This window comes from Cuculus canorus, chromosome W (genome assembly GCF_017976375.1).
Source record: "Cuculus canorus isolate bCucCan1 chromosome W, bCucCan1.pri, whole genome shotgun sequence".
In the NCBI taxonomy this organism is placed as follows: Eukaryota; Metazoa; Chordata; class Aves; order Cuculiformes; family Cuculidae; genus Cuculus; species Cuculus canorus.
The window spans coordinates 7,242,590-7,314,678 of record NC_071440.1 but is presented as its reverse complement, the minus strand read 5'-3'; the positions used below and the strand labels follow the sequence as shown (position 1 = coordinate 7,314,678).

Below are 72,089 nucleotides of genomic sequence, written 5' to 3'. Positions count from 1 at the left end.
TTTTGGTAAGATCTGGGAAGAGAGGGGACTAATTAATTCGCAGGGGAAGGGACTGATACATAAAGAATTAATTCGGCAAGTGTTACAGGCCTTGAGGGGCCCAGAGAAAGTAGCTATAGTCCATGTACGGGGACACCAGACAGGGATTGGAAATTCAATACGGGGAAATAATCTGGCGGATCAGGAAGCAAAGCGGGCAGCCCTAATGAATCTAAATACATGGCCGAGGGTCGTTACACGGAGGGAAGACTGCTCCACCTGTGGAGCTGATTTAGAAAGCACACCGTGCTGGTTGTGTTGGAAAACCTTTGGAACAAACTCAATCAGATGTGCTTGTCATACTCCTCAAAAGAAACACTGTTGGTACCATGGCCCAATTAACCACTTACTCGCCTTCACTGTTCAAGAAAAAGAAAAATTAGACCAAATGGGGATAAGAGAAAAGGAGGAAGGCAAGTGGGTGTTACCCGATGGACGAGAGGTACTTCCAAAGGGAATGGCAATGAGAATTTTGCAGACAATACATGAAAAGACACACTGGGGTACGCAGGCTTTAGTTGATCAATTTGCTATTAAATACATGTGTATAGGGGTTTACAACCTTGCAAAACAGGTGACTCAACGGTGTCTAACATGCCAAAGAGTAAATAAACAACAACAAAGAGAGAGACCAATGGGTGGTAGGGAGCTGGCACAGAGACCCTTTTCACACATACAGGTAGATTTCACAGAATTACCTAGGGTAGGAAGATACAAATACTTATTAGTGCTGGTGGATCACTTGACCCATTACGTGGAGGCTTTTCCTACTGCCCGAGCCACTTTAAATACTGTGGTAAAGGTATTACTGGAACAAATTATACCCAGGTATGGGCTAATAGAACATCTAGATTCAGATAGGGGACCTCACTTCACTTCAAAAGTCGCGAAAGATGTTTTGACTGCCTTGGGGACTCAGTGGAAATATCACACCCCTTGGCATCCGCAGAGCTCGGGAAGAGTAGAAAGAATGAATGGTGAAATTAAGAAACAACTGACTAAACTAATGCTAGAAACCAAGATGTCATGGATTAAGTGCTTGCCTTTAGCTTTGTTAAACATTCGCACCCAACCCCGGACTGATGTGGGAATCTCCCCGTTTGAAATGCTTTTTAGGATGCCTTATGACATGGAAGCCCCTACGGACCATCCATGCTTAGAGGACTCCCAGATTAAGCATTACATAATACAAATAATGAACTGAAGGCAGGAACTAAGGGAAAAGGGGGTGTTGGCCCAGAGACCTCCCTTAGACATAACGATTCACAAAATTAAGCCAGGGGATAAGGTGCTTATTAAATCATGGAAAGAAAATTCTTTAACACCACGTTGGGAAGGCCCCTTTGTTGTCCTGCTTACCACAGGAACTGCAATACGGATGGCCGAGAAGGGATGGACGCACGCCAGTCGAGTTAAAGGCCCCCTCACCACAGATGACTGCTGGAAAGTGACCAGCCAGCCAGGAGATCTGAAGGTCACCATCAAACGAGATTCATGAACTTTGTGTCTATTACCCAAATCAAACATAAAGGGGAGCAGGGGAATATGCATATCCACTTGCAGATGATTATTTAGTAATTTGTAATAAGACGAATTGTAGATGTTATCCTTTTGTATGCTTTGTATGTTAAATCTGCCGAGAACGGTGGTGGGTCCACTGTCGAAGGAGGAGACCACCTGTTGGGGTCTGCCCAGAGTGCTACAAAACAGAAAGACAACTAACCAAGGTAGTCTTGAAACTAGGGTAATTGGAAAACAAGAGGATTCGTTTTGAATCCAAGGAGTGGTGGAATATCTTATCCAGGGGAGTCCCCTAAACAAACCCACTCCGTTTGTGGCCCAAATAGTAAAAGGGTGTTGTAAGGAGGAGATAAAAGGAGTCCGGTGCACCGCACCCCCGGTCAAAGATAAAAATCGGGAACAGTACAAGGCTAGGCGCGAGCAAGGGAGTGGACACCCAGAGGAGTACCGTTGCTGCCGAGAAGATGGTTTCCCTCGCAGCTCGAAGCACCCGAGTTGGCGAGATAGGCAGAGCGGGAAAGGAGAGGCCCCTCCCAGATGGGATAATACTGCAGTGCTCTAGCTACTACCGGCCGAGTACTAAGGTCCCCCGAAAGACCGAGTCCAACACCTCGGAAACACCGAATGGGCCACTCATAAAAAGGAGAAGAGCCAAAGATTGGGGTGTAAATGCAAAATATGGACTCCACCCTTTTCGGCAGATTACACCCATCATACTGTTGATCACGATGCCCCTGCAGATACAGGCCCAGAACACCCACCAACCATATAAGTGGACACTGAGTAGCATAGATGGGGGAATAATACAACAACATATCACTGCTGGAGCCCCCAGTTTTACCCCCACATTATGTCAATTAGCGCCTATAGCGCCGTGTTTAAATCAGAAGGGATACTACATGTGCCCTGCATCCAATCCGGGAAAAGGGTTTTGTAATTACCCAGGGGAATATTTCTGCGCTTACTGGGGCTGTGAAACAATAGCCTCGGATTGGGGAACCAAAGGGGGAATAGATTCGTATCTAACAACAGGTTGGGGCCCGCATCAGTGCACACCACCTACACGGGATTCTTCTGGAGGCATTCTGAATCAAGGGAACTGTCAGCATATTTTTTTAAATATTTCCAAACCTACAGATGAAGGATGGCTCGTAGGTAAGACCTGGGATGTAAGGTATTGGGAACCAAGGAAGGATCGAGGAAACTTGTTTACGATAAGGAAGGAACCTATACCCCATGACTCTGTACCCATAGGCCCAAACCCTGTGATAGTTCAGAGGGAACCAGGTGCATTTAGTAACAGGAGCAGCTTTGAGAATGAGATTCAGTCTATAATCAACCAGACTATTGCTCCACCAGCTGACAGCTCCCACCTTGGTACCCTTTGGAAGCTGGTAGAAGGAGTATATAAGGTTCTAAATGCCACTCAGCCATCACTAACAGAACACTGCTGGCTCTGTTTAGACATTAAACCACCATATTATGAAGCCATAGGGGTCTCTGAAAAACCTAGTCGAATAAATGGCAGCAATCCACCCCAATGTAACTGGAGAGATCCAAAAGGACAGGGAATCACACTCGCTGCGGTTACAGGAAAGGGACGCTGTATTGGAAGTGTTCCCTCCAACATGAAATCCTTGTGTGCAAACTTCACTAACGCTAAGAGAAAGAGTAAACCAGCTCAATGGCTGGTTCCTGCTAACAATACCAAATGGATTTGTTCGCAGGAAGGATTAACCCCCTGCATCTCCCTAGAAATCTTTAACGAGACATCAGACTATTGCATACAAGTCGCAATAATTCCAAAAATCATATACCACCCTGATGAATATATGTATAAGTCACAGACTAGTCCCGAGCATCATTTACAAAAATGAGAACCCTTTACTGCCCTGACGGTAGCGACCCTAATGATAATGGGAGGAGCAGGTGTTAGTACGGGAATAGCCTCTCTAGTTAAGCAAACCAAGGAGTTCAACTCCCTCAGAGTTGCCGTAGATGAAGATTTAGAACGAATAGAACAATCAATATCAGCATTAGAGAAATCAGTGAGGTCTCTATCAGAAGTGGTACTGCAAAATAGAAGGGGACTTGATTTGCTATTTTTACAGCAAGGGGGATTGTGTGCGGCTCTCCGAGAAGAATGTTGTGTCTATGCAGATCACACTGGAGTAGTGCGGGATACAATGACCAAACTGAGAGAGGGACTCGAAAAATGAAGGAAGGAGAGAGAGGCCCAACAAAATTGGTACGAAACATGGTTTAATAGCTCCCCATGGTTAACTACCCTACTCTCCACAATCGCGGGCCCCCTAATATTATTATTATTAGGATTAACATTTGGTCCGTGCATATTCAATAAGGTACTTGAGATAGTAAAGGGAAGGTTAGAAGCTGCACACTTAATGTTAATCAGGGCCAAGTACGAGACCCTCCCCGAAGACCCTGAAGTAGGAGAAACTTTAATACTGGCTCACCAAGAAGTAAAGCGATTTGATGAACAAAATGATGAAAAGAAAAAGGGGGGAATGTGAAAAATAACAGTAACACGTTTGTTCATCAAGAATGGAAACTTGAATGCAGGAGGAACTATGTAAAGGCTAAACCATAAAATATGAAGGTAGACAAATACTGTGAAATAATAAAATGATTATATGACATAAAGCTCTGCAGACTTAGCAGGAACTGACAACCACAAGGAAGAGGCCTATCACCCCACTTGCAAAATCAACACGGAAGCCTTTGCCTATCAGCACAACACGGAAGCCTTTGTCTATCAGCACAACACAGAAAGCCTTTGCCTATCAACACAACATGGAAGCCCTTGCCTATCAGCACAACACAGAAGTCTTTTCCTAAGAGATGCGTGCACGGAAGTTATCAAGAAAACCTTAAAAGGGGACTGCTGGAGAGGAAAAGGTGTGAGCCGTTGGTGGAGCGCAGACCCCCCGGCTGCACCCAGCGCTGTTTGCTTGCTATCGCTTGCTGTAATTAATAAAATTGTGAATTGATCCTCAAAGGCTGAATCAATTATTCGCCTCTAACATATAACAGTTCCTAAGGTGGTGACTATCATCTCTTGCAACTATTTGTCTCTTTTATACTTTCCTATCATTTTTCCTTTTTCTTCTTTTCTCCCTTTTCCTTCTTTGCAACACATGCAGCTGCAGTGGGTTATAGCAGGTGGTTTTGGTTTGATTTTGGGTTTGACTTCAGGAAACATTAGGGCTCACAGGGCTGTTTCGGGCTCAGTTAAGCAGATCGTTAGTGTTGCCAAGCACTGCCACTGATGGGCTGTTCTGGTCACTTGTGCGGCTGCAGCTTTTCCTGTCCGTGCTCTGTCTCATGTGGGTTGTTTGATTGTTTGAATCCAGTGTGATAGTTTGAATCTAGTGTTTTAAGGGCATGCATCTTATTTAGTAAAAGATATAGTGTACACCTCTACCTCTGAGTGATTCTGAATTACTCTGATGCCATGCCAGGAAATAGAACTCACTTTCTTTTAAAGTGGGCCGCGATAACACAATATGAGACAGAGGTTGTACTGGCCTTTCAAACTCCTTTGTCTCCACTCACAAGCTAATTCAGTTATCCCTAACTACATGTAATTCAAACTGTGTGATCTCACTATGTAATCAGTGTATTTGGTTTTACACTGTGCTATGTTTGAATGCAAAACTAATCCTGATTATTTATCTAGCTTGTGTCATATGTATTTTCATATCTAGTCTTGAGAAAAATCTGCCTAAGCCATAAATATATGAAGTTTATAAGTGTTAAAATATTTATAATCACCTTTGGTTTTAATATGCTGTTCATTTTTTTTTCAGATACAAGTATCGACTCATGAAGACGATGATTTCTTGCCACTCAGAGCAGAAATGCAAGTTTCCAGGGGCAGTCCTCGAAGCGGCTGCGGGAGATTTAAATGGTCTCCAGGGAGCGCTGTGACCTGGAGTGCTGTGAACAGGGGTGGGCTCGTTGGAGGGGCAGGCTCAAACAGTTTGCAAGATCAGTTTGCGAAGGCAGGGTGCGCAGGGAGAGCGCAGTTCCGGTGCTCAAGAGGTAAGCTTGGTCGATGAGAGAGAGCCCAACCATGGTGTCCACCCGGCAAGAGGCTGCATCCTCCGCACCTGCCAGAAGGGATGTGTCAGTCCAGACTGAGCTCCCAGGAAAGCACGCAGCCATCCAGGTCTCGGGCTGCACGGAGTGCCACCAGCTTGCACTGGAAACAGAGGGCGGCAAGGGCAATGGCTGCATAAGGTGTGAGCAGGTGGACTACCTCCTCAGCCTGGTGGCAGAGCTGAAAGAGGAAGTAGAGAGGCTGAGAAGCATCAGGGAGAGTGAACTAGAGATAGACTGGTGGGATTACACCCTGAGCTCCAGGGCACAAGAGAAGACTCAGACACAGGTAAGAGCCCAGGATCAAAGGGATCTGGTATCTTCCCCACATCAGGTTGTAGGCAAGGGCACAAAAGGAGGTAGTGAGTGGAAATGTGTCCACCGACAGGGCAGAAAACCAATTCCCTCCTTGCCCACACCACCTCAGGTGTCACTCCACAACAGATTTGAGGCTCTCAATGTGGAGGACGGATCAGAGGAAAACACGGAGGAAGATGCACCCACATCAGAGCAGGGGCAGAGACTGAAACGGCGTACACGCTGTATTGCCACAACTACCACAAGGACCAATAGGAGAGTCATAGTTGTAGGAGACTCTCTACTGAAGGAGACAGAGGGTCCGATATGTCGAGCAGATCTCACTCACAGGGAAGTCTGCTGCCTCCCAGGAGCATGGGTAAAAGATGTGGCCAGGAAACTTCCCAACCTGATGAGATCTACAGACTATTACCCATTACTGCTGCTCCATGGGGGAGGGGATGAAGCCACAGTATGAAGGCCAAAGGGTATTAAAAGAGATTTTAGGGCCTTGGGATGGCCAGTGAGGGAATCTGGGGCCCAGGCGATTTTTTTCTTCCCTCCTTCCAGTAACAGATGGTGACATAGCACAGCTCAGACGGGTCCATTCAATTAATACATGACTCCGTGGCTGTTGTCACTGCAACAACTTTGGGTTTTTCGACAATGGGATGGCCTACAAGGCACCAGGACTACAAGTATCAGATGGGAGCCACCTTTCTCAGAGCAGGAGGAGGGTCTTTGCCCAGGAGCATGCAGGGCTTGTAGATAGGGCTTTAAACTAGACGTGAAGGGGGAGGGGGATAACATCAGGCTAGCCTGTGACAAGCGGTGGGAGGACAGGTGTCAGGGGTGAGGTGTCAGGGTGGATACTTCTCTGAAACACCTTATAGGTGATAAAAGGTCCACTGAGAAGGTAATGCAACCAGCAGCCCAGCTGAAGTGCCTTTACACTAATGCAAGAAGCTTGGGTAACAAGGAGGAGGAGCTGGAAGCTACCATGCTACTAGAAAACTATGATCTGGTTGCCATCACAGAAACGTGTTGGGATGAAACCCATGACTGGAGTATGGCTATCGATGGCTACAGGCTGTTCAGAAGGGACAGACCGGGAAGGAGGGGTAGAGGCATTGCCCTCTCTCAGGAAAGGGAAAGAATGTGAAGAGCTGTCATTGAAGAGTAGCCACAAACAGGTTGAAAGCTTGTGGGTCAGAATTAAAGACAGAGGAACCAACGGGAACCTTGTGGTTGGTATATACTACAGGCCACCTGATCAAGGAGAGCCAACCGATGAAGTCTTCTTCCTCCAGCTACAGGAAGCTTCACGCTCACAAGCTCTCATCCTACTCGGGGACTTTAATCACCCCGACATATGCTGGAAAATTAGCACGGCAAGCTGTAGGCAATCCAGGAGACTCCTGGAGTGCATTGAAGATAATTTCTTCGTCCAGCTGATAGAGTCCCCCACCTGAGGGGATGCAATACTGGACCTGATGGTCACTAATACAAGGGAACTCATGAGTGACATTAGGATCAGAGGCAGCCTGGATGTGTGGACCTGGCCTGGCATGATTTGAATGGCTCAAAGCAGGTGTATGGACCCCAACCTCAGTGACAAGACCTGAAGTGGTGGAAAGCATGTCCGGACTTGTCTAAAGGAGGAGGGATGTGCCTGAGCCCGTTATCTGTCTCCCCTATCTGATCAGGTGAGGGGCAGGGACAGAGAGTTTAAAAAGCCCCACGAAGGCCTGAAACTCTCTCCCGCAACACTCTGCACAACTCTTTGTTTGTTTGTTTGTCTTTTCTCTCTCTGTCTGTTTTCTCTCTCTCTCTCTGCAACTTTCTCTGCAAATCTCTCTCTCTCTGTTTGTCCACTTGTCCCTCTCTGTTTGTCTCATCTCGTGTTTGTGTGCTGTGTGTGGATACCCACCATCTTCTGGGCCTGCTGGACTAAGAAGCACATGCTGCTACATGTGGAGCTCCTAAGGTGGTGACTCTCATCTCTTGCAACTATTTGTCTCTTGTAATTCTTTTATCCTTTCCTATCTTTTCTCCTTTTCTTCTTTTCCCCTTTTCTCTTTGCAACACATGCAGCTGCAGTTGACAGTAGCAGACGGTTTTGGTTTGATTTTGGGTTTGACTCCAGGAAGCATTAGGGCTCTCAGTGTTGTTTGGGGCTCAGTTAAGCAGGTTGTTACAGTGCTGTGAAGTGTTGCCACTGATGGGCTGTTTCGGTCACTTTTGGGGCTGCGACTTTTCCTGTCCATGTTCTGACCCATGAGGGTTGTTTGATCGTTTGAATCCAGTGTAAGCATTTGAATCCAGTGTTTTAAGGGCATGCATCAAATTTAGTAAAATATATAGTGTACACCTATACCTCTGAATGTTTTTTAATTACTCGGGCGCCGTGCTGGGAAAAAGAACTCACTTTCTTCTAAAGTGGGCTGCAACACAGGCGATGTGGAGTTGTCGCACTGGAGTTGTCGCACTTTTAAATTGGGCCATGACACTGGTCTGCAGTGATCATGCACTGGTGGAGTTCAAGGTCCAGAGGGATATGGGACAGTTGAGGAGTGTAGTAAGGACCATAATTTCAGGAAAGCAGATTTACAGCTCTTCAAGGAGTTACTTGGTAGGACCCCCTGGGACATGGTCCTCCAAGACAAGGGAGCAGAACAGAGCTGGCAAATATTTAAGGATGCTTTCCATAAAGTGCAAGAGCGCTCAGTCCTCAGATGTAGAAAATCAAACAGGAAAGGGAAGAGACCAACATGGCTGTGTCGAGACCTGCTGGTCAAACTCGAGCGCAAGAGGGAACTGCACAGGCATTGCAAGCAGGGACAGGGAACCTGGGAAGTGTATAGGGATGCTGCCCGGTTGTGTAGAGATGAGGTCAGGAAGGGCAAGGCGCAGCTGGAGCTGAACTTGGCAAGGGAAGTAAAGACTAACAAGAAGGGCTTCTACAGGTACGTCAATCAAAAGAGGAAGGTTAAAGAAAGTGTGCCCCAAATGATGAACAAAAAACAGTGACCTTGTATCAACAGACAAGGAGAAGGCTGAGGTACTCAACAATTTTTACCTCAGTCTTCGCTGATAACTGCTCTCCGAACCCCTCCTGTGTCATGGGACAGCAAGATGGTGACAGTAGAGGAGGATCAGGTTTGTGACCACCTGAGGAACCTGATCATTTATAAGTCTATGGGACCTGATGAGATGCATCCCAGAGTCCTGAGGGAACTGGCCGATGTGGTTGCCAAGCCCCTCTCCATGATATCTGAAAAGTCATGGCAATCAGGAGAAATCCCTGGTGACTGGAAGAAAGGTAACGTTGTGCCCATTTTTAAAAAGGGTAAAAAAGATGACCCTGAGAACTACCGACCTGTCAGCCTCACCTCTGTGTCTGGGAAGATCATGGAACAGATCCTCCTAGAAGTTATACTAAAGCACATGGAGGGCAGGGAGGTGATTAATGGCAGCCAGCATGGCTTCATCAGAGGCAAATCCTGTATGACCAACTTGATGGCTTTCTATAATGGGGTAACCACAGTAGTGGACATGGGTAAACTGACAGATGTGATCTATCTAGATTTCTGTAAAGCCTTTGCCATAGTCCCGCGCAACATCCTTCTCTCTAAATTGGAGAGATATGGATTCGATGGGTGGACCATTCGGTGGATAAGAAACTGGTTGGATGGTCATATTCAGAGAGTAGTGGTCAATGGCTCGAAGTCTCAATGGAGATCCATAACAAGTGGTGTCCCTCAGGAGTTCTGTTTAGTATCTTCATCAATGATATTGACAGCGAGACTGAGTGCACCCTCAGCAAGTTTGCAGATGACACCAAGCTGAGTGGTGTAGTTGCCACACTGAAAGGACAGGATGTCATCCAGAGGGACCTGGACAGGCTAGAGAAGTGGGCCTGTGAGAACCTCATGACGTTCAACAAGGCCAAGTGCAAGGGCTTACACCTGGGTCAGGGCAATCCCTGATTTCAGTACATGATGGAGGATGACGTGATTGAGAGCTGCCCAGCAGAAAAGGACTTGGGAGTGCTGGTTGATGAGAAGCTCGACATTAGCTGGCAACGTGTGCTTGTCGCCAGAAGGCAAACCGTATCCTGAGCTGCATCAAAAGAAGCGTGGCTAGCAGGTTGAGGGCATGTGATTCTGCCCCTCTACTCATCTCTTGTGAGACCCCACCTGTAGTACTGTGTCCAGTTCTGGAATCCCCAACATAAGAAGGATATAGAACTGTTGGAACGGGTCCAGAGGAGGGCTACAAAGATGATTGGAGGGCTGGAGCACCTCCCGTATGAGGACAGGCTGAGAGAGTTGGACTTGTTCAGCCTGGAGAAGAGAAGGCTCCGAGAAGATCTTATAGTGACCTTCCAGTACCTGAAGGGGGCCTACAAGAAAGCTAGAGAGGGACTATTCATAAAGGCTTGTGGTGATAGGACAAGGGGGAACGGATACAAACTGGAGAGGGGCAGATTTAGGCTTGATATAAGGAAGAATTTCTTCACCGTGAGAGTGGTGAGGCACTGGAACGGGTTACCCATGGAAGCTGTGGATGCCCCATCCCTGGAGGTGTTCAAGGCCTGGTTGGATGGGGTCTTGGACAGCCTGATCTAATGGGATCTAATAGGTTAACTTGAGTAGGTTATATGTAACTTTAGCTGGATATACTGTGAATGCTCTATGTAAGCAGCAAGGCAAAGCTGTGGACTTATTTTTTGTGCCCTTTGGGGTGCTGATGTCACAGCATCCAACGTGAGAAGTCAAGAAATTGGTATCTTCAAAACTCAGATTTTAAGAAAAATAATATCTTATAAAATATATTTGAATTAGAATGGATTTCACAATTACTGTTAAGATTTTTTTTTAATTTGATTTTTATGGTGTAGAATAATGATTAGTGAGACTTGATATAAATTCAGTTGATGTGATATCAGTTTGACTAGGTAAGTACATTCTTGAAGGAAATGTTTTGTCAGTTATTTGTTGTATCCTAATTTTCTATCAGAGGGTGAAAGTAAGTGGCAGCTTAAGGATATTTGAAAATTTACATTTTCTGTTGAATTTATGTCTTATAAAAATGAAGAAATGTTATATTGCTTTCCCATATCTAGAGCCAAAATTTCAGATTTCTTATGAAACATAGAATCATAGAATCATTAAGATTGGAAAAGACCTCTAGGATCAAGTCAAACCATCAGCCCAACACAACCATGACTACTGAACCATGTCCCGAAGCATCACATCTACATGGGTTTTTTTAACACCTCCAAGGATGGCGACTCCATCACTTCCCTGGGCAGCCTGCTCCAATGCTTCATCATTCTTTCAGGAAAAAAATTTTTCATAATATCCAGTCTAAACTTCCTCTGGTGCAGCTTGAGGCCATTTCCTCTCATCCTGTGACTTGTTACTTGGCAGAAGAGGCCAGCACCCACCTTGCTACAACCTCCTTTCAGGTAGTTGTAGAGAGCAATAAGGTCTCCCCTCAGCCTTCTCTAGGCTAAACAATCCCTGTTCCCTAAACCACTCATCTTAGGTCTTGTTCTTCAGTCCCTTTACGAACTTCATTGCCCTCCTCTGCACACGCTCCAGGACCTCAATGTCTTTCTTGCACTGAGGGGCCAAAAACTGAACACAGTTTTTGACAGGCGGCTTCACTAGTGTCAAGAACATGGGGACAATCACTTCCCTGGTCCTGCTGGCCACACCATTTATAATACAAGCCAGGATGCTGTTGGCCTTCTTGTCCACCTGGGCACACTGCTAGCTCATGGTCAGCCAGCTATCAACGAGCATACTCAGTTCCTTTTCTGCCGAGCAGCTTTCCAGATATTCATCCCCAAGCCTGTGGCACCGCACAGGGTTGTTGTGACTGAAGAGCAGGACCAGGCCCTTGGCCTTGTTGAATCTCATATAATTGGCCTTGGCCCATCCAGCCACTCTGTCCAGATTCCTCTGCAGAACCTTCCTACCCTCAAGCAGATCAACACTCCTGCTCAATTTGGTGTCATCTGCAAACTTACTGAGGGTGCATTCGATCCTCTCATCCAGATCATTGATAAAGATATTAAATAAGACTGGCCCCAACACTGAGCCCTGGAGAACACCGCTTGTCACTGCTGCCAACTGGATTTAACTCCATTCACCACAACTCTCTGGGTTTGGCCAGCCAGTTTCTTACCCAGCAAAGAGTACGCCTGTCTAAGCCTTGGGCTGTCAGCTTCTCTAGGAGAATGCTGCGGGAGACAGTATCAAAGGCTTTACTGAAGTCCAGGTAGATAACATCCACAGCCTTTCCCTCATCCACTAGGCAGGTCACCTTGTCATAGAAGGAATTCAGGTTGGTCAAGCAGCACCAGCCTTTCATGAACCTGTGCTTCTTGGGCCTGATCCCCTGGTTTTCCTTCACTTACCTGGTGAGCTCATTCAAGATGAATCACTCCATAATCTTCCCCAGTACTGAGGTCAGATTGATAGGCCTGTAATTCTCCAGATCCTTCTGGCTCTTCTAGTAAATGGGCATCACATTGGCAAGCCTCCAGTCCTCTGTGACCTCCCCTATTAACCAGGACTGCTGATAAATGATGGAGAGTCGCTTGGCAAGCTCCTACACCAGCTCCCTCAATAGTATTGAGTGGATAATGAGTAACAATGTAATGAGTAACATAAAGCTTGATTGACTGGTCAAAATGGAACCCAAATTTAGCAATGCTTATTGCTGAGGCACTAGAAGTTGAAATGAAACAGGCAGAATCAACAGTGAAATAATTTACAAGAGCAGGAAAGACTAAATGAATGCATTCTAGCAGTATAAAATTGGTCCTTACAAATATATGTGAGAGAGGCTAACAGTGCTTTCCCAACATGAAGGTCCATGGACCACACTGGACCATTGAGCAGCTATTGGCCTCACTCAGTGGCCACAGCACATCTATGGAGTCTTGGGACTCTTGATTTTCTTAATTGCACCACCAAAATTCACTATTTCCATGCTGGTTTCATTTGCTAATTAAAGAGTAAGTTGTGTAGTTTTCTCTTTGTATTGTCTAATTTAAACTAATGTGTCACTAGAGAGCATACATTTGTAGCTTGGGCATAGTTACTGGTGCATCAAACAGCCAAGTCTGCATCAGGCAGTCTGTATCTTGGGGCTGTATCTTTTCAAACTCCTTCAGTAAATCTACTCTAAACACCATTAGTTCTTTATTAGTTGTCTTTTATATTTGTGTGTCTCTAGATAAATTGCCTGTCTGCATTTTGCTCATTTTTTCCAGGGCTTTGCATCCACTACAGAGTGCATTGATTTTATTATTAAACTCCATCACTGCCAGAGAGAGTCGAGATTTAGAAATAGCGTGCATTTACTGCAGGTAAAAATAATCAATGAATGCCATTTAAGAACCACTTTTAATAAGATCAGAAATATAATCAGAGACTCAGGATTTCATTTTAAAACTAAACATAACAAGATTCTGATAAGTTACAGTTTAACCACAACACTGGGACCCAATTGTTGCAGCAACATGCTGCTAGTGAGCCAGTAGAATAAAAATCATGGCCAAAGCTGATTTGTATAGCCAGAAAGGGCTACTAGAAACAGACAACATTATCCCAAATATAAGAATGACAAAGGCAATTAGGGATCGCACAGGTGTCATCCACATCACACATGGCAATTTCAGATATACTTATGATATGTATTGATTAGACACTGTTTTACGAATAGCCATGTGCAGACATGTTAGAATGTTATCAGTGCTTATTAGGCTTTTTTTATAAGAGCTGGGATGAAGTGCCTGCTAACCTTTATGTAGCATACATGACCAGAATATTACAGTGAATGAAAGTCGATTCATTTGCAAAATGAAAAGAAACACACACGCACTTATTTATATCCTTCTATATATATCTGTCTATCTCTGTTCATTATGTTGAGACAACAGCATACTTTTTCCTGGTGGATATAGAATGCTTGCTGGTTTTGCTTCAGTACAGCTTTTCACTTGGCTTCAGCTTGCTGTTTCCTTCGTACTGAGTTCACAAAAGAAAACTCTTCAGTCATCTTACTGAACACAAAAATAGATGTAAGCTGAAGAACATCATAAGCAAGACCAACAAAAAGGGGCTTTCTTTCTTTCTTTCTTTCTGTTCTACAAAAATATTAAATGTGTTGTCTTTTTTTTCCTTAGTGTGAAAATTTTTCTGAGTATGTGTGTGTAAGTCTAGGCTTCTGGGTAGTACGGGTGTCACATAGGACACTCAATTAGGATTACGGGAAGCAGAAAAGGCCATTTAATACCTTTCTACAAATTCAGTAATATAGAATCAGTATATTTCCCCCCTCACACATTATCACTTCTTTGATAGTGACCACAGTTTGTACCTGTTTAGATTTGGTTTGATTTGACTTTAGTGTACTGGGAGGTCTGCTGTCCACAGATGGTAGGTAAAATATTAGTAAGAAAACAATCACACAAATAATTGTAAAATTTGGGTTTTTTTCTTTAAATATTTTTAAATATTCACAAAATTAAGAAATATCAAATTGCCTGTCCAAAGCACAGTGTTTGGAGCAGCATAATCTAGAGCATCTCTCACCATTTTTTTTTATAGAATATAAATGCTTTGTGATTTGAGACAACAGAAGTGAAAACCCAGAGCAGTGGATCCTGTGGCTTCTTTGATACCTTAGGATGAAGTCTCCTGGAATATTATGGTTTGAATGATTTTATATTAGTAGGTGGTTAAAGTAGGTAGCTAACTTCCTTTGGATCTAGCGTTAAAAGTATGGGCATTTATTAATATCTGAAACATAGAATAATACAGTCATAGAATGATTTGGGTTGGAAGTGACCGTAAAGGTCATCTAATCTGACCCCCCATGCAGTGAGCAAGGACATCTTCTGCTAGATAAGGTTGCTCAGAGCCCTGTCCAACCTAACCTTGAATGTTTCCGGGGGTGGGGTATCCAATACCTCTCTGAGAAACCTGTTTCAGTGTTTCGTCACCCTCATCTTATATGTAAGCCTATGGGACCTGATGAGATGCATCCCAGAGTCCCGAGGGAATTGGCTGATGTAGTTGCCAAGCTACTCTCCATCATATATGAAAAGTCATGGCAGTCAGGGGAAGTCCCCAGTGACTGGAAAAAGGGAAACATCAAACCCTAAAAAGGGTAGAAAGGAGGATCCTGGGAACTACCAGCCTGTCAGCCTCACTTCTGTGCCTGGGAAGATCATGGAACAGATCAATCACAGAATCATAGAATCATAGGATGGTTTGGGTTGGAAGGGACCTTAAAGATCATCCAGTTCCAACCCCCCTGCCATAAGCAGGGACACCTCCCACTAGAACAGGCTGCTCAAGGCCCCATCCAACCAGGCCTTCGACACTTCCAGGGAGGGGGCATCCACAACCTCCCTGAGCAACCTGTTCCAGTGCCTCACCACCCTCATCGTGAAGAATTTCTTCCTAATGTCTAGTCTAAAGCTTTCCCCCTCCAATTTAAACCCATTCTCCCTTTTCCTATGACTACCTGTGCTTGTAAAAGTCCCTCCCCAGCTTTGTTGTAGACTCCCTTCAGATATTGGAAGGTTACTATAAGGTCTCCCTGAAGCCTTCTCTGTTCCAGGCTGAACAACTATTGTTGATGAAGATATTAAACAGCACTGGTCCCAGTATGGACCCCTGAGGGACACCACTTGTCACGGATCTCCATCTGGACTTTGAGCCATTGACCACCACTCTCTGAATGTGACCGTTCAACCAATTCCTTATCCACTGAACAGTCCACACATCAAATCCATATCTCTCCAATTTAGAGAGAAGGATGCTCCTAGAAGTTATGCTAAAGTACACGGAGGACAGGGGGGTGATTAGAGACAGCCAACATGGCTTTACCAAAGGCAAGTTCTGCCTGACCAACCTAATGGCTTTCTGTGATGGGGTAACCACATCAGTGGACACAGGAAAAGCAATGAATGTCACCCATCTGCATTTCTGTAAAGCCTTTGTCACAGTGCCCCACTACATCCTTCTCTCTAAATTGGATAAATATGAATTTGATGTGTGGACTGTTCAGTGCATAAGGAATTGTTTGGATGGTCACATCCAGAGGGTAGTGGTCAACAGCTCAATGTCCAAATGGAGATCAGTGATGAGTGGTGTCTCTCGGAGGTCTGTACTGGGACCAGTGATGTTTAATATTTTCATCAATGGCATAGCGAGATGTATCAGATAATAATAAATAATGGTCCATTGTGGGACATGATATAGACAATATATATATATTGTTAAAGTATTGTACACTCGAATTTTATGTTAGATAAGTTTAGAGTAAAGAAGTGAATTAGCTTAAGCAATAACTCTTAGCCAGCTTGTGGTGAGAAGGTATGTGACTGTACTTAACTAAGCAGGTAACAGGATAAAAAAAGGAAGAGAAGCAGTTGGAACTGGCTGATGTTTATAAGACCTTGAAGCAGAGCCCAAGGAGCATGCATAGCCAGGAAAGGTGAAAAGTTATAAATAGTGTTGTAGTTTTTATGGAGATAGGGCATGGTGTCATAATCGCTATTAGCATGGGACAAACAGCAAGTTGGCACTCAGCTGCTCATGCGTTGGCCACACGAGGGGCAGGTGATGTTGCTAACCCTTTGCCAGTCCCCAAGAGGAAGATAAAAGGAGCTGGGCTGGGTGGGTAGGAGTTGAGAAGGGCTACGTGCACTCCCTTTAACAGGGGACATCCTGAAGGTACAGTACCTATCGACCCTGACCGTCTGAGAACCATGCTCCATTCTCCTTCTCCTGCTTGGTGGGGTGACACCATTCCATGGGTTGGTAAGCTGATAATTTTTTATGTAGCCAGATGTAATACGTTATTTGAACAATAAAATATATTTGATTTAACCTTGATTTAGTGGTCGTGTCATTGCACACTGGGATCTACAGATGAAACCAATACGCAAGATCAAGTGCACCCTCAGGAAGTTTGCAGATGACACCAAGATGAGTGGTGTAGTTGACATGCCAGAAGGACGGGATGTCATCCAGAGGGACTTGGACAAACTGGAGAAGTGGGCCTGTGTGGCCTGTGTGAACCTCATGAGGTTCAACAAGGCCAAGTGCAAGGTCGTACACCTGGGTCAAGACAATCCTCGATTTCAGTACAGGCTGGGGGATGACATGATTGAGAGCAGCCCTGCAGAAAAGGACTTGGGGGTGCTGATGGATGAGAAGCTCAGCATGAGCCAGCGACGTGTGTCTGCAGCCAAGAAGGCCAACCATATCCTCGACTGTATCAAAAGAAGCATGGCCAGCAGGTCGAAGGAGGTGGTTCTGTCACTCTACTCTCTTGTGAGACTTCACCTGGAGTACTGTGTCCAGTTCTGGAGTCCTCAGTATAGGAAAGACATGGACCTGTTGGAATGGGTCCAGAGGAGGGCCACAAAAATGATGTGAGGGCTAGAGTATCTCTCCTACGAGGACAGCAATTTCTACCCCTTCTCAAATACGTTATCCCAGTGCTGCTACCAGCACTGCCGATTGGATCAGCTTTGGCCAGTGGTGGGTCCATCTTGGAGCTGGCTAGAACTGGCTCTGTCCTACATGAGGGAAGCTTCTGGCATCTTCTCACAGAAGCCATCCCTGTAGTTCCTCCCCCTCAAAACCTTGCCATGCAAACCCAATACATGAGCAGATACTCTCTTCTTTTACATAACCTTACAGATACTACTCCCAGCTCAATAGCAACACAGACAGCATATTCACCAGAGTACGTTTTGATTTTTTCTTCAGAGAAAAATTGGTGTTTTGAAAGGTTACTGTGAAACACTGCATATGTTTCAATATGCAAAAGAGAAGCAAAGAGACAGCAACTGCCTGCTGTTTCTCCAAGCTGCTCACCGCATGGAATAGTGGTGAGCACTAAGATTTTACTCAGGGTGGCAATACATCCTAGGTACTTGGATAACTGGTGCTAGAGCCTGGTCTCCATTACCTGGGACCTAAAAGCTGCAGGAAAATATTGGAATAGGCCATGCTGCACAGGTTTCTGCTGGATACAGAATATCAGCAAACTGATGTTTGTTACTGCTCATTTTTAGTTCAGCTTGCTGCAGCCTAAAGCCACGGGCCAGAGGTAGCGCTCTAAGAAAACACCTGAGAAGTGACCTGGTGAACTGTCCAGGGATAAGAAAGTCTAAGGGCTTGGGATGACATGATAAAGAAGTTTGTCTACAACCCAGCCCCAGACAAAGAGACAGCTCCCATACAGAGATACCAATGAGTTTCAGATGACAGGTCAAGTGGTGAACTTCAGAGACTGAAGCCGCTTGCAGCTGCCTACTCTACTTAACTATTGAAGTTGCCATGGTGTTGAATGCTGAAAAAGTAATTAGCACTTTGTAGCACCTGCCCTTCAGACTGCCAGATTTTGGATGTCTGGATAGTCACTCGAGAGAAGCACTTCTGTGAATAAAAATCAGGTTCCCATAGAAAACTGCGTAAATATGGCCACATAAATGCACATGCAGGCTAGAATTAAGGATTTGTGCTTTTTGCATTATTCAAGAAACACTTTCCTTATCATCAGCCAAGAAAGAAAGGTTCAAAGCCTAGGTAAAGCTTGCTGAGATAACAAAGGGAAAAGAGAAGCAGTCCCCACAAAGTGATTGTCTTACTAAAGCTGCACTAAAACTGTCAGTACAATCAGGCATCTAGAGACACATCAGATATTAGTGTTTTATTACACAAGGTATTTATACAGAGATATACAGAGGTGTCTTTCTGTCAAAATGGCAGCCATATTTACCATCAACAGTCATCAGCCGCAAGATCACTTTCTGCCAAACTGAGGTAATGGTGGTGGTACTTTAATGTCTTGACCTCTTTCCAGTTTCTTCTCACAGTCAATTAGATAGTTGACCCCATCAATGACAATCTGGACTAGTTCTACCTACAACAACAAGAAGCAAAACAGTAATAATAAAAGATTTAGGTAACATTGTTAATAGAGGAAGGAAAAAAATTGGCTTGTATGGCAAAGACAGCAAGTAAAGCCAGACACAAGGATGGCCATAGAGGCCTTGGCACAGAGGTCACATATGCTGTGGCACAGGGAATATGAATCATGCACTGGTCCAGTGGAAGCCCATGGTAATTCCCTTCTCCCTACCCCTTCTGCTGTTCGTGCTGAGTTTGGCCTTCTGACAATAGAAATTTTCAAATAGGCCCCTAAAGGTATTTCCACCAAATTCTGCTCCTACACATATCCCTATGTAAACAAACAAGCAAACAGAAGTACTTAAATAAAATCTTTAGGCATGACTTTAGAGACTTCTTTCAAATGTTACCACTCTGAGGGTACGAGATCACCCCTGGACATTTGCTGAGAACTGCAGCCTGGTACAGCCATGGGTTCCCATCTGCTGTCTTCTCAGCATTCATATATTAGGACAAAGAAACTGAAAAGGCAGTGCCATGGATGTTGAGAGCCACCGGGCAGTTCTCTCTGAAGCAACAAATGCCAGTGTAAGTAAAGAGACTCTGTGTTGTGGGATTTTGCCAACAGCATCTTGTGAGGTTTGGATTAATTCCTTTATCCAAATGCCTTTGGGCTTAAAAGCTATTGAACATTGGTCTGACATTTGGTAAATAACTACAGAGACTATCTTTCTGCTGTAGAAAGGAGGGGAGTTGTATTTTCTTGATGGCTAGGAATGAGAGATATGAGCAGTACTGAAATGATTTGAAGAATCATGCAGAGCCCTGCCTTACTGTTTAGCATGCCTGAAGAATCTGTACATATGTGCTTACTTCTTGATGTTTTAGACTCTTGCTTTCTTATGTTCTGTGAAACACAACAGTTTTATCCAATATACAGTCAGTACTGTAGAAGAAAGAATGCATTGCATCCAAATGGACATCAGTGAATTCCAGAGGATAATCCATTCTTATGCATGTAAGATATAGATATAGAATATGTAAACATTTACTACAAAAAGACAAGGAAGTAAAAGACATAAGGATCAGTAATCTGTTCAGTTTATGGTTAAAAAACCAAAATAGTTCTGTTTAGAGGAGCCCTCAGAATGCTACATATACAAAAGAATTCAAGCAAAAGCAGGCCTTCCTTGTTCCTTTCTATCTCTAGGCTTAAATCAAAATTATAACAATAAGAAAAACGTCATCCTGACACTCTGGCAATTAATATTAGCTATCTGAAGATCATAGGAAAAAAAATTAACAAAGCTACCATCAGTCATGCATAAGTACAAATAAAGACTCTGACACTTCTTCAGCAGACAAAACTTCTCTTTTAGGGGTTTGAGAATTATAAATATTATCAGGCAGAACAAAAAACAAAGTGACTTTTTGAACTTTCTAAAGAACCTGACACTGCGACACATTCACCTGCACAGCCCTGCCTGTATCACATACCAGACTACATGGAATGTCTTTATATTCCTTTTCCAGTTTACTGCAGGCTTTGTCTGGACTCTACATATGCATCTGCCTAAACTACCTCAGTTTCTTACTCTTGTATCTTTTTTTGCCTTTCCTAAACTTTGTATCATCTATAATTTCTTTGTTTTCAGCATATGCACTCTTGATGTACACTGGCATGATCGGATTCAGACACAGAGCAGCATCAAAATTTGCAATTCTATATCACATAGAATAGTGACATCTTCGTAATCTTTTTCAAAATTACTTAGGAATACAAGATATCTTGTCCTCAGCATAATTCCTCCACAGGCAGTGACATGCTAGGACTCCAGACCCCATGGCATTGTTATCTTCACAGTAGCCAGCAAGATGTTACTGATTTTTCTTAATCTCCATGAATGGTTCATTAGCAGTCTTTAATGGCTGGTTTGTCAAAACTTAATGCAAAGAATAAATCCCACTGTGTCTTTATTGTGACAGTGATTTATTTTCAAGAGATTTGTTTTTAGTATAAAGCATTCAGTAGCTTAGCAGTTTATTTTACTGTCTTTTACAGACTAGCGAGCAAAAAAGGGAATCCAACTGGATGAATGTGAACCAGTTTTAATCTAGTCGCAGTCTAAGTGCATTAGCCCAGGGTTCTATTTGTGTTGTGAACTCCTGGCAAGAATCAGTCTGAACTCAGGTGCTGTGATGTAGTAATAGGACCAAAACTGCATACATACCTGAGCTGCTAAAGCCTCTCATCTCTATGCTGGTCTGTATAAATATACCTTGACAGTACACTCTATTTTGCCGTGAAGTTTTAACTTGCAGCAGTCTCCACAGTAATTAAAATTTTGCTGCTGTGCAGGCAGGCAGCCTTTCAAATCCTGACCCATACAAGCAGGTTGGCATCTGAGACCAAACCCTGTTTTGTGCTGTTAGTAGAGTCCAGTGGAGTAAGAGTCCTCAAGAGACATCTATCCCACTAGGGCCTGCCCAATTGACCATAATGGAGAGGTTAGAGTACTCAAATAGGAAGTGAAAGACATGTTTGACAGAAGATTTGAACCTATATTTCCTATCTACTAGAAAAGTACTCGAATCACTGGGCTTACAGGGTCTTGCAAGGTTAATTTTTACCATCTCAGTTGTTCCTGACGTGTCCAAGGATGAATACAGCCCTGACCTCAGTGAGGAAAGGGAAGCTGTATAACTCTGCTACAGGATTTAGTAAATGATTTGGAGTAACGATTTGGCTCAGGTGGAGCTAATGGAAGTGGGCTACAACTATTTCATACTGTTGGTTTTTCCCTGTTCACCTGTAGATTTGCTCTTTGGAGCTGTACTGCTGTATAAAATACTTAAATATTAAACTGAAAAGAGGTCTGGGACCAGTCTTACAGGAAAGCAACTTCGACAACTGTCACCCAACACTAAGGGGACACCATCAGACAATAGGGCCATTTCCACTCTCTTTCTGGCTCAGCGAATATGCATTCAAACTGAAATAGCTTCAAAAGAAGTATCTGAGACTAACCCATTTCATCTTAGCCTATAGTCCAACAGGGAGGGCTCAGATGTAACAAATCAAATCTCTGAAGGCAGAAGGCTGATTTAAACCCAGCTCTCTTGCATCCTGTGCTCAATGTGATGGTGGACATGGCAAGATGGCATCAAGTCATCCTCCTCCATTTTTTTGATGTGAAAGGATTGGGTCAAACTGTAGATGTGGTGGGTTGACCTTGGCTACCTACCAGGTGCCCACCAAGCTGCTCTATCACTCCCCCTCCTTAGCAGGACAAAGGGGAGGAAATTAGATGAAAAACTCGTACGTGGAGATAAAGGCAGTTTAATAAAGAAAAGCAAAGGCCACATGCAGAAGTAAAGGTAAAAAAAAGTTTTCTCTACTTCCCATCAGCAGGCAATGTCCAGTCACTTCCTGGGAAGCAGGTCCTCAGTATACGTAGCAATTACTTTGAAGACAAACGCCTTAATAGCAAATTCCCTCTGTCCTCCTCCGTTCTCTTAGCTTTTATTGCAGAGAATGATGTCATATGGTATGGAATATCCCTTTGGTCAATTTGAGTCAGCTATCATGGTTCTGTCCCCTCCTTACCTCTTGCCCACCCCGAGCCTATTGGCCTTTGGGGTGGGGAGGGTGGGGGTGTGTGTGCGGTGGAGAGACAGTTTTGATGCTGTGGGAGCACTGCTCAACAGTAGCCAAACCACTGGTGTGTTAGCTATTCTTAGATACCTAACTCATGTCCAGCAGTGCAGAGAGAACTTGAACACCTAGGTCATCACTGTGTACTCTAGCAGGCATTCAGGTATAACAGTTGATGCTGACAAACATTGTCCCAAGGGAATTCTGTTACTATAGCCATATGTTTCCAGTACCTGCACACCTTCAACAAAAAACCTCAGCACATGGTGTAAACAAGTCACATTTATGGAACTTGATCAGTTGGTTCTTTTTTCATTGTCATATTTGGCAAACACTGCATGCACAGTAGTAATTTTTCATCGTGTAAGCCTTTCCATTGGATGGAATTCGCCACGAGAAAAAACTGCTATAGCTCTAAAATGTGACTCTAAGATCGGAGTGAACCCAAATGGAGGGAAACTGACATATCTATCAGTGCAAATTTGAGTTTAAAAGCAAGGAAAAAAACCCAAACAGGTTACCTCTGATCGACCCATGCGGTCCAGGTTGGAGATATCATACACATCTGCTACAGCTGCTGTGTCCACTCCACCAGTGCCGCGCTTCTGCAACCTCAGGTTCTCCAGGATTTTTGAAAACCTAGGATCCTAACAAAAGAAATAGGTTTGTGCATATTGCCTTTTGCCTTGCTTATTGTTATTATCTTATCCTAAATCCAAAACACAGCTGCTAGGAAGAAAATTCATTCTATCCCAGCTGAAACCAGGACACCATGATTTAATAGCATCTCCAGAAAGACAAATAGAGTTTCTTCTGTCTTTGGATTATAGCCTGTCTTGGTGGCTGTCTGCTGAGTAAATTAATTTCCATAACAAATACAATAATTTACAGAATAAAAGTATTCTCAATTAGTCATGCGTTATGCCTAGGACCTAGTTGTTGCACAGCATCCAAATGCTGTAAGGTGTCATTTTTTATTTGTTCCTTTATAAATCAGATGAAGACCTGATTTATGTCACTAGCTTTTTAAACAACTTATGTACCTTGCTAAGCTTTGGCAGCCTAACATGGACTCCAGCACGTAAACCAGTTCCCAGGTTGGAAGGACAAGTCAGGACATATCCAAGATGTTCATTCCACATGAACTCCCAGCCTCGTTCTTTAATTAATCTTTCAACCTATGAAAACGAATAAAAAGAGAAAAGAAAAAGAGAGACCTGCATACAAATGTCTCATCTTCTGACACTTGTTTATAGCTGAAATTCTTTTCACCTTGTATCTATGTTGATGATGAACCTCTGTTCTGGTTTGAGCTAAAGCAGAACCAATTTTCTAACTTCTCAGCTAAGCCTTGCCTAAGTAACTTCATTTTCTGAAAGTTAACTGCATGTTTTTCAGACAGTGTCTATCTCTAGGAGTGATAACGCTTAATATTTATAGTTATCACCAAAGCAATGGGGCATTGGCATGCAGAAAGGTCATTGCTTATACTTATTCCTGTAGTAACCTATAGTAGTCAAAGGAGTGAAAAAGGATCACACCTGCAGGGAGGAGCGGACAAAACAGGTGACTCAAAAACTGACCAACAGAATATTCCATTCCATATATGTTATGCTCAGTATAAAACTGAGGGAACACGAAGGTCAGGTCCTCTTCTTCAATGGCTGGCATCTAGTAAGGACCTTGTCCATCCTTCTGCACCCTGATCCCAAATCTGTGCCTTCCTGAACCCAGTTCTTGACTCCAGCTCCCACCTGCCACTGAGTCCAGTCCAGGACCTGTCCCTGTGCCTGCTCTGCAGCATCAGTGGTATCATATAGTCATTGGCAGGGGGGGTCGATTTTGTATATTTTTATATATATTATTATATATATTATTATTTTTATTTTCCTTTTTATTATTATAGTTTCATTAAAGCTGTTTTAGTTTTAATTTCCAACCCACAAGTCCCTCTCCCCCATTTCCCTTTCCCCTTGCCCTGTGGTGATGGGGGACTGGGACACAACGACCGTGTTTAGCTGCCAACCAAGCCAGGAGGGGGGCTAAACCGTGACAACTTCACTATTCACTGATGGAAATGCATAAATATATAAATACATATAAATAAATAAAGCCCAAGTAGAGTCTGTTTTGGCTCTGGTGTGAACTTTTGTATTCATCAGGCACCAAGTTCCCCAGTGAATATTACAAGGGTTTCTTCATCATTTTCTCATTCCTGCTGACTTGAAGGCTCTTTGTGACTTTATCACATAGCCTTAGCCCGTGCAGCCATATGTTTACATAACAATTATGGCTTTTACCTAGAATATAAATGAGTTTCTAGCCTTGATGCTTTTAGAGCAAGGTGGCAAAGCACAAGCCCAAATAACTCAAACACTGTGGAGCAGACAAAAGGAGCCAAAGTCTAATTTTAAATAATTTTCAAGGTGATTCCATGATGATAGGTGAAGGACACTCAATTTTAAATGCTTAAATTTCACAGCCCGGTTTCCACTATAAAAAGACTACATAGCTTCTATATATTACTTTTCATTAGTAGTTTTAAAACTCAGTTACAAAGGAGACTGAAATCATTATCCTCAGAAATATCACAGAGGTGTATTGCCCTTTGAATAAGCCACTATTCTATCCATTCAGCTATACTTCCAAGACTTATTTCTGTGATCCCAATACAATTTCAGTTCAGTAAATTCACTATCTGAAGAGAATCAGATACATATGCCAGCTCAGATTCACAAGACCTCTGCACTACAGGCAAATAATTCTATTCTGCAGAAGGATACAAAATAATGGACTCTCCTGACATCATTTGTCCATTGTGTGAGGACATCAAAATTGTTGGTAAGAGATTAGACCTGATTTCTTGCCTCAGACACCTGCTATGGTCACAGTTCCCAAAGCTATTTGACCATTTCTCATTACAAGGTCCATAGGTCTGCTTCTGTTGAACAAGAACTAAGCACAGTAGCAGAGGCAAACCTGGAAACATTCACAGGCTATGTCACTTAAGCCATACTCCTGTACATTATTCAGTCTCATGGGTGTGCCTGAAAAGCATACCAGATCCCAGTGAACCACTCAGACGCCAAAGAAGCGCTTTGGTTTTTCCATGTTTCCAAACTCAATACATGCTCAAAATTTCTGATATGGGAATGCACAGTTATACGAGCTCTACAGCAGTTGGGGATTTCCTGAGACAAAGGAGTCTCTAGAAAAACAGAGAAGCTGGAGTGAAAGCTGTTTTGCCAGAGTGAGAGGAACAAAGCAAGTGGTCCAAGGAACAAAAGCAGTGTGATGGATATAAACATTGTTCCTCTACAGTGCAGATGCATTGAGCACGTTAAGGACCTCAATGGGGAGAAATAATTTTTTTATGCAGCCTGAGTCTTGGAGACAATATGAGCCCAGTTTTAACCTTACATAACTTAATCTCTGGGATATTATATATCGTGGTAATCTATTCAGGGGTGATGTGGACAAGCACAGCGGAGAACAGCATTCTGACACATCACCTATCCCACTCTGCCTTTCTTCGCTAGTATTGCTTCTGGGAATGCTTTTTCTCTGTTAAAGCAACTTTTTCTTTGCCAGAGCAGTACACAGGCCTGCATTGGGCCCAGAGACAACTTGCTGTCATACCTGGATTGTCTAGACGAAACTATTTTAACCCACACATCATTCTATGAGGGCTTTTTTTTCTTTATTAATAGCTAGACCAGAATAATATCCAGGAGCCCTGGCTATCAGTCCTTAGTATTCTAGTCACAAATCCCAGTATGTCCCCAAAGGTGGCAGTGAGCTCAGGAGTTCTATGTCCTGTGTACAACCTCAGCAACATCCAGTCCACTCCCATAATCAGGGGTGAAAACCAGTAAGGTAGTCTTCCAAAATGAAATGCTTTATTTATGAACTCCTACAGTCTGCATACATGAGGTGGCAAAGAAGAACCATTCCTCTAGCCAGCCAGTGCTGAAGATTCTAATATAAAAGCTAAAATGACATTTTATCTATTTTTCCCTACAACTCAGCTAACAATTTGTCTTTGTTTCCTTCTTTAACTGCCATTAATGTGAGTTTCTATTTAAATGATGTTGCTTTGTTTTTTTCACTTCTAGAGATGTCAGTTTGGTGTTAACCACACTAAGTAGTGCTGACAACAGCCCAACAATAAACAAACAGGCATAATAAATTAATTGAGTTACTACCTCTTTCAGACCTCGGCAAAATCTTTCAAACACCCGTTTCATGTTGCCACCCTTTTCCATGGAGATCACCCTGGTGTGGTCCTCTTCATTAATCCAGATAAGAAACGTCTTGTCATTGTTATGCCTGGTTGTGAGAAAAATGAGCAGCTTTAAAGCACAGGATAAGCCCTGAAAATAATCCTCAGTATAGTTTGTTTTATCACACTCTTTCAGGACTATAAAGAGGTTAAGCGCTGCAAAACAGCATTGCTCTGCACAGCTAAGGGCATGAGTTACGTTTACAACTTGATCCCCCATGCCAGTGGAATTATACAGGTTTCTTAGGTCGCAGTGAGAAGAGCGATTTTCTCTGATCACATCATGCTGCCCTGACGCTGAGCTATGAAGAACATATCATCAAACATGAACACAGTTAGGAGGTACAACTGCTAAGGGAACAGACAAAGGGAGAAGCCAAATTCTGCATCATCAGTCACTGGGGATGTTTTTTATTGTTCTTAGAAAATTGTGCAGGTAGAAAAAATACTGAGGGGGTCAGCCATATGACCTTACTTAATTGCATTGTCTCCTGAACTAAATCTCAGTGCCCTTCATATCACTTAGTAACACCAGATTGCCACATCAGTTAAAATATATGTCTGAGGAAAACAGCTACATATTGTTTCGAGACACTGCATTAAAGATGCTGTCTTGTCAATCAAGATAAAAATGCCTAAAGAGGAGTTATCTGCTCTTGCTTCAGACAGATCAGTTAGGGCTTGACCTGCTGAAAAGCAGCTCTGCGGAGAAGGACCTGGGAGTCCTGGTGGACAACAAGTTAACCATGAGCCAGCAATGTGCCCTCGTGGCCAAGAAGGCCAGTGGTATCCTGGGGTGCATTAAGAAGAATTTGGTCAACAGGTCGAGGGAGGTTATCCTGCCCTTCCACTCTGCTCTAGTGAGGCCCCATCTGGAGTACTGTGTCCAGTTCTGGGCTCTCCAGCTCAAGGAAGACAAGGAACTACTGGAGAGAGTCCAGCGGAGGGCCATGAAGATGATTAGGGGACTGGAGCATCTCTCTTATGAGGAAAAGCTGAGAGACCTGGGTCTGTTTAGCCTGGAGAAGAGAAGACTGAGAGGGGACCTTATTAATGCTTATAAATGTTTAAAGGGCGTGTGCCAAGAGGATGGGGCCAGACTCTTCTCAACAGTGCCCAGTGACAGGACAAGGGGCAACGGGCACAAACCAGAACACGGGAAGTTCCATCTGAACCTGAGGAAAAACTTCTTTACTGTGAGGGTGACAGAGCACTGGAACAGGCTGCCCAGAGAGGTTGTGGAGTCTCCTTCTCTGGAGATATTAAAAACTCGCCTGGACGGGATCCTGTGCAACCTGCTCTAGGTGAACCTGCTTTAGCAGGGAGGTTAGACTAGATGATTTCCAGAGGTCCCTTCCAACCCCGACCTTTCTGTGATTCTGTGATTCTGTGATTCCATGGCTAGTTTTACAAAGTGCTAGGTCAAACCTGAGGTTACTTTTCCTGGCTTTTCTCCATTTTGTTTATCTTTTACAACAGTCTTTCTACAAAATGTAGAAGGTGATTGATAAGATTAGGCTTGTTCATACGAATAGTGGAATATGACCAAGTTTGAAACACATGAAATTTGAAACTTCATTGAGAGTCTAACTTGCATCTTGTCTTTTACTGCAACTCACTTTTCACACTTGGAGTTTGCCAATGCAAAATCAAACAGGTGCAAACATCCTGTGGCCTGACATTAGAGTTACAGAGAGGTCAGTTATCTAATTTTCTTTCATGTAAAAGTATTCAGGGTAGGGTTTTCCAAAGAGGTTGATTTTGGCCTGACTCAGCTCCCCCTTTAATTAAATGAATCTTCACATTGCTTTAAGGAATGCAGTATGAGACAGCACTGTGGGGAAAAAAAAAATCTATTCTGTGGCAATACTGGATCATGTTCGCAAACATATCCAGTATTATTCTGATAAGTTAAACTTGCTTTGCTAGGGAGCAGGCACTGTGAAACCTGATCAAAATCCTGTTGGAAATCTGTGAGTTTTTTTTTATTTCAGTCATCTTCCGATTAGTTCCCCAGTGCCTATTTAAATAGGAGGAAGAGATTTGTTCTGGGAAAATGATAAATCTGAGGCATTCTGTTCATTGCCTCTACCACCAAAGAGAAAAAGCACCAACAATGTAAATGCTATCCAGGGATCCCCTGAAAAAAACCACATATATCTGATTTTGGCTTGTCTTACATGTAAAATATCAGGCAGAATGGGGAAAAAAAAACCCAACAAAAACAATGTTAGTGTGACTGGAAAATATTTCAGTGAGCCAGATTTGGAAACCCTACCCTTCTTTTACAGGAAATTGTTGTCTAAAAGAGTACACATTATGACATCCTCTCTGAAAGTCTTGAACCTGCCTAGGGCAAGGAGATAGGACAGAAGGCTTCTCAGAATCCCTTTTAGTCTAATTGTCTAGAATTATAGCATCTGGTAATCCCTAGAAATATATCAGGATGGATGCAGATGCTAGGCACTGTACAGCTGCCTCCATCATGTGATAAGGTGTATGTGTGTGCGCGCTGTACTGGGGGCTATTATCCCTTCCTCTAAATATGTTCTATTTGAGCACAAAAAAATACCAGGGTTATAAAAGAAGAAACAGACCTAATAAAAAAGGAAATTCAACTGTTTCTGTATTCACTCTTTATCCAATTTATTTGGAAAGAAAGGATTGCTTTCAACTTGGAGAACTAAAATAACATGCTGTCTCTCAAAACTGGGGAGGAGGAGAAGGAATTTACAGTGTAATAACCTGCAGCTGTATTGCCAGTGGTTCCTAGCTGAGAGTGTTGCTATAATCCAGTTTTAGGCTGCATTTATAACCTAACTCTGCCGATTTCATGGTGATTCACTGGGTCATTCTCAAATCAAATTTTTATCTTGAAATAGGAAAAACGGGTATAAAAAGAACATAGAAGCAGACATGCTTAAGATGCTACGTTGTGTTGCTGATATTAATGATTGCTTACATAGAATCATAGAATCATTTAGGTTGAAAAGACCCTTAAGATCATCAAGTCCAACCATAAACCTAACACCGCCAAGTCCACCACTAAATCTTGTCCCTAAGCACCACATCTACCTGTCTTTTAAATACCTCCAGGGCTGGTGACTCAATCACTTCCCTGGGCAGCCTGTTCCAATGCTTGACAATCCTTTCAGTGAAGAATATTTTCCTGATATCCAGTCTAAACCTCCCATGGTGCAACTTGAGGCTTATCACTTGTTACTTGGGAGAAGAGACCAGAACCTACCTTGCTACAACCTCCTTTCAGGTAGCTGTAGAGAGCAATAAGGTCTCACTTCAGCATCCTTTCCTCCAGACTAAACAATCCCAGTTCCCTCAACTGCTCCTCATAGGACTTGTGCTCCAGAACCTTCACCAGCTTCATTGCTTTCATCTGGACACACTCCAGCACCTCATCCACCTGCCCCTTAAACACCTCCAGGGAAGGTGACTCAACCACCTCCCTGGACAGCCTGTTCCAATGCCCAATGACTCTTTCCATGAAAAATTTTTTCCTGATGTCCAGCCTGAACCTCCCCTGGCGGAGCTTGAGGCCATTCCCCCTTGTCCTGTCCCCTGTCACTTGGGAGAAAAGGCCAGCTCCCTCCTCTCCACAACCTCCTTTCAGGTAGTTGTAGAGAGCAATAAGGTCTTCCCTCAGCCTCCTCTTCTCCAGGCTAAACAACCCCAGCTCTCTCAGCCGCTCCTCATAAGACTTGTTCTCCAGCCCCCTCACCAGCTTCGTTGCTCTTCTCTGGACGTGCTCCAGGGCCTCAACACCCTTCTTGTGGTGAGGGGCCCAGAAGAGAACACAGTACTCAAGGTACGGCCTCACCAGTGCCGAGTCCAGGGGCAGAATCACCTCCCTGGACCTGCTGGTCACGCCATTTCTTATACAAGACGAAACGCCATTGGCCTTCTTGGCCGCCTGGGCACCCTGCTGGCTCATGTTCAGTCGGCTGCCAATCAACACCCCCCAGGTCCTTCTCCTCTAGGCAGCTTTTCAGCCACTCTTCCCCTAGTCTGTAGCACTGCATAGGGTTGTTGTGGCCCAAGTGCAGGACCCGGCATTTGGCCTTGTTGAACCTCATGCCATTGGTCTCAGCCCAGAGGTCCAGCCTGTTCAAATCCATTTGCAGAGCCTCCCTACCCTCCAGCAGATCCACGCTTCCACCCAGCTTAGTGTCATCTGCAAACTTGCTGAGGGTGCACTCAATGCCTTCATCCAGGTCATTGATAAAGACATTGAACAGGGCTGGACCCAGTACCGAGCCCTGGGGAACCCCACTTGTAACTGGCCTCCAGCTGGAGTTAACTCCATTGACCACCACTCTCTGGGCCCGGCCATCCAACCAGTTTTCAACCCAGGAGAGTGTGCGCCTGTCCAGGCCAGAGGCTGACAGTTTCTGAAGCAGAATGCTGTGAGTCCAAGAAGACTACATCCACAGCCTTTGCCTCATTCAGTAGTCGAGTCACTTTGTCATAGAAGGCGATCAGGATAGTCTGGCAAGACCTGCCTTACGTGAACCCGTGTTGACTGGGCCTGATCACCTGGTTCTCTTGCATGTGATTCATGGTAGCTCTCAAGATGACCTGCTCCCTGACCTTCCCTGGAAGGAACTACAGGCCTGTAGTTCCCTGGATCCTCCCTGCAACCCTTCTTGTAGATGGGCACAACATCAGCCAGCCTCCACTCTAGTGGAACTTCCCCAGTCAGCCAGGACCACTGGAAGATGATGGAAAGGGGTTTGGAAAGGACATCCTCCAGCTCCTTCAATACTCTTGGGTGGATCCCATCCGGCCCCATAGACTTGTGGGTGTCTAGCTGGGCAAGCAAGTCTCTAACCACCTCCTCTTGGATCATGGGAGCCTTATTCTGCTCTTCTAACTCCTGGGTTTGTACACAGGGAGAACAACTTCCCTTACTATTAAAGGCAAAGAAGGCATTAAGTACCTCAGCCTTGTCATTATCCCCTGTCACTGTTGTTCCTTCTGCATCCAATAGGGACTGAATATTCTCCCTAGTCCTCCTTTTCTTGTTGATGTATCTGTAGAAAGATTTTTTATTATCTTTCACAGATTTAGCCAATTTGATTTCTAGTTGGGCCTTAGCCCTCCTGATTTTTTCCCTGCACGATCTCACTTCCTCCCTTTAGTCCACCCAAGACGCCTGTCCCTTCTTCCAAAGCTCATAGACATTCCTCTTCTTTTTGATGTCTCTCAAGATCTCCCTGCTCAACCAAGCTGTTTTTTTCCCCCACCAGCTCCTTTTCCGGAACACAGGGATGGCTTGCTCCTGAGCTGCTAGGATTTCATTTTTGAAGAGTGCCCAGCCCTCGTGGGCTCCCTTGCCCTGAAAGACTCTCTCCCATGGGACTTTGCCAACCAGCCTTCTGAACAGTCCAGTCTGCCCTCTGGAAGTTTAATGTGACTGTTTTGCTAATCTCCTTCTTCATCTCACCTAGAACTGAAAACCCTATCATCTCATGATCGCTTAGTCCCAGGCGTCCTCCAACCGTCACTTCTTCCAAAAGGCCTTCCCTGTTCACAAACAGCAGGTCCAGGAGGGTGCCTTCCCTTGTCAGCTCGCTCACCGGTTGTGTGAGGAAGTTGTCTTCCACACGCTCCAGGAACCTCCTAGACTGCTTCCTTTCTGCTATATTGTACTCCCAGCAGATATCCAAAAGATTGAAGTCACCCACGAGGACAAGAGGTAGAGATCTAGAGACTATTCCCAGCTGTTTATAGAAGAGCACATCAGCTGCTTCTTCTTGGCTGGGTGGTCTGTAGCAGACTCCCATCACAATGTCTGCCTTCTTGTGGGCTCCTCTGATTTTAACCCATAGGCACTCAGTCCCTTCCTTACCGTAATTGAGCTCAAGGGTATCAAAGCACTCTCTAACATAGAGGGCTACATCACCTCCTCTCCTACCCTTCCCATCCCGTCTGAAGAGTTTATACCCCCCCATGGCTGCACTCCAGTTATACGAGTCATCCCACCATGTTTCCGTGATGGCAATGACATCGTAGTCACCTTGCCCTACAACAGCTTCCAACTCCTCCTTCTTATTGCCCATGCTGCGTGCATTGGTGTAAATGCACTTCAGCTGGGCTGGCGAACCTTCAGCCCTCATAAAGGGAATAGAGTTCATTCCCAATTGACTGGTCCTTGGAATAACTAACTCCACAGTGCCAGTTTCATCCTTACTGTCCCCAGCTGTACTCGCCCCCACTTGCTCTGAGGTGATGTACTGGCAGTGCTATCCAGCACACCATCTCTCAGTTACTGGCCCACTTCCAGGCTCACTCCCGACTAGCCTGGTCTCGTCCCCCTCCCCCTTCACATCTAGTTTAAAGCTCTGTTTAAGAGCCTAGCTAGATTTTTAGAAAGTACTTTAGTCCCCCTAGGAGACGAGTGTGTCCCATCCCTAGTAAGAAAGCCTGGGGGTGCGTGGGTCACCCCATGATCAAAGAACCCAAAAAACCACAGTATTTGAGGTGCAGCCTCACCAGTGCCGAATAGAGGGGACGATCACTTCCCTGGTCTTGCTGGCCACATTATTATTGATACAAGCCAGGATGCTGTTGGCCTTCTTGGCCACCTGGGTGCACTGCCGGCTCATGTTCAGCCAGCTGTCGACCAACATCCCCAAGTTCTTTTCCACCTATAGCTTTCCAGCCACTCTTCCCCAAGCCTGTAGTGTTGCATGCGGTTGTTGTGACTGAAGAGCAGACTGAGCCCTTGGCCTTGTTGAATCTCATACAATTGGCCTCGGCCCATGGATCCAGCCTGTCCTCTGCAGAGCCCCCCTTCCCTCAAGCAGATCTACACTCCCACCAAATTTCATGTCATCTGCAAACTTACTGAGGATGCACTCAATCCCCTCACCCAGAAGATTGATAAAGATATTAAACAGAATTGACCCCAGCACTGAGGCCTGGGGAACACTGCTTGTGACCAGTCGCCAAGTGGATTTAACTCCGTACACCACAATTCTCTGCGCCTGGCCATCCAGCCAGTCTTTTACACAGCGAAGTGCACAACCATCCAAGCCGTGAGCAGCCATTTTTTTTCAGGAGAATGCTGTGGGAAATGGTGTCAAAGGCTTTACTAAAGTCCAAGTAAACAACATCCACAGGCTTCCCCTCATCTACTAAGCAGGTCACCTTGTCATAGAAGGAGATATGGTTAGTCAAGCAGGACCTGCCTTTCATAAACCCATGTTGGCTGAGCCTGACACCTGGTTGTCCTGCACAGGACGTGTGATGGCACTCAAGATGATCTGCTCCATGATCTTCCCTGGCACTGAGGTCAGACTGGCAGGCCTGTAGTTGCCCAGGTCCTCCTTCTGGCCCTTCTTGTATACGGGCATCAAATTTGATACCCTCCTATCAACTAGGACCTCCTCCCTGGTTAGCCAGGACTGCTGATAAATGAGAGAAAGTGACTTGGCGACCACTTCCGCCAGCTCCCTCAATACCCTTGGGTGGATCCCATCCAGTCCCAGAGACTTGTGTGTGCCTAAGTGGTGTAGCAGGTCACTAACCATTTCCCTTTGGATTATCATTCTGCCCCCTATCCCTGTCTTCCAGCTCAGGGAGCTGGGTACCCCAAGAACAATTGGTCTTACTATTAAGGACTGAGACAAAGAAGGCATTAAGTACCTCAACTTTTTCCTCATCCTTTATCACTATGTTCCCCCCCGCATCCAATAAAAGATGGAGATTCTCTTTAGCCCTCCTTTTGTTGCGAATGCATTAATAAAAACATTTTTTATTGTCTTTTACTGCAGTAGCCAGATTAAGTTCTAGTTGAGCTTTGGCCCTTCTACTTTTCTCCCTGCATAACCTCACAACATCTTTGCATTCCTCCTGAGTCGCCTGACCCTTCTTACAAAGGTCATAAACTCTCTTTTTTTCCTGAGTTACAGGCAAAGCTCTCTGTTCAGCCAGGTCGGTCTTCTTCCCCTCCGGCTCGTCTTTTTGCACATGGGGACGGCCTGCTCCTGTGCCTTTAAGATTTACTACTTGCAGAATGTCCAGCCTTCCTGGACTCCTTTGCCCTTCAAGACTGCCTCCCAAGGTACTCTGTCAACCAGGCCCCTAAACAGGTCAAAGTCTGCCCTCCTGAAGTCCAAGGTGGCAGCTCTGCTAACCACATTCCTTCCTCCTGCAAGAATCAAAAACTATATCATTTTGCTATGCCCAAGACAGTCTCCAGCCGTCATATCACCCACAAGTCCTTCTCTGTTTGCAAACAACAGGTTCAGCGGGGTGCTTTCCCTAGTTGGCTCACTCACCAGCTGTGTCAGGAAGTTATCTGCCACACACTCCAGGAACTCCCTAGACTGTTTCCTTTTACTGTAAGTGTAAAACATCAGAAAGGACAGATACAGTTCAAACGAATATTCAGATTTTTTTTTTGGTATCTGTTAGATGCTCAGTTACTGTCCAGTTAAAAAGTTATGGGGGGGGGGGGAAGAAGTAACCTTTAAAATACCCTTAGAATTTTTTTTTTTTTCGGGTGTTACCCCTTCTTTTTCATTCTTCCATCAAAGTCTATGGTCATAGCAACTCTTAACTGTCACCTTCAAATGTCAGATCTAATTGTGACTGGCCTCACAAAAGGGCCATAATGGAACTAGCTATTTCTCATGCATAAACTACAGAATCTGTTTTTATCCAGCCTTTGTCGTCAATGATTGTTATTGAAATTTTCAATATGACAAATAATGTTTGACATGCATAGTTCCAAAGAAAATATTTTCACTATCTGGTTTACTCTTTCCTTTTTCTTTTTAAACCTAAATGTGACTCTCACAAGGTCAAATTTATTGAATGAAAACAGGTAAATGTTTGGGGTCAGGTTATGGCAGAAATCACAACTAATCCCTTTGAAGTCAATAAAATTGCACACTAGGGTAAGGTCAGTATATTCTAATGTTAATCAAATGAGCTCTTTATCCAACCACTACAGAAAATCTCTTGTTATCAGCACAACTTCTGGCTACAAATCAAAAGGGCATGAATAATGAATGGGTAAGCCATTTAATTATTAAAGTAAAAACCCCACATCATATTTAATATCTCTGCAGTGAATTAGGTCATTTGCTATGCAAAGAGAATTCAAATTGAAACTCAAGTCTTGTTTATAAATAAGTTTTGTATAGAGCCCAGGAACAGGGAGGGAGAAAAGCAATGGTTTGATTTCAGAGAAAGAGAAATTAAATTACTATATGCCTAGGACATAATAACAAGCAATACTAGGAAGCGTTGTAAAAATAGTTTGTGGTTTTTAAACTGCTAGAAACATCACAACCCACAGGGTGTGGGACTAAGAGGAACTGAAAGATTGTTTTGCCAAAGGTTGTACACCCATTTTGTTCCAGCGCCAACAGGACAGAATCAAACCTATTCTTGCATGACTTGTTCTTGCCTCTGGCATAAGGATCTGCAAGACTATTATTTAAAAGTCTCTTTAGTTTTAGATATCAATTGATACAGGGCCAGTATCAGTTTTATCTTGATCTAAAGACTTTTAGAACACTGCATGAGGAGTCCTGGTTTCTATTACTAGTTCTGATGCTGACTTTCTGCAGAGAGGTTCAGGCAAATAACATAGCCTCTTTTGCCTCAGGATTTCAACGTGTAAGAGAGGAAGAACATTATTTGACACCTACACTGGTGTGGCATTCTGTAGGAAATGTACCATATAAATAGGTCAAGGGTTTGCTGCAATCTTATGAGAAAGTGTCACAAAGACAGATGAAACACTCCCTAAGATACACAGTTACCCCACCGCCTCTCCTTCCTTGCCTATCCCTTCTGAAGAGTTTGTAACTCTCCATTGCAGCACTCCAGTCGTGCGAGTCATCCATGATTGCAACTATATCATCATTTTCCACCTGTGCAATGGCTTCCAACTGCTCCTTTTTGTTGCCCAAGCTGCATGCATTGGTGTAGATGCACTTCAGTTGGGCTATAGATGCTGCCACCTTTTGCGGGGAGAAGCCCTAATTCCTACGTGAACATTCTCAGGAGCTTCTGTGGGTTCTCACACTTCAACAAGCCTTGCATCTTTGCTATGTCTTTGCTTATATGAATGTAAAGGTCTTTTTTTTTTTTTCTTTTTTTTTTTTTTTTTTTTTTATTATTCATTCATTTAAAATACCGGGGGGAAAAGAAACCAAAAAACAAACAACCAAATTGATCATGCTGTGAATATTAGTGCAGAGTGACTGTGGGGTTAGGACAAGCAAGGAGATATGTAATACGATCTCTTAAACTTGACACAACATACCAGATTCCTCTGGCGTCTGGCCAGTCACGTGCCATCCCAGCACATGTCAGCAAAGGGGACACTGGCTTATCAAAGAGAAAATGATCCTGGACACCAAAATGGGACCAGAGAGAGAGAGAGAAAAACAGAGAAAGAGAAAAGAAAAACTAAACAAAACTGAACTTTATTCAGGGAAGCAGTATAACACTGTGTTATGCATTTAATATGAAGTTAATCAATACAAGTAAATCACACAGCATGGGTTGTGAACCTGGTTCCTTCCCGACTGAAAACTAAAAGCACTTTATCCAGGTGACTTTCTTAGAGAGCAGGTTCTTGCAGATTCTCCCTGACACTGGTAATATGACTTAAGTTTTGCCAAAATCCGTTTTTGAATTGTAGAAAGGAAGCAGAGGTGGAGAACTTATACCATACACACAGCAGAGCAGATCGTGGAGGGGCTTAACCACTATAACCAGAAATGCACATCTGCATACAGACAAATTTCAGGGTAGCAGAAGGCAATGAGTCCTTAAAGACAGCAAAATATCCAGTGTTAGATCTGAAAAGATATTTCTCCAGCATAGAGATTTAGCGGTTTACTTTGCGTATGAGTCAAGGTAGGAATTAGAACGGTGCTAAGCTTGATCTTTTGGAATCACAGGCTTGTTCTATTCCTCAATTCAGTGAGGAATCAGAGATTCTATTTCTGATTTAATAAATGTATGGCTTGGTGTGCCACAGACTTGCCACATTCCAAATTATTTTGTTTTCGCTTGGCTAGCTTTTTCCCTAGCAAATAAGTATTGATTTTCACGTGTGTGTTGAAAAACTACTAGTTCTTAATTCCTCAAATGATGTCATATCAAATGTTGTGGGTTTTTCCTTGGGACGGAGAATAGGGAAGCAAGCTATCCTGAATAAATATGACAGGGTAGACAAGTTGATAAGCTTTACCTTCCCCCATCTCAGTTGAGAAATTTAGGCCTTCATCTTTGAATGCCTTGTGATGGGCATGATGCAGCCCAAACATCATCCGTACAGAAGAAAATGAGAGATTTCTCTCTGCTCATCATAGGGACACAATGTTTATTTCCTCAATTTGCTCCACTCTACATTTTTGTTTTAGAGGAAAAATCCTCCTGTTGCAAGAAATCAGCCGAGCACTATTAGTTTCCCTTACATGCCTATGGCCCAAATAGACAAAGTACTAAATGGAACTGTATGGAACACTATTCAACTCTCACTGATTTGAGTTTACAGAAATCAAATAGTGCTTGTTAATGGTTGGCAGAAAGCTTGACTTCTTAGAGGTTCAACATCCTAAAATACTGAGGGAAGTAAGCAATGATATAAGTTAAAGATGGAATCTGAGGTTGCAACATTCAGTGCCCTGGTTTTCGTACGTTTTGCATCACTGTGAAAACAAACAAAACAAGGCAAAATGCTGAATCGTCAAAGCCCATTCCACTTCCCAAAGAACTTAACTGGTAAACCATGAAGGAATTGCATTCTCAGTGCTCTTGTTTTGACCTGTGCTTCTTGAAGAGCTCTCTACTGCTGAAGAAGACAATGAAATAAAACCCAAGATAGGTAACAATATCTTGTCAATAATCATGTTGTCAAGGATATTAAATGAAAAAAACTTACTGACCTTATATAAATTCTTAACTCCTGATTAATCCAGAGTATGATACCTAATTGCAAGGCTATAGAGAGTTATGTTATTTCATCAGCTCCCTTTTGGTTGATGTTATGGATTAATGAGCTATGAATACTGCTAACAATGTACAGCCGTTCCTTTGGATATTTAAAATGCACATTCAAGATTTGGGTTTTTTTTTAAACAATCTTCTAGATTTTTGCATTTTTAAAAGTCTCAATATGAATCCCTGTTGTGGATTTTCAAAATAGTTTGCTGTCCAGTTTTGCCATGAAAAGACTTGAAAACATTGATCTTCTCAAACATGTCTCTGTAGGAACTGAATAATGAGACGATACAACTAAATCCATAGTGAAAATCCTTGTGGTCCTATCTGTGTGACAATGAGTACTATTGTTATGGACTTGATCCTTCAAGTCCTTCCACACAGTTACGGGACTGGGAAAAGTTGACCTGGATGCAGTTTGGTACAACTATTTTGAAGAAATTAAAATTAGTGTAGCTTTGATATTAAAAATTATAGCAAAAAAACCCCACTCTGACAGTCTAGAACATGGAAAATATTAATCTCAATGTAATGTGCAATACTACTAGTTTAAATTGTGATTAATATAGAAAATATTAATATTTTCTCAAGGTTTTTCAACTGAAAAACCAAGAGTCCTGAATTTACTTTATAATTTGCCCAAAGAGACAGCAACACCCATGTGTATTTGATTTGACAGAGACCTTCCTATGTGGAACATAAATGTATTCTTTTGGATCTTTGCAGTATGTATTTAGCCAAAATATAGACTCCAGACAATCTGTCATCATACTAAAAATATTGACAGGCCATTAACTACTGGGTTTACTCTGTGATTACCTTCCTTTGCTATGCAGAAAAGCATGCACACCAAAGAAAGCCAAAGATAAAAATAAATGAGAGTAAACGGAGATGGTGTCAGTACAGGATGCATCACAAAGCTCCCAGTTTGCATCCAGGCAATCCACCAACTCAGAGCCATGCTAGCTGAAGCAGAAGGTCATATCTGAAGCTGCAAGAGTAAAACAGTAAAGTTTTCCCAGTCATGCCTAAGCGGCAGTCAGGCAGGAGCTGTTATCAATAAAGACGAATAAATTGCTATTAGCAATAGAGAAGACACAAGGAAGACAAGAAGGGGGGCCTGGGTTGATGTGACAGAAAAGGGTCATAAAACAAAACAAACAAAAAAAAAGCAGGGTCACATCCAGCATTTGCATGTAAGGAAGGAAGTGTCTACAAATCACTGTTATGAAGAAATCCCTCTCTCAACATTCCAAGAAGGCAATGATGATATCCAGAGGAAGAAACTGAGGGCAATTAAGAGGGACTTCAGGAGGCTGGGGAGAATGGTGAAGGGCTCTAGAGCACAAGTAGTGTTTACCTCTACCATTCAAATAATAAGGAATGAAGAGGGAGAGAACAAGAAAAATCAGATAATTAGTACTTGGCTCCAAACCTGCTGTGAGGAGCAAAACTTTGGGTTCTTTGACCATAGACAGGCCTACACACCTCCAGGCTTCATGCCCAGGGAATGGGGCACTCTTGTCCCCTAGGGGTACAAAAATTCTGATCGAAAATCTAGCAGGGCTCATTAATAGAGCTTTAAACAAGATGTGAAGGGGGAGGGGGATAAAACCAGACTTGACAGAAAAGAGCCTGGAAATGGCACTCCAGTGCCTGAGAGATGGTGTACTGGAGAGGACCTCCAGTATGTCACCTCAGAGCGAGTGGGAGCGAGTACATCTAGTGACGGAAAAGATGTAAACGGCACTGATGGGTTAGATAATTTAAGGACCAGTCATTTGGGAATGAAGACTATTGCCTTTATGAGAACTGCAAGATTAACAGCGCAACTGAAGTGTATCTACACCAATGTATGCAGCAAGGGCAATAAACAGGAGGAACTGGAAGCTATTGTAGGGCAAGGAGGCCATGACGTAGTTGCCATTACAGAAACATGGTGGAACGACTCGTATAACTGGATTACTGCTATGGTGGGATGTAAACTCTTCAAGCAGGATAGGAAAGGTAGGAGAGGTTGTGGGGTAGCCCTCTATGTTAGAGAGTGCTTTGACACCCTTGAGCTCGATAATGGTGATGACAGGATTGAGTGTCTGTGGGTAAAAATCAGAGGAGCCCACAAAAAGGCAGATATTGTGATGGGAGTCTGTTATAGATCACCTAGCCAAGAAGAAGAGGTTGATGAGCTTTGTTACAAACAACTGGGAGAAGACTCAAGATCGCTAACTTTTGTCCTTGTGGGAGACTTTAACCTACCAGATGTCTGCTGGAAGTACAATGCAGCAGAGAGAAAGCAGTCTAGGAGGTTCCTGGAGTGTGTGGAAGACAACTTCCTCACACAACTGGTGAGTGAGCTGACAAGGGAAGGCGACTTCCTGGACCTGCTGTTTGTGAACAGAGAAGGCCTTGTGGGAGATGTGATGGTTGGAGGACGCCTGGGGCAAAGCGATCATGAGATGGTAGAATTCTTAGCAGAACAGCCACCTTAGACTTCCAGAGGGCAGACTTTGGACTCTTCAGAAGGCTGATTATTAAATTCCCATGGGAGACAGTTCTTAAGGGCAATGGAGCCCAAGAGGGCTGGGCACTCTTCAAGAAAGAAATCCTGGCAGCGCAAGAGCAAGCCGTCCCTGTGTGCCAGAAAAGGAGCCGGCAGGGAAAAAAAAACAACAGCTTGGTTGAGCAGAGAGATCTGTGTGGATATCAAAAAAAGAGGAATGTCTATGAGCTTTGTAAGAAGGGGCAGGCATCTCGGGAGGACTACAGGGATGAAGTGAGATCATGCAGAGGAAAAATCAGGAGGGCTAAAGCCCAACTAGAACTCAGACTGGCCAGTTCTGTGAAAGATAAAAAAAAAATCTTTCTACAAATGCATCAACAATAAAAGGAGGACCAGGGAGAATATCCAGTCTTTATTGGACACAAAGGGAAAAACTGTGACAAATGATGAAGACAATGCTGAGGTACTTAATGCCTTCTTTGCCTCAGTCTTTATTAGTAAGGAAAATTGTTCCCTGTGTGTACATCCCCAGGAGCTAGAGGAGCAGAACAAAGCTCCCATGTTCCAAGAGGAGGTGGTTAGAGACTTGCTTGGCCAATTAGACACTCACAAGTCTATGGGGCCGGATGGGATCCACCTGAGGATATTGAGGGAGCTGGCGGACGTGCTTGCCAAACCCCTTTCTATCATCTACCAGTAGTCCTGGCTGACTGGGGAAGTTCCACTTGACTGGAGGCTGGCTGAGGTTATACCCATTTACAAGAATGGTTGGAGGGAGGATCCAGGGAACTACAGGCCTGTCAGTCTGACCTCAGTGTCCAGGAAGGTCATGGAAGGACCTGGGGGTAATGGTTGACAGCCGACTGAACATGAGCCAGCAGTGTGCCCAGGTGGCCAAGAAGGCCAATGGCATCTTGGCTTGTATCAGATACAGCGTGACCAGCAGGTCCAGGGAAGTTATTCTGGGCCCCTCACCACAAGAAGGATGTTGAGGCTCTGGAGCATGTCGAGAGAAGAGTAACGAAGCTGGTGAGGGGGCTAGAGAATGACTCTTATGAGGAGCGGCTGAGAGAGCTGGGGTTGTTTAGCCTGGAAAAGAGGAGGCTGAGGAGAAACCTTATTGCTCTCTACAACTACCTGAAAGGAGATTTGTAGAGAGGTGGGTGCTGGCCTCTTCTCCCAAGTGACAGGTGATAGGGGAAGGGGGAATCATAGAATCATAGAATCACCAGGTTGGAAAGGACCCACTGGATCATCGAGTCAAACCATTCCTAACACTCCCTAAACCATGCCCTTAAGCACTTCATCCACCCGTTCCTTAGACACCTCCAGGGAAGGTGACTCGACCACCTCCCTGGGCAGCCTGTTCCAGTGCCCAATGACTCTTTCCGTGAAAAATTTTCTTCTGATATCCAGCCTGAACCTCCGCTGTCGAAATTTCAGGCCATTCTCCCTTGTCCTGTCCTCAGTCACTTGGGAGAAGAGGCCAGCTCCCTCCTCTCCACAACCTCCTTTATCCTACCTAGAACTGAAAACCCTATCATCAGTGTGCCACCTGGGCACACTGCTGGCTCATGTTCAGTCGGCTGTCAACCAACACCACCAGGTCCTTCTCCTCTAGGCAGTTTTCTAGCCACTCTTCCCCTAGTCTGTAGCACTGCATAGGGTTGTTGTGGCCCAAGTGCAGGACCCGGCATTTGGCCTTGTTGAACCTCATGCCATTGGTCTCGGCCCAGAGGTCCAGCCTGTTCAGATCCCTTTGCAGAGCCTCCCTACCCTCCAGCAGATCCACACTTCCACCCAGCTTAGTGTCATCTGCAAACTTGCTGAGGGTGCACTCAATGCCTTCATCCAGGTCATTGATAAAGACATTGAACAGAGCTGGACCCAGTACTGAGCCCTGAGGAACTCCACTTGTGACTGGCCTCCAGCTGGAGTTAACTCCATTGACCACCACTCTCTGGGCCCGGCCATCCAACCAGTTTTCAACCCAGGAGAGTGTGCGCCTGTCCAGGCCAGAGGCTGACAGTTTCTGAAGCAGAATGCTGTGAGTCCAAGAAGACTACATCCACAGCCTTTGCCTCATTCAGTAGTCGAGTCACTTTGTCATAGAAGGCGATCAGGTTAGTCTGGCAAGACCTGCCTTACGTGAACCCGTGTTGACTGGGCCTGACCACCTGGTTCTCTTGCATGTGATTCATGGTAGCTCTCAAGATGACCTGCTCCCTGACCTTCCCTGGCACTGAGGTCAGACTGACAGGCCTGTAGTTCCCTGGATCCTCCCTGCAACCCTTCTTGTAGATGGGCACAACATCAGCCAGCCTCCATTCTAGTGGAACTTCCCCAGTCAGCCAGGACCACTGGAAGATGATGGAAAGGGGTTTGGAAAGGACATCCTCCAGCTCCTTCAATACTCTTGGGTGGATCCCATCCGGCCCCATAGACTTGTGGGTGTCTAGCTGGGCAAGCAAGTCTCTAACCACCTCCTCTTGGATCATGGGAGCCTTATTCTGCTCCTCTAACTCCTGGGTTTGTACACAGGGAGAACAACTTCCCTTACTATTAAAGGCAAAGAAGGCATTAAGTACCTCAGCCTTGTCATTATCCCCTGTCACTGTTGTTCCTTCTGCATCCAATAGGGACTGAATATTCTCCCTAGTCCTCCTTTTCTTGTTGATGTATCTGTAGAAAGATTTTTTATTATCTTTCACAGATTTAGCCAATTTGATTTCTAGTTGGGCCTTAGCCCTCCTGATTTTTTCCCTGCACGATCTCACTTCCTCCCTTTAGTCCACCCAAGACGCCTGTCCCTTCTTCCAAAGCTCATAGACATTCCTCTTCTTTTTGATGTCTCTCAAGATCTCCCTGCTCAACCAAGCTGTTTTTTTCCCCCACCAGCTCCTTTTCCGGAACACAGGGATGGCTTGCTCCTGAGCTGCTAGGATTTCATTTTTGAAGAGTGCCCAGCCCTCGTGGGCTCCCTTGCCCTGAAAGACTCTCTCCCATGGGACTTTGCCAACCAGCCTTCTGAACAGTCCAGTCTGCCCTCTGGAAGTTTAATGTGACTGTTTTGCTAATCTCCTTCTTCATCTCACCTAGAACTGAAAACCCTATCATCTCATGATCGCTTAGTCCCAGGCGTCCTCCAACCGTCACTTCTTCCAAAAGGCCTTCCCTGTTCACAAACAGCAGGTCCAGGAGGGTGCCTTCCCTTGTCAGCTCGCTCACCGGTTGTGTGAGGAAGTTGTCTTCCACACACTCCAGGAACCTCCTAGACTGCTTCCTTTCTGCTATATTGTACTCCCAGTAGATATCCGAAAGATTGAAGTCACCCACGAGGACAAGAGGTAGAGATCTAGAGACTATTCCCAGCTGTTTATAGAAGAGCACATCAGCTGCTTCTTCTTGGCTGGGTGGTCTGTAGCAGACTCCCATCACAATGTCTGCCTTCTTGTGGGCTCCTCTGATTTTAACCCATAGGCACTCAGTCCCTTCCTTACCATAATCCAGCTCAAGGGTATCAAAGCACTCTTTAACACAGAGGGCTACCCCGCCTCCTTTTCTACCTTTCCTGTCCCGCCTGAAGAGTTCATACCCCCCCTATAGCTGTACTCCAGTTATATGAGCCATCCCACCATGTTTCCGTGATGGCAACGACATCATAGTCACCTTGCCCTACAACAGCTTCCAACTCCTCCTTCTTATTGCCCATGCTGCGTGCATTGGTGTAAATGCACTTCAGCTGGGCTGACGAACCTTCAGCCCTCATAAAGGGAATAGAGTTCATTCCCGATTGACTGGTCCTTGGAATAACTAACTCCACAGTGCCAGTTTCATCTTTACTGTCCCCAGCTGTACTCGCCCCCACTTGCTCAGTGGTGATGTACTGGCGGTCCTCTCCAGCACACCATATCTCAGCCGCTGGAGTCCCACTTCCAGGCTCATTCCCAACCAGCCTTGTCTCCTCCCCCTCCCCCTTCACATCTAGTTTAAAGCTTTATTTAAGAGCCTAACTAGATTTTTAGAAAGTACTTTAGTCCCCCTTGGAGACAAGTGTGTCCCATTCCTAGTAAGAAAGCCTGGGAGTGCGTGGGTCACTCCACGATCAAAGAATCCAAAGCCTCTCTCCTCACACCAGGCTCAGAGCCAGGCATTAATCAGCTGTTTTTCCTTGACCTCCTGTTCCTTATTCCTTAGTGTTGGGATGGAACTAAACACCACTTGTGCTCCAGAGCCCTCCATCATTTTCCCTAGAGCCCTGAAGTCTCTCTTGATGGCTTTCAGCTTTCTGCCTGTAAGTCATCATTGCCTATTTGAAATACTAGCAAGGGGTAATAATCTGTCTCCTTCACCAAGGAAGGAAGTTTTCTAGTGACATCCTTCACTGATGCCCCCGGTAAGCAGCAGACCTCCCTGTGGAGCGGGTCTGGTCTGCAGATGGGTCCCTCCGCTCCTTTTAGAAGGGAATCCCCTAAGACAATCACTCTCATCTTCTAATTTACAGAGGATGTTTTTAAGGTCCTCTGAGGATGCCGGAGCCTAGGGAATGTTTCTAGGCTGTGGGAGGCATCTTCTTCATCCTTGGGGATAGGATCCCCCTGCAGCACTTCATATTTGTTCTTGAGGGTGATTTGGGGGTTTGTTGTCTGGGTGGGGGGAGCAGGTTTCCTCCACCAGACAGGAACTTGCTGCCATTCCCCATCTCTTGTTCCTCTAGCCTTGCAGTCTGTAGGTAGGAGCTGCTTAGCCACACTGGCTCCAGCAGCCTGCTGAGTTTGTGAGAGGGCGCTGCTCCAGCGATCTATTTCCCTCTCACATTCCCTGATGGTCCTTAGCCTATTTACTTCCTCCCTCAGCTCTGCCACCATGTGAAGGAGTTCCCCCACGCAAGCAGAGCTCCCACAAGTATAGCCAGTACCAGAGGCATGAGCTGGTGTGGCAGGGGGGCATTGCTTACAGCCCAGGGTCTGGGTAGCTGCATGTACCCACTGAGGTTCTGTGTGGGTGGCAACATCCATTCTGCTCGCTGCAGCACCCGGACCAGTTTTAATCTTCTGCCTGGTAGCCACCAATGGCCTCAAGCTGCACCAGGGGAGGTTCACGCTGGATATCAGGAAAAAAATTTTCACAGAAAGGGTCATCGGGCACTGGAACAGGCTGCCCAGGGAGGTGGTTGAGTCACCAGCCCTGGAGGTATTTAAAAGACAGGTAGATGTGGTGCTCAGGGAAACGGTTTAGTGGCAGATAGGAATGGTTGGACTCGATGATCTAAAATGTCTTTTCCAACCTAGTGATTCTATGATTCTATGATCACCAAAATCCTTTCTGGGAAATTAGCATGCCTCTCTAAAGTTCCTGTACACTAACGTGTGCAGCATGGGGAATAAACATGAGGAATCAGAGATCTCTGCACAGTTGCAGGGCTACGATCCTGTTGGGATCATGAAGACATGGTGGAATGGCTACCAGGACTGGAACGTTGCAATGGAAGGATACAAGCTCTTTAGGAAAGACAGTAGAGGAAGACAAGGAGAAGGAGTTGTCTTTTATGTTAGAGAACAACTGGAATGTATGGAGCTCTGTCTGGGGATGGACGATGAGTCAACTGAGAGCTTATGGGTAAGAAATAAAGAGCATACAGGTATGAGAGACACTGTAGAATCACAGAATCATAGAAGAGTTTGGGTTGGAAGGGACCTTTACAGTTCTAGTCCAACCCCCCTGCAGTGAGCAGGGACATCTTCAACTAGATCAGGTTGCTCAGAGCTCCATCCAAGCTGACGTTGAATGTTTCCAGGGATGGGGCATCTACAGCGTCTCTGGGCAACCTGTTCCAGTGCTTCACAACTCTCATCCTCAAAAAAATCTTCCTTATATCTAGTCTAAATCTACCCTCTATTAGTTTAAAACCAGTACCCATTATCGTTACAAGCCCTACTGGAAAGTCTTTCCCCATCTTTCTTATAAGCCCCATTTAAGTACTGAAAGGCTACAGTAAGGTGTCCCTGGAGACACCTTCTCTTCTCCAGGCTAAACAAGCCAAACTCTCTCAGCCTCTCCTCGCAGTGGAAGTGTTCCATCCCTCTGATCATTTTTGTGGCCCTCCTCTGGACCTGCTTCAACAGGTCCATGTCTTTCCTGTACTGAGGACTCCAGAGTTGGACGCAGTACTGCAGGCGAGGTCTCCAGAGTGGAATAGAGGGGCAGAATCACCTCCCTCGACCTGCTGGTCACACTTATTTTGATGCAGCCCAGGATATGGCTATTTGGTCGTAGCTTTCCAACAGCATGGTGGATTCACCTCTTCCTGTTTGTTTCCCATGCTGCATTCATTGGTGTAGAGGCATTTCAGCTGGGCTGTCGGCTGTGTCACCTTCTTAGAGGAACATCCCTTAATTCCTTTGAGGTAGCCCACCGGTGTTTCCCTGTTGGCTCCTATTACCTCAGGAGCCCCTGGTTCATCGCCGTAAGACTTCAACTGTGCTCCAGTGCACTCAGCACATCTCAGAGCAACAGGCTGAGGGCCCTCACTAGCACCCCATCCCTCTAACCTTGGCATGTCATCCCATAGCTTGCCATGGGCAAGCCTGATATTATCCCCCTTGACATTGTAGTGGATATCTGCTATAGGCTGTCTGACCAGGAAGAACAAGTGTATGAGGCCTTCTAGAGACAGCTAGGATCAGCCTCACGTTTGCCAGCTCTGGTCCTCCTGGGGGGCTTTAACCACCTCAGTATCTGCTGGAGGGACAACAGAGCAGGACATAAGCAGTCCAGGAGGTTCCTGGAGAGCATCAACGACAACTTCCTCACCCAAGTGATAGAGGAGCCCATGAGGAGAGGCACTCTGCTGGACCTCCTGCTCACCAACAAGGAGAGGATGAGAAGGTCAAAGAAGGTAGCCTTGGCTGCAGTGACCATGAGATAGTGTAGTTCAGGATCCCTGTTTTATAACTCATTTCGGGTTATAGGGTTTGATTCCGCAAAACAATTTGGCACCCCAGATGGGACACCCTCTCTGCCTGGCTGCAGGACCGGTTGGGAGTGGGACATTCTAAGGTGCACCCCGGACTGTTTCTCCGGAGAATCTCCCATCCCTACCCGATCACAGCGGGTGGAGAGATGGCCCATCTGCGGGCGGACCAGGTATGTGATTTGGGGAATACCTGCAGGGGAAACAGGGGAAGAATCTTTAAGTCGTGTAGAGATGTTTTGCACGAAGATGAAGAGTAGTATATCTTATCAAGACCCTATAAGGCGTTCTGCGCATGGTGAGATAACTATACCGCTCGCCCCTGGGAACTGGTGGTTTGGGCCCAAAGAGGGTGCTTCCTGCTGGGATAGCAGAAGCACCGTTAAGACTAGAGCGCCAAGATCCTATAAGGCATTCTGCGCAGGGTGAGGAACTATACTGTATGGTACCAAGATCCTATAAGATGTGAGGAGGAAATCCTTTCCTAAAAACATCCTTCGAGGGCTGGACAACCTGGCTGTGAAAACAAGTGCCCTTCAGGGCCAGAATGCAAAGGGACCTAACCAGAGTGTTAGGGACAGGATTGGGGGTCCTAAGTGGAATTGACTCAGAAATACTAATGAATAAATAGGCCACCGCAACTAGTGATTTAACAAAATTAAGACAACCTTTACAGTCTTCTCTATTAGCTTTAGGAACTAATCAATGGCAGTTACCAAAGTGGGAAAAGGTGGAGGAACAGGACCATGAATTAAAAGTAAATGCACTCAGTGTGATCCAAGATAATGTTTCTTTGGCTCTCAGTTGTATACAAGCATAATTATGGATGCAGTCAGTGGCCGCCTTAATTATAAGAGAAGGTAGCGAAGGCACCTTCCCCACTGAAATTCAGAAAATTGTTTGGGACAGTGCCACCGACTCAGAAAGGAAGCTTCAATCTTGGTGAACTCTGTTAAATTTTACCTATGAACCTATCACTAATACTGCCACAACCTTTGTGTTGACCATACGTAACACTTCAATATATGTAATCCACCCCATCATTGCATTAGGATTATACCATGAAAGAACGGTGCTCTGTCCTTCTGAACATAGGGCATGGGCACAAATGGTGAACAGGAGGTGGCAAACTGTGAATTTGGAGTCTTGTATTACATGAGAACAACGAGGATTTATTTACGAAAGTAATACAATCGATGCTCAAGACATCTGCCTTGACACTGAACAAGGCATTTGTCACCTTGAAATCCATCCAGATGCTACTCAAAAGACTGTGCTTGTATATATTGGTCATGGCTGTGCGTGTTTGAGAACTGCCTATACCTCTATAACAGTAGAAAAGATGACTATAGATAGTAGGAATCATTCTAATTTACCTGTCTGTAATTTTGTTAAGATTGTTGGGTGTGACTTTTCTTATTTAGCATCAGTCATATCCCACCAGTTGATAAAATCCAATTATACAATGTTTCACAAATTATCACCTGTACCTATTTGGATGAATCTCACATTGGTAAAACAATTAATGAAACAGCAGGATTTGATCAAAATTTTGAAGGAGGTCCAAGAAAATGGGAGAAAAACCCTGAAAACAATCCATCATGACACAGAGGAAATAAATAGGGTCCTGAAAAGGGTAAAAGAAGATGCAAGCCATAATTGGTGGGATGTACTTTTTGGATGGTCACCTACTGCGACTGGCATTCTAAATAAGTTGTGTCACCCCATTGTTGTTCTTTCAATACTGGTTTTAGTCAGCCTTGCTTTGTCTGTCATACTGTTTGTTTGGAATTGGAAAATGCTACAGCGACTGATAGTTCTAACTTCTATGTCTAGTGCACATGAGAATGCATTAAGGGGAAACTTTCAAGTAAAATATTATTATCCTGTTCCCCTTCGAGAAATAGATCGCGTATAAGGCAAACGACTTTGCCTAGCATCAAAGACAGGGGGGAATTGATAGGTAAACATATAAAATGTAGAATTTTAGGCAACTTAGAAGCAGCTTAGTTCATTATAAACTGTGCCATATAAGGGAAAAAGCTCAGTGCAATGCTTGTTAGCAGAGGCCTTGAAAGCTGATAAGGGAGGGAGCCAGTATGCTACTTCTGCTGATAAAAGAAGAGCTGGAATGCAGCATCAGCAGTCTCAAGCTGGAAAACAACCAGAAGGGGACGGCGCCTGTGCACAGTTCAGGGTTAAAAAGTTCATCCTAAGGAAGACTGCTGACTTCATCCCTGAGACCCCGGCCCACAACCACCAGGAGGCACTGTGCAGGCACGAGACTGGAGAGATCCTTCCAGAACTAATTATAATACAAAGCGGGGAGAGGTTATGAATATGTAGTAGGCGCTTATAATTCTGCATGTCTTTACACTATAGGTAGCTGTTTGTTAAGTCATAAGGTGTGCGAGTTGGGCAGAGTTATCTCCCTCGTGCCCACCGGACGTAATAAACATACCTGCTTTATAACTCATTTCAGTTTATAGGGTTTGATTCTGCAAAACACTCTCTCACTCTTTCTTTCTCTTTTCCTAATGCTTTCAGAGACTTCTATCTTTAGTTAGTCATCCTTGCTGCAAGTTTCTTTAAATAGTAATTGAATAGTCTTCCAGATTCTGGAAGGCCCTTTTGTCAGAGGTGTTTCTAGAGATTTAGCCACTATTTGATGAAAATGAGAGTTGCAAGATTAACAAAGGACTGACTAAAGATCTGAATACTTGCTTGTAGTAGAAATATTGTTTTACCAACAACTGTTTTTAAGGAACCCTATACCAAAATATTTATGTTTATGCATTCATGTTCTCATGTTCCTGTATTTTAATTTCTGTCAATTTAAACTCTGGATTTATGAATATCACGATCTGTGTGCATGTGTGTGTAGCACTGAGAATTTGGATCTTAGCTTGCACACTTGCTACCCTCAACCTTAGAGGTCCCAAATTTGTTGAAACAAAGAAACTTATGCTTAATAGTTTAATTTAACCATTAAGGCAGGTACACTTTATACAGCCCTGGAGAAGACTCGGGATTCGTCCTCAGAGTGCTTCTACCCAACAGTGATTGCAGAGAACTTTATATTACACAGAGGTACTTTCATATTCATATTTTTCCCTGAAGTGACAAGCACACTTTATTCCTGGAACCTCATTGCATATCCAGGGGGGATGAGATCAATCCCACCCAGAGTCATTATGGTGTAGCCATATCTATGTGGTCCATCTCGACAACTCTGGGTGACAAGATGGAAAGGGTCATTATCATAGTTGTTAATCTTGTTTTTTAACACACTGCAGTTGACATTCTGTCTCACCATTTACAAATCATCATTTCAGTGTAAGCACCACTTGAACTAATTTTCTCAAATCAGTTTCATTTTTTTCATTTTCTTTAAATGTACATGTGGCTTTCATACACATGTAAAAGCCCTACATGTAACATGGAGTTATACTTACATCAATAAGCTGCTGCTGATCCTTCTCAGACATATTGGTCAAACTATAGTACTTTCCAGAAAGGTCTCCTTTCAGCCCAGCTAAAGCAGTGACCACAACATTTTCCACTTCTCTTCTCTCTGCTCTGGTACAAGCTGGAGGAAGGCTGAGGCCCCGGATGCTACGCCCAGTACGTACACGTGATGAGAGGACATAGCGCTCATCAAATTGACCGTGGGTGATCTGAAGGAAGAATGTTTTTCAGTTTACACAAAGTCTACCATTTTGCACACTAACATTTAAAAAAAAACATCATACAAAAATGGGGCATCTTTTGGCCCAGGTATCATGACCTCTCCTAGATATCACAGAACATTAGGAATCCCTCAGTGTTTCAGATACTAATGTTTTTTTAGGAACTCCAAAGTTCTTTTGCTGACTGAATGCGGCAAAGTAACCAGCTGATCCTTCTTAGCGCCAGTGTGGAATATGAAAGGATCTGAGCGGCTTTTGGAAACATGGATATGAAGACAGAAAGAAGGCCAGGTATGGAAGATCTTTGAAAAGAGGAAAGCCCAAGATGATGCTAATTTACACCATTATTGAACTATGAAGGAAAACATAGAATCATGGAACCACCAGGCTGGAAAAGATTTCTTGGATCATCGACTCCAACCATTCCTATCTGCCACTACACTATGTCCCTGAGCACCTCATCTACCCATCTTTTAAGTACCTCCAGGGATGATGATTCAACCACCTCCCTGGGCAGCTTGTTCCAGTGCCCAATGACCCTTTCAGTCAAAAATTTTTTTCTGATATCCAGTCTGAACCTCCCCTGGCACAGCTTAAGGCCATTCCTCCTTGTCCTGTCCCCTGTCACTTGGGAGAAGAGGCCAGCACCCTACGCTCCACAACCTCCTTTCAGGGAGCGTAGAGAGCAATAAGGTCTCTCCTCAGCCTCCTCTTCTCAAGCCTAAACAACTCCAGTTCCCTCAGCCACTCCTCATAAGACTTGTTCTCCAGCCCCTTTACCAGCTTCATTGCTCTTCTCTGGACACGCTCCGGAGTCTCAACATCCTTCTTGTGGTGAGGGGCCCAGAAGAGAACACAGTCTCCAAGGTGTGGTCTCATCAGTGCTGAGTACAGGGGCAGAATAACCTCCCTGGACCTGCTGGCCACACTATTTCCGATACAAGCCAAGATGCCATTGGCCTTCTTGGCCACCTGGGCACACTGCTGGCTCATGTTAAGTTGGCTGTCAACCAACACCACCAGGTCCTTCTCCTCCAGGCAGCTTTCTAGCCACTCTTCCCCTAGTCTGTAGTACTGCACAGGGTTGTCGTGTCCCAAGTGCAGAACCCAGCATTTGGCCTTGTTAAACCTCATGCCATTGGTCTCAGCCCAGCAGTCCAGCCTGTTCAGATACCTTTGGAGAGCCTCTCTATCCTCCAGGAGATCAACACTTCCTCCCAGCTTAGTGTCGTCTGCCAACTTGTTAAGGATTCACTCAATGCCTTCATCCAGGCCATTGATAGAGATATTGAACAGGACTGGACCCAGCACTGAGCCCTGGGGGACGCCACTTGTGACTGGCCTCCATCTGGAGTTAACTCCATTTACCACAACTCTTTGGGTCTGGTCATCCAACCAGTTTTCCACCCAGGAGAGTGTATGCCTGTCCAGGCAAGAGGCAGCCAGTTTCCTAAGCAGAATGTTATGAGAAACTGTATCAAAGGATATACTGAAGTCCAAGAAGACTACATCCACAGCTTTTCCCTCATCCAGTGAGTGGGTCACCTTGCCATAGAAGGTGATCAGGTTAGTTTGGCAAGACCTGCCTTTCATGAACCCATGTTGACTGGGCCTGATCACCCAGCTGCCTTGCATGTGCTGTATGATAGCACTCAATCTCACCTGCTCCATGACCTTCCCTGTCAATGAGGTCAGACTGACAGGCCTGTAGTTTCCTGGATCCTCCCTCCAACCATTCTTGTAAATGGGTATAACCTCAGCCAGCCTCCAGTCAAGTGGAACTTCCCCAGTCAGCCAGGACTACTGGTAGATGATAGAAAGGGGTTTGGCAAGCACGTCCGCCAGCTCCCTCAATATCCTCAGGTGGATCCCATCCGGCCCCATAGACTTGTGAGTGTCTAATTGGCCAAGCAAGTCTCTAACCACCTCCTCTTGGAACATGGGAGCTTTGTTCTGCTCCTCTAGCTCCTGGGGATGTACACACAGGGAACAATTTTCCTTACTAATAAAGACTGAGGCAAAGAAGGCATTAAGTACCTCAGCATTGTCTTCATCATTTGTCACAGTTTTTCCCTTTGTGTCCAATAAAGACTGGATATTCTCCCTGGTCCTCCTTTTATTGTTGATGCATTTGTAGAAAGATTTTTTTTTTATCTTTCACAGAACTGGCCAGTCTGAGTTCTAGTTGGGCTTTAGCCCTCCTGATTTTTCCTCTGCATGATCTCACTTCATCCCTGTAGTCCTCCCGAGATGCCTGCCCCTTCTTACAAAGCTCATAGACATTCCTCTTTTTTTGATATCCACACAGATCTCTCTGCTCAACCAAGCTGTTGTTTTTTTTTCCCTGCCGGCTCCTTTTCTGGCACACAGGGACGGCTTGCTCTTGCGCTGCCAGGATTTCTTTCTTGAAGAGTGCCCAGCCCTCTTGGGCTCCATTGCCCTTAAGAACTGTCTCCCATGGGAATTTAATAATCAGCCTTCTGAAGAGTCCAAAGTCTGCCCTCTGGAAGTCTAAGGTGGCTGTTCTGCTAAGAATTCTACCATCTCATGATCGCTTTGCCCCAGGCGTCCTCCAACCATCACATCTCCCACAAGGCCTTCTCTGTTCACAAACAGCAGGTCCAGGAAGTCGCCTTCCCTTGTCAGCTCACTCACCAGTTGTGTGAGGAAGTTGTCTTCCACACACTCCAGGAACCTCCTAGACTGCTTTCTCTCTGCTGCATTGTACTTCCAGCAGACATCTGGTAGGTTAAAGTCTCCCACAAGGACAAAAGTTAGCGATCTTGAGTCTTCTCCCAGTTGTTTGTAACAAAGCTCATCAACCTCTTCTTCTTGGCTAGGTGATCTATAACAGACTCCCATCACAATATCTGCCTTTTTGTGGGCTCCTCTGATTTTTACCCACAGACACTCAATCCTGTCATCACCATTATCGAGCTCAAGGGTGTCAAAGCACTCTCTAACATAGAGGGCTACCCCACAACCTCTCCTACCTTTCCTATCCTGCTTGAAGAGTTTACATCCCACCATAGCAGTAATCCAGTTATACGAGTCGTTCCACCATGTTTCTGTAATGGCAACTACGTCATGGCCTCCTTGCCCTACAATAGCTTCCAGTTCCTCCTGTTTATTGCCCTTGCTGCATACATTGGTGTAGATACACTTCAGTTGCGCTGTTAATCTTGCAGTTCTCATAAAGGCAATAGTCTTCATTCCCAAATGACTGGTCCTTAAATTATCTAACCCATCAGTGCCGTTTACATCTTTTCCGTCACTAGATGTACTCGCTCCCACTCGCTCTGAGGTGACATACTGGAGGTCCTCTCCAGTACACCATCTCTCAGGCACTGGAGTGCCATTTCCAGGCTCTTTTCTGTCAAGTCTGGTTTTATCCCCCTCCCCCTTCACATCTTGTTTAAAGCTCTATTAATGAGCCCTGCTAGATTTTCGATCAGAATTTTTGTACCCCTAGGGGACAAGAGTGCCCCATTCCCTGGGCATGAAGCCTGGAGGTGTGTAGGCCTGTCTATGGTCAAAGAACCCAAAGTTTTGCTCCTCACAGCAGGTTTGGAGCCAAGTACTAATTATCTGATTTTTCTTGTTCTCTCCCTCTTCATTCCTTATTATTTGAATGGTAGAGGTAAACACTACTTGTGCTCTAGAGCCCTTCACCATTCTCCCCAGCCTCCTGAAGTCCCTCTTAATTGCCCTCAGTTTCTTCCTCTGTATACCATTATTGCCTACTCAGAATATTAACAGAGCATATTAATCCAGAGGCTTTACCAGGGTAGGAAGCTTTTTTATTATGTCTTTAACGGAAGCCCCAGGCAGGCAGCTGACCTTTCTGTGTGGTGGATCCCATCTGTATATAGGGCCTTCTCTTCCCTTCAGCAGGGAATTCCCCAAGACAATGACTCTTCTTCACAGAGGTTGTTTTGATGGCAATTGAGGATGGCTCAACCTAGGGAATGTTTTAGGCTGTGGGAGTCATCCTCCTCCTCTGTGGAGTTTGATTCCACTTGCAGCACTTCGCATCTATTATGAAAGGGAACCCAGGAGTTTGTTGTCAGAACAGGGACGATGCGCCGGCTTCATCGGGTGGGATCTTGCTGCTATTCCCCATCATTCTTCTCCTCAGCCAAACAGGTAGTGGATGAGGAGTTCTCAACCGTGCTAGTTCTTACTACCTGCTTAGTTTTTGAGGCGGAGCATAGGATGTTGTTCCATTGGTCTATCTTCCTCTCACGCTCCCTAAACATCCTTAGCCTAGTTACTTCCTCCCTTAGCTCTGACGCCAAGCAAAGTTCCCCCACCTGAGCACAGCTTCCACAAGTGAAGTCACCACTGGTGGTCAGAGAGAGTGTGAGAGGGGGCACTCCCTGCAGCCTGGTGTCTTGGTAGCTGCATGTACCCATTGAGGCTCCATCTGAGTGGTTGCATCAGTCCTGGCTGATGCAGTACCTGGAGCAACCTTAATTTTCTGCCAGGTGGCCACTATGGTCTTTGGTCTCTTCTGGCTGATCTCTAACCCCTCTCTGCCCGCTCAAACTGCCGTAATTGACTAACACACACCACAGCTCTCTAACGCACCACACTCCTGTTTATCACGCTCTGGGTCACAGTGCTCCCTAGAGGCCGTTTAAATTTTCCGCGGTAATTGCTGGGACCGCCCCCCCTACATCAGCCACCACGCAGGAACTGCCGCTTCCGGGTATCAGGACTCAGGAGCCGCCCCCCCCCCGGCTCTTTCCCGCTCTCTCCTGGGTTTTTTTGGGCTTTCCCCGGCTCTGGTAAGCGCCTCGCTGCCACAAGCTGTCACCCTGCTGCAGCACTCATCATTCTGCTGCTATATGTTGCCGAATAACACTAAGTAATGGGTAAGATTTGATTGTGTGTGTGCAGGAGCGGGGAGCTGGGGGGGGGGGGGGGGGGGAGGAAATGCTTTCGCTCTGATCCTTAAATACATGGTTATCGTTCTTTTAGTAGCAGACTCACAGTGACTAGGAGTAAGGTTGAATGCAGGAATGGAGCTGAATGTGTGGAGAAATGGGACTGGCTGCTCCCCCCCTTGCCATAGGCTGAGTACAAGGCTTTAAAAGCAAAATCAGTGGACTTGCAGTACATTGCTCATCAGAAAGGTATGCACTAAGGGCATCTTGCTATCTGAAGTGGGGGATGGGACGTCTGGGGACAGGCATAGCTAACTCCTGCTCTCAGCAAGCATCATGTTTCCCCCGCAAGAAGCCTGATATAAATGCCCAATTATTTTCCAAGAAGATGAATTATATCTTTTGCTCTGACAATCCAGCCCTCCAGTTTACCTGTACTTATTATAATACTAAATATACTTATTATAATACTAAATACCTATACTCATTATAATACTAAAACACCCCCCCATACCTAAGACTACCTGCATCCTCCCCACCTCTGAGGCAAGCCACTCCTACTAGGCATGCGCATGTAAGTTTTTGCAAGCAAAGTGAAAATTTTTTCTCCGCCAATCAGCAGGGTTTGATGTAATGAATTCAGTCACTCAAGCTCCACCTAAAACTCCACCCTAAAGGTGCAAATTAGTATAAAAATGGAAACAAAGGGGAAAGTTTGTTGGGGAAAAGGTTGTTGAAACCTGGGATCAGCCAGTGGGCTGGGCCCCCTCCCCTCCCCTCCCCTCCCCTCCCCTCCCCTGGAGTAAGACCTTTGTGTTATGCGTGCTAAATATATATCTTAACATCATGCTAATTATTTGTTTCTCTCTATACTTTGAGCTTAACTACATATTTCTTATCTGCATGTTACTCCTTTCTATCCTCGAGTTCTTTACTTTCAGTGTATTTTCGGAAACAGTATCTTATCCTCAGCCACCACCAAACCCTTATTTATTTATGAGTTGTTATAATAAATTATTCTTAATAAAATCTACTTATTTGTACATATACAAGTCTAACTGTTAAGAAGGATTTAAAGGGAGTTTTTGATTTAAGCTCAGTAAGCTAGACAAGATTGATTGTCTTTGTGAGATCGTTGATAAGAATCCAACGAAAATGGTTTAGGGCAAGCTGGATAATATTGGTTATCCTTGCGTTATTGCTCAGTATTTACTGTGACTGACAGGCTGGACAATTTATATGGTTTTGTTCCTTGCGATATTGTGAGTTAAAGGGTTAATCAGATTGGTAAACTCTCTTTTCTGAAGTCTCTCATATTTTCAAATTTACTTTTGTGACAGTGACATTAGGCAAAGGCCCAAATGCTTAGTACCAGCTGTAATTGATTCATCCATTAACAAGGTAAGGATGCAATTAGCTTCCTGTTAGGGCCATGAGTGCACCAAGGAGTTCTTCAAACCTTTTCTACCCTCTCTCCACTGGGTTTTAGTCAGTTCTGATATTGCATAGCTGTGTAACCATGGATCTGACAACTTTGAAAAGAGTTGTCTGAAAAATATCTGTGGGAAGTTTCATCTGGGGTCTTTACACCTTGTTTTGAGCTGCATTTAATCTAAGGCCCTCACCCTCCATCCCTGAGCTACTTTGTAGGTATGTCTATGCCTGGCCTTGTGCCTTGTTTATCCTGACCCTGCCTCGCTGACCTGACCTCACATGTGCCTTGTCACTATTGGCTTCTTTGTCAGTCACTGGGGGGTTGGTTAAACCTGGTTGCTGTAAGTAGACCTGTTCTCTTCTTGCTTGGTTACTGTCGAACTGTGCCCTTAGTGAGTCCAGTGCTCTGCTTGTCTTGCTATTACTTTGGGATCCTGGCTTGCTCCTTTTGTAGAGCAGCACAGTCTCATGCTTCTGACTCTTCTGCATGATGTCATGGTGGAATTAAATAAAGTAGTCAGGTGAAACTAGAGTAGTCCGGTGAAAGAAGTCGAGTAAAGAGGGAATTAGAAGAGAAGAATAAGGAAGAGAAAGAAAGGCCATGTAGATGCTATCATGGTTTGTCCTTTATCATATGCTGAAAACCCCAGTAAACCTAAGCTGTAAACTAACAACAGCCTTGCAAAAAGAAAGGACAGAACTTCACTTCATTTAGACTTAATCCCTGTGGGACGTGCCATTTCAGTAATTTGTGGCATTCTTTAGCCCTAAAATAATTTTCTTTGGAGTTGGATCGAGGGCAGGGGGAAGTACTATTGCATACAATATCATCACTGAAAGAAGCAGCATTTAGTCTTTCTTTACTTGTTATTTTATTTAAATCTTACCTTGGATGCATCCAGGTCTGTGTGATGCTTCATTGTGCGTGGATCATAGCCGTTATGTCTCACTTTAATGACAGGGTCAAAAATCTCAGCAAACACCTATGGAGTCAAGAGAATGTACAAAGAGTCTTTAGTATCATAGAAACACTTTATGACACTAACTTCAATCACAAAGGAAATCCCTTATTACAGGCTCCAGGGGGACTTTGCAAGTGCTGACAGGGGTAAATATGAAGGGAAGGGTCAAATGTGGGTTGTATATTTGTAAACTGGTGTCTGAAAAAAATTCTCTCTCAAAATCATAGAATCATGGAATAGTTTGGGTTGGAAGGGACCTTAAAGATCATTCAGTTCCAACCCCTCTGACATGGGCAGGGACACATCCCACTAGACCAGGCTGCTCAAGACCCCGTGCAACCTGGCCTTCAACACTTCCAGGGAGGGGGCATCCACAACCTCCCTGGGCAACCTGTACCAGTGTCTCATCACCCTCATTGTGAAGAATTTCTTCCTAATGTCTAAATCTTCCCCCCTCTAATTTAAAGCCATTCCCCCTTGTCCTATGACTACATGCCCTTGTAAAAAAGTCCCTCCCCAGCGTTCTTGTAGGCCCCCTTCAGGTACTGGAAGGCTGCTACAAGGTCTCCTCAGAGCCTTCTCTTCTCCAAGCTGAACAACCCCAACTCTCTCAGCCTGTACTTGTACGAGAGGTGTGCCAGCCCTCTGATCATCTTTGTAGCCCTCCTCTGGACCCGTTCCAACAGTTCTGTATCCTTCTTATGTTGGGGATTCCAGAACTGGACACAGTACTACAGGTGGGGTCTCACAAGAGATGAGTAGAGGGGCAGAATCACATGCCCTCAACCTGCTGGCCACACTTCTTTTGATGCAGCTCAGGATATGGTTGGCCTTCTGGGCTGCGAGTGCACATTGCCAGCTCATGTCAAGCTTCTCATCAATCGGCATTCCCAAGTCCTTCTCCACAGGGCTGCTCTCAATCACATCATCCCCCATCCTGTACTGAAACCATGTATTGCCCCAACCCAGGTGTAGGACCTTCCACTTGGCCTTGTTGAACCTCATGAGGTTCACACAGGCCCACTTCTCCAGCTTGTCCAGGTCCTTCTAGATTATATCCTGTTCTTCTGGTGTGGCAACTGCACCACTCAGTTTGGTGTCCTCTGCAAACTTGCTGAGGGCGCACTCAATCTCTGTCTATATCATTCATAAAGATGTTAAACAGCACCGGTCCCAATACGGCCCCCTGAGGGACATACTTGTCACTGATCTCCATCTGGACTTTGAGCCGTTGACCACAACTCTCTGAATGTGACCATCCAGCCAGTTCTTATCCACCAAATAGTCCACCCATCAAATCCATATCTCTCCAATTTAGAGAGAAGGATGTTGTGAGGGACCCTGTCAAAGGCTTTACAGAAGTCCAGACAGATCACCCCTGTTGGTTTTCCTGTGTCCACTGCTTTGGTTACCCCATCATAGAAAGCCACTTGGGCTTGCCTTTGGTGAAGCCATGTTGGCTGCTATTAATCACCTCCATGTGCTTTAGCATAGATTCCAGGAGGAACAGGATCTGTTCCATCATGTTCCCAGGCACGGAGGTGAGGCTGACAGGTCAGTAATTCCCAGATTCATCTTTTCTACCCTGTTTATAAATGGGCGCAATGTTGCCCTTCTTCCAGTCACCAGGGACTTCTCCTGACTGCCATGACTTCTCAAATATCATAGAGAGTGTCTTGGCCACCATATCAGCCAATTCCCTCAGGAGTCTGGGATGCATCTCGTCAGATCCCATAGACTTATATATGTTCAGGTTCCTCAGGTGGTCATGAACCTGATCCTCCCCTGCAGTGGGAGTGGCTATACCCCCCTGGTCCCCTTCTTGTTGTCCCTTGATCCAGGAGGGGTGAGCAGAATGATTATCAGTGAAGACTGAGGTTAAAAAGTTGTTGAGTACCTCACCCTTCTCCTTGTCTGTTGATATGAGGTCACAATTCCCAATCATCAGTGGGGATACATTCTCTTTAACCTTCCTTTTCTGATTGACGTACCTGTAGAAACCTGTCTTGTTAGTCTTCACTTCCCTTGCCAAGTTCAGCTCCAGCTGCACCTTGGCCTTCCTGACTCCATCCCTACACAGGCAGGTAATGTCCCTATATTCTTCCCAGGTTCCCTGTCTCTGCTTGCGCTGCCTGTGCAGTTCCTTCTTGCTCTTGAGTTTGACCAGCAGGTCTCGACTCAGCCACACTGGTCTCTTCCCTTCCCTGCCGGATTTCCTACATCTGAGGACTGAGCGCTCTTGCGCTCTATGGAAAGCATCCTTAAATATTTGCCAGTTCTGTTCTGCTTCCTTATCCCTGAGGACCGTTTCCCAGGAGGTGCTACTGACTAACTCCTTGAAGAGCTGGAAGTTTGCTTTCCTAAGAGATCTCTTTCAATAGATCTCTCTTTTATGTAGCAGAGGGTAACTGCCAGTAGTTTGCCATGAGTTTTTCAGTTGCTCTGAGTTTCTGCTGTACCTTTTAGAAGCAGAACATGGATTTTCACCCTTTTTCTCCTAAGAATTAATTGGGAAATTGTTGGTGATGGTTTTTAGTAATTTTGACCTAAACAGTGTTCTGTAGTGGTTGCTCATCTTCACAATAAAAATTGCACCTTACCTTACAATTGCACTATGTTTAGTACTAGGAAAGAGATCAGCTGTTGGAAGCAAATAGGGGATTGCTCCCAAACAGCCATATTTTATTATCTTTGACTGCAGTAGACAGGAGTCCTTTATCAGTGTGTCATATTCACTGCATTTCCTAATGTGGAATAACATTCAAATCCTCATAAAGAGTAGGGAAAATACTGTCTTTATGCACATGGCCTGCCCTTTATGTATTCTCTGGGATACAGTTTCTCTTAGTAGTGCATATTCTACTAAGAATCTGTGTTCGTATAACAGGCCCTTGTGAACTATACCATTCAAACTGAACCAAATATGGTAGCATTATGAAAATATTTTACCTCATAGGATTCTTCATCACCTGCAACCATGCCCACAGTTTTAATGAAAGGATGGCCAGGATTGTCAACTCCAGTTTGGATACACTGGTCTAGGGTGTAGCCGTTGGGAGTCATCTTGTCCCTTAGCCTAGCATAAATTGCTGGTGTGAGGCATTCAGCCATGCAGTTGTTATGTTTGCGGAGATCAGGATAGTCTGCACTGAAGAGAAAAAAAAATGCAAGCACTTAATGTGATATCTTCAAGCAGTAATCTTTGCAGGTTTAAGAAACTACTTAAGTGATCAGGAAATATGGAGTACAAAGCACAGCTGAAAAATATAATTTCACATGGCCTGTGGAGGACCCATGCAGGAGCAGTCTTTTCCTGAAAGACTACCCTGTGGAAAGGACCCATGATGGACGAGTTCTTGAAGAACTGCAGCTTGTTCTTGGGAAGGATCCACACTGGAGAAGTTCATGAAGGACTGTATCCCATGGGAGGGTCCCCATGCTGGAGGAGGGGAACAGTGTGAGGAGGAAGGAGTGGCAGCGATTAAGTGTTATGAGCTGACTGCAACCCCCATTCCTCCTGTGCCACTTGGGGGGCAGGAGATAGAAGAGCTGGGAGGGAAGTTGAGTCTGGGAAGAAGGGAGTGTGGGGGAGAGGTGATTTTAGTTTTGGTTTTATTTCTCATTATCCTACTCTGTTGCAATTAATTGTCAATGAATTAAACTAAACTTCCCTAAGTTGAGTCTGTTTTGCCCATGATGATATTTGGTGAGTGATAACCCTGTCCTTATCTCAGTCCATTTTTTTTCATATTATTTTCTCCCCCTGTCTTGCTGAGAAGGGAGAGTCAGAGAGTAGCTGGGTGGGTATCTGGCAGCCAGCCAAGGATAACTCACCACAATACATTGCACTCTAGGAAGGGAAGAATACTGAGGTCACTTCTCACTGCACTGGTGGACAACTATGCTAACATACAACAGCAGTTTTCTGTTACTTGGAGCAACCAGAAAAATGAATCGAAATTATCCCTGAAAGTGTATTAAACCTCTGCTAAGACACTCTTATTCAGAATGAAAAGAGCTCTAACATCGTTTTGTTCAAGTGGGAAATTAATTATGTTTAGCTGGATAAGAGCTCTCATTCTGAACTGAGATATTATTGCAGCTTAGTGGTCATCAGTAGAACTGTCTGATCTATATCAGCTGGGAATCTAACTATTTTATAATATTTGGAGTTGTTTTAATGATTTACTTTGTTTGGATAACAGTCTGCTTTATTCACAACCCCATTATTTTAATCAGAATTTATTTGAACTATGATGCTATTTGCCGTATTAAAAAAAAGTCTGTCAAAGCCTGATCGGTTTTTTTTTTTTTTTTTGGTGTTTTGGGGTGTTTATTTTGTGTGGTTTTTTTCACATATATGGCCAATAAAGTCAACGTACTTATCTGTAGTTAGTTTCTAATCATCAATCAACTAGTTTTTAAACAGAATTAGGAATATTTCAAATGCAGTAGTTATATAAGAGATTTCTTGACTACTTGCATAATTAAAATACTTTCATGATTCCTAATAGAATCTATGCAAGCAGCTAGTCCAATAAGTGCTGAAAGCATTCAATAGCTGATGAGATAAAATAAGGGCTAATTTGGTGCTTTGCCTAAAAATTGAACCATTTTTCAAGCTTGTCATTGTTTTTGTGAGTGCATTGATATGATCTCACATCCCTGTTTTCTGGTCTTGAAAGCCACTGTCAGTGCTATCTAAAGCTGGAGTTATTAATAAAGGATGCTGGGGTTTAGGTTGTCAACAGCCCATATGCAGCCACATAGATGGTGTGTTTGCATGAGGGAGTAGGTACTCTGCAGCTTTAATGGGAATCTTCCTCCCCAAAAGAGTTAAAGGCTGCCTAGCCCAGTTAACTGGGCCCTATGCTCAGCTGACTACTTAACCTAAAGTGCTTACCTTGGAGGGAAGAGTTTTCGTTTTTCTTGAACAACAGCCTTAACATTTTGCTTATTGAAGAGGTATCCAGTGGTTAGTACCCCTGTACCTGCTGCTATAAAGAGTGCAGTAGTTGCACGGCCAGCCAGGAGATGACAGAATGTGCTAGCCATTTGTCTTTGAAGGATACAATTTCTAGAAGAGAAGAAAATCTAAAATCAACGCATAAGAACAGTGCAAATGAAAAATAAACCCTAATTTTTAACTGTAGTCCAATAAAAGAAGCAATTAATTCTTATTATTGATTTGCATTGAAACTGTGTTAAGAAAAATAGTTAGGATTTACTGTATTTCTATATATGTACCTTTGGTAGAATTGGAAATCAATTGATTTTTAGTGCTGTATTGAGCACACAATTCTAAACCCAATACCTAGAATATTTTTATTGTTTTAATGGTTTAGGGCCATAATTGAATGCTTTAGCTTGCTTTGTAGCAACAGTGCATTACACAGAGACATCTTTCCACTGACCAAAAAGATACACTACCAGAGTAAGAAACAGCAGACAAAAAAAAATTTAAAGTGAAAGGAATATTTTGGAGAAAGTGGTAATAGGGAAGGACGTTGAAATCTTGTTAAGGTTTTGAGTCTGAAGTTTTGAGTATTCCATGGCATAATCAATTGCATAATGCTGACTGTAGATTGCAGGAATTTGTGGCATGCGGTGGGATAAGGCAACCTGCAAAGTCAGAAGTTCAAGTTCTATATTTTTATTGAAAAGGCTTCTGAGTGACTCTGCTGTAAGGGGCTGTCCAGTCAGAAAAGTCAAATGTGGCAGGATGTGGCATTAGGTAGGTCATTCCTTTCAGTGCTGTCACCCATAGAAATTCATGTCCCTTTTCCATGTTAGCCTGACCTGTTAAACACTTCATGCTTTTTTTGCATATGAATAACTTTGAGGTAAGCCAGAACTCATCAGCCTGAAAAAGAGACAGTTTGGAGGAGAGATGTGATATGGACCTAAAAATCCTAAGTGGCATGGGAAACGTGGATAGAGATCAGTTCTTCACTGCCTTTTCAAATATAAGAATACCATCATAGAATTGAATCATAGAATCATTAAGGTTGGAAAAGACCTCTAAGACCATCAAGTCCAACCGTCAGCCCAACACCACCATGCCTACTAAACCATATCCCAAAGTGCCACATCTATACATTTTTTTAACACCTCCAGGGAAGGAGACTCCACCACTTCCCTGGGCAGCCTGTTCCAATGTTTGACCATTCTTTCGGTAAAGAATTTTTTTCTAATATCCAATCTAAACCTCCCCTGTCACGACTTGAGACCATTAAATGCAACTAGTGGGAACAACATTCAAAACAAACAAAGGTAGATGAATCTTTACACAGTCTTTCATAGACTTCTGGAAGTTCTGTTGAGAACTGATTACTTTTTTTCAGGTTTCAAGGAGGGATGTGTGTGAGGGAGATTCTTTCGCTGCAGAGAACGCTAAGGTTAGTGATGGACTGACTGAAACCCCCTTTCACCCCCCTGCACTACTGGTGGGGGAGAGAGTAGAGAACTGTTGCCAGGCTCACAGTCCCAGAAGATGTGGGTCACAGCCAATTAAAATTTACCACAGATCAGACTCGGCTATAGTATAAAATGGGGTCCCACCAGAGAGCCGATTTGAGTGGTTCTCCATGGAGCAGAGGGCTGTGACTGGAAACTCTCCCTTTGGGATTTGAATGCCACCCAAGGTAATCTCCTGGGACTGAGTGTCCTCGCCCTCCTTTTGGTGAGTGATTAATTCTTCTGGATATATCCTTGAGTGAGCCCTTGCCCCTTTGGGGATAATTATTTGCACAGCACTAGAATATAAGAAAATATGTATTGATGCATGAATGGGACAGGAGGCAGATCATTCCTTCTTTGCTCAGCAATATAGCTTTATCTCACTTTATGGGGACTCCATTAATGAATTAGTTTAGGTAAGTGAGAGTTGCAGGACTGGCAACAGGATTTTTCCCTCCCAAAATGCAATGGGACAATGTTTGACTGTAAGCCAAAACCAAGTATCAGGTTTGTGATACGAGTTTTTGTACTCCTTTCCTTTACTCCTTATTTAGAACGTGGTTCTTCTTTTGTTTTTTTCACAATACAGCATCCCCATCCTGCACTTTGAAATATTTACTTATGACTATTCTGTGGAAAAATATCATTTTCATACCTAAGTGTCTCAGAAACTGTGGATATATTTTCATAAGAGTTCTGTGCATTTACAGTTCTGTTTCACAGATCCTATTGTTACTGCAGGGAATTGGCTGACAGTCAAAATCCTGTCCTGAAAACCATATCTGTCAAAATCCTCTTGCAGATGATAATATTATGACTTCAACCACCCCAGGCACTCATCAGTCTCCACCAGCTTCGATTCTTGGTAACTTCTGAATCTTGTGTCACTTTAAGGGACAAATATAATCCATATATATGATTAAAATAGAGGAATTGTGTACAATATATGTTTAGAAAGCCACATGAGGCACAACAGTATAATTATAATGTTTTAGAAATAACCAGAGCATTGTACATGTTGACCACAGAATGTGCCACGGCATAACAGGTAGTTAGCAGCTTTAGGCCATTGTTTAGTTATGTCATGTATCTGCTGGCAGGATACACTTTGCTGATAGCTGTTTTTATATAACCTCCATTCCTTGTATTAGTGAGATGTGTCATGAAAGTCCTATGCTTTGTAACAGCAGCTACTGATTGACTGCATATTTTTCTACCTTGGAGCCTTTTCCAATGATCAAGTATGCACAACAGATAGAAGCAACATACCAACAAGAAAATCTCTATACATTTCAGTATGATGTTATGGTCTGTGACTGGAAGCTAACCACAGTGTATTCTTAGCTGTGTATTTAAATCAAATCTGTTCTTGAGGATCTGAGAACTACACAGGAGTTTGGTGACTGTGAAGTATGCTCTCTGTAATTTCTTTGAGGGACAAACCATGCTCACTCAAGTTGTTAAAGGCTCCATAGCTGCTGATTCAGTGCTTCTGTTCTTGTGTCTTTCATTTTGTCCTTGTGACATGTATTAGATAAGAGAGCGCATGATCCCAAGAGCAGAGAGCAATTTTTTCACAGAATTCGATGTGCAAACAATATCCTCTGTCGATAGCTGTCATCTTCAACTTTTATGTTAAACTACACTGTGTACCTGAGGTATATCATAGTCACAAACCCCACAGTCTTTGAAAAGAAAGTAAAATAAACCACCTGGAAAAGGAAATGGATGAATATGAGGACCTAGCTTAAACAAGCAAAGAGACTTTTTCTGTAACTCAGATGGTGGAAGTTTGTGCCATAGGGTTTGATGAATTAAATGGATCTGTAACTTTAGGAACATTTTGGACACCTAATCATAGGCACATTTTATACACATAAAATTATTTTCTTTTTTGAATTTTTTTTAAAAAAAAGTCTGTAACACAAGTATATTTCTTTTTGGCAATGTTCTCTTCCATTCTGTTTGCATGCCCTGTCCCCAGGATACTTCTTGAATCACAGAAAAGCCTTCCCTTACTGAAAGGCAGGCTCTACTTTACCTGACAGATTCTTGTCTAAAATCTCTTTAAAGCTTCCAACACTGGAGATTCCACAGTGTGTGTAAGTTAACTACCTTAAAAGCATTCAGAAAGATGGGCTTCTTTTTAAAAAATTCTAATATCTGACTAAAGGTGTCTTGTTAGAACTTAAACCCAGAAGTCCTCATCCTAACATTTACTTCCCTAAACTTGATATTTCTGTGAGCTGAAGTTCAGTCTCGGTCTTTACTAGTAAGTGCCTCGGCCTTTTAAACTGAATTGCTCCTGCAAAAGAGGTGACTCTGCTAAGAAAGTGATCTGACAAGCATCAATCATAGCAATTTTAGGAACGATCATTCTCAAAACTGTCAAGTGCAAAGGGTCTATGAGAACATAACAGATCTTTTTAATGGGAAGAAAAATATCATCTGGACTTCTGTGGAATGGAGTCTGTTATGTTTCTATCAAAATGGTGAAACTCCTCATTTAATTAACAACTCTTGCCACAAGGTTTGGCTATAGTTCTGAGTATAAAATGCATATAATACTGCAGCATAAACTAAGCCCATGTTATACATAACACAGGCCACAGGCAGTCCACATGCAGTCAGAAAGTAGATTTGGACAAAAGCATGACATTTTTAGTTCAGCAACTAAAGAAACAAAACTTTTAAATTTAATAATGAACAATATACGCTATTGAACAGGAAACTAGACTGTTTCCTTTTTCACATTTTCTCTCCTTTAAAAATAGATTGATTTCTAAGCAACATATTTTATAAAAAAAACTTCAGAAAGATTCTTTCTGAAAGTGTCTAAACAAAATGTTTCTGCACCTAAAAAGATTCTAATAAAATAAAATTGTCAAATTTGACCACAAATCATGAACAGTTGGTGGCTTTTTTTCCCCACAGAATATGTCAGTCTCCATGAAGCACAAGAGCGCTCAGTCCCCATATGTAGGATATCAAGCAGGGAAGGAAGGAGACCAGCATGGCTGAGTCAAGACCTGGTGGTTAAATTCAAGAGCAAGAGGGAACTGCACAGGCAGTGGAAGCAGGGACAGGGATCCTGGGAAGAGTATAGAGACGCTGCCCGGTTGTGTAGGCATGAAGTCAGGAAGGCCAAGGCGCAGCTGGAGCTGAACTTGGCAAGGGAAGTAAAGACCAACAAGAAGGGCTTTTACAGGTACGTCAATCAAAAGAGGAAGGTCAAAGAGAACGTACCCCCACCGATGACTGGAAATGGGGATCATGTATCAACAGATGAGGAGAAGGCTGAGGTACTCAACAACATTTTTGCCTCAGTCTTCACCGATAACTGCTCTCATTGCCCCTCCTGGGTCATGGGACAGCAAGATGGTGACGAGGGGGGTAGACCCCTGTGGGGGTCTGAGGACCCCTGCTTAATGCACCCGGAAGGAGATCATGGGACGGGAAGTGGGCAGACAATATAGGACCATGCATGAAAGTAGTACCATCCATTCACAGATTGTTTATGTATAAACTAATCCAATCATGTGGAGACGCGTGTGTTAATCAAGGGTATAAAAGGCGCGTGTAAGATCAAGCGCGCGCTGGCCAGCCATGTAACTTCAATAAAGAAACTTGCTTCCACGTCACCGTGTCATGTCTCAACAGCGACATCTGGTGACCCCGACGTGATATAGCTAGCGATTTTCTGAGAGTTTTAATTTTGGGGTTCCCCGAGGTGGCACAGCCACTAAAAAAGAGTTTTCAGCAAGAATAGCCAAGAAGAGCGGCGAGAGAAACTGCTAAAAGAGTTTTCGGCAAGAATAGCCAAGAGGAGCGGCGAGAGAAGCTGTTAAATTCCGGATCCGGGACTTTTAAGAAGCCACTGAGCGCAGGTGAGCTGCTGGGGAAAAAGATGGGAGCCTCACTAACAGAAGAGGAGGAAATGATTATAAGCATGTGGAAGCAAATACTAGAAAAGAAGGGGGTAAAGCTAGAGGAATTAATGTTGCAAAAGATGCTTTTATGGAGTAAGAGACAGGGTTATACTCCAGATATAATGACATCATTTACTGTTTCGAATTGGAAAGAAATAGGGAACAGGCTGTTTGATAGCACTTCACACGGAGACAAAGAGTCAGTATCTATGTTAACCACATGGTGCCTTTTGTTTGATACTTTGAAAGACTTTAAAAAACAGAGGGATCGGGCAGAGCAAGATCTTTCACTCCTTGCCTCCCGAGACGAGCCTCCATCTGCTGAGGATCTGTTAACGGAGCAAGAGGAATTTTCTATATTAACTGCCAACCCAGACTCTGCATCTCTATCTGAGTTTCAACACCTAAATTCAATAAATCCGGTAACGCACCCAGAGAATAAACCATCTCGGTTAGCGTGAAAAAGTTTTCTTGTTGATGAGTCAGACGATGAAACAGACTCGGCTTGTCCGATATATAAACAAAGTTGATGGCCGGTTAACCCCGTAACGCCTTCCGCCCCTCCACTGCCCCCTGAAGAGCGAGGGGCACCCGAAGCATAAAATCCCTTGGTACTCCTGCCTTTGCCAGATGAGCCGGATGATTGGGACAATCCCGGGGGGGGGGGCACTGAGGCGGCTGCTTCAAAAACCAGAAAGATAGAGGCTAATGCCAAGCCAACCTTTGGGAGTTCCTCCAGTAAACCTCAAACCCCTCGGGTGTGGGATTCACCCTCAGCACAGGTAACTGTGAGACCGTTTGATCACTGTTTATTTTGGCAAAAGGTAAAACACCAGGCTATGCTAGGACATTGGACTTTGTCTGAGGCAATAACTACACCCTTAAAGGAACGTGACCCGAGTCCTGTGACAGCTATGGCATTCCCGGTGGTCCGGGGGGATCCAGGACAGGGAATTATGGATGAGCACAGACCATACACCTGGAAAGTAATACAGGAACTTCAAAAAACTGTTACGCAGTATGGTCCCAGCTCCCCTGCAACAATGCAATTGCTTCGATTATTAACTATGGAAGAAATGACACCATATGACTTTGCCCAAATTGCACAAATTATGTTTCAGCCTGTTCAGTGCAGAGTTTTTCAAAATATTTGGACTCAAAGGGCAGAAGCACAGGCAATACGGAACCTGCAGCTCCCCCAGTCAGACCCCCGATATGGGAGTGGTGCAGATATTTTAACAGGAACTGGGCAGTTTAGTAATCCACAGCATCAAGCTCAGTGGCACCCTTCAGTGCTTGAACAGGTAAAAGCAGTAGGGCCTGAAGCACTGATGAGAACAGCTGAGATCGCTGAACCGAAGGATAAATATACAGCAATTAGACAGGGAGTTCGAGAGCCGTTTTTACAATTTGTAGAGAGGCTGCGGGCTGCTGTAGAACGCCAAGTTTTTGATGACTATGTCAAAACACTGTTGATCACACAGCTGGTGCGAGATAATGCTAATGCAGATTGTCAAAAGGTAATACGTGCCTTGCCAGGTGAACCGACTCTTGAAACTATGATCATGGCTTGTGCCCAGATGGGGTCGGCTGACCAAAAAATGGCTGCTCTCGCTGCTGCTATGGCAGCTATGGGAACACCTGACAAAGGATGTTGTAAATGTGACCAGACTGGACATCTCAAAACTGCCTGTTCAAATAGACAAAAAAAGAATAATGGCACTGCTAGATCAGCGATCACATCAGCTGTTAGCAGATGTCTCAGGTGTGGGAAAGCTGGACACTTTGCTAAGCAATGCCAGTCCAAATATCACATAAATGGAGAGTTGCTACAGCTGGGAAATGGGAGACAGAGTGCGGGGGGGCGCGCCCAGACACAAATACCCATGCCCATGAAGAACGCTTGGTCTCCTGCAATGCGGTCCCAGGCCTTTGCGACCTCTTATCAGGAAAAAACAGCGGAGCAGCAGGGATGGATGTATCCACCGCCCACACAGTAACTATTAATACACAGGGAGTACACAAGGTCCCTCTGAAAGCGTGGGGGCCCATCGGTTATGGACTCAGTGCCTTACTTATCAAATGTTCCAGTGCTATCTTACAAAACATTCTAGTTCATGTGGGAGTAGTTGATGAGGTTTTTACAGGACAGATTTTTGCAATGGTTTCTACTATCACACCACACACACACACACACACATATGCCCCCGTTACAATACAAGAGGGAACTCGCATTGTGCAATTGGTGCCTTTTAAAAGCAGTGTTCTTAAATCAGAGCAAGTCATCCGTGGAGATGGGGGATTTGGATCCACTGGACCACCTCAAATTTGTTGGTCACAACCTCTCTCAGACACAAAAGCACAAATGAAATGTATCCTTCTTATGAACACTGC

The 72,089-nt window shown here is 44.3% G+C and overlaps 1 protein-coding gene across 1 annotated transcript; it reads right to left on the bottom strand.

The window, feature by feature from the left end:
- Positions 1–18,828: 18,828 nt before the first annotated feature.
- Positions 18,829–64,362, bottom strand: LOC128850268 (creatine kinase S-type, mitochondrial-like). The gene is made up of 9 exons (XM_054053280.1): positions 64,211–64,362; positions 62,257–62,455; positions 59,233–59,328; positions 51,789–52,010; positions 37,173–37,258; positions 26,796–26,919; positions 23,634–23,768; positions 23,112–23,237; positions 18,829–18,948 (listed from the first exon to the last, which is right to left on the bottom strand). Exons 1-9 carry the CDS (start codon positions 64,360–64,362, stop codon positions 18,829–18,831), a joined length of 1,260 nt encoding a protein of 419 aa, XP_053909255.1.
- Positions 64,363–72,089: the final 7,727 nt, after the last annotated feature.

Bases quoted from the DNA above. Each gene is read 5' to 3' on its own strand.
- LOC128850268 (XM_054053280.1), bottom strand. From the start codon at position 64,362: ATGGCTAGCACATTCTGTCATCTCCTGGCTGGCCGTGCAACTACTGCA. The intron at 52,011-59,232 runs GTAAGATTTAAA...TTCTTCCTTCAG, and splicing joins CAGACCTGGATGCATCCAAG to ATCACCCACGGTCAATTTGA. The intron at 23,769-26,795 runs GTAGTAACTCAA...TCGTTTTCATAG, and splicing joins TTTGCCGAGGTCTGAAAGAG to GTTGAAAGATTAATTAAAGA.